Source organism: Miscanthus floridulus, chromosome 3 (assembly GCF_019320115.1).
Source record: "Miscanthus floridulus cultivar M001 chromosome 3, ASM1932011v1, whole genome shotgun sequence".
Classification (NCBI taxonomy): domain Eukaryota; kingdom Viridiplantae; phylum Streptophyta; class Magnoliopsida; order Poales; family Poaceae; genus Miscanthus; species Miscanthus floridulus.
In genome coordinates, this window is record NC_089582.1 from 3,507,939 (window position 1) to 3,580,027 (window position 72,089).

The window sequence follows — 72,089 nt, forward strand, 5'->3', positions numbered from 1 at the left end:
AAATCTCTTGAGGCAAGAATGCAGGAGGAGATCAAGAGGCAACTGCAGCTAGCAATGAGTCAAATGCAATCGCAATCAACGCTGGGAGTCACCATTAGCCCCGTTGGTCAGATGAAAAGCAGTTATGCTTCTATGGAGCTGCCAGTTATTCAAGACGACGCTGGGTTGCGCTTCCCTGTTGATGACATTACCGAGCCTCTAACAACATATGAGCTGCACATTCTAGATGATAATAATGCATCAATCATGGTGGCTGTCGGGGTTGTATCTCCAATAGACCGAACGAAGACACCAAGAATCCATGGGTCAGTTATTCAACCTGGATATGCTAGCATCTCGGTCGATAGAGTGCTCAAAGGTTACAGCAATGTTCCTCTTGACATTGAAGGCGGTGATGGGGAGAAGACACTAGGAGAAGCAGAGAAGACATTTATTCAATGGCGCAAACGCTTCATCATCATTCCTAGGGCGCCACCGCTTCCCCTACCTCACCCTAGGTACGAATGAAAGTGAATGAAATATTATTTTCCATTAATTTTCTATTGGCTTCAAAAATAATTGACACACAACTTGTTTTTGTAGTAGAGTCTTCCCCCAGCCTAGCCTAATCATTCATTCCCCATCTCATCACAGTGTTGCGGGGGGTGAGACGACTTCATCCCCACGGCGATCGCCAACTCCTACACCGGCCCCATCGCCTCCACAACGATCTCCAACTCCTACACCGGCCCCACCGCCTCCACAACGATCTCCAACGCCTCCACGCCGATCTCCACCAACACCGGCCACATCGCCTCCACGTCGGTCTCCAACACCGCCCCCACCCCCTCCACAGCGACGCACTACAAAGACGTCTAAGGTCCCGGCGGCAAAGAAGACCCCGAGAAAAAGAGTTATTTCTCAAGAAATACTTCCTGAAAAGACTGATGAGCAAATAGCAGCTGAAGAAGACAAAAAAGTGAAAGATTTTTTTATAGATACCAAAAACAAGAGTCAAGCGAAGCTTAAGGAGAAGCCGTACTTTTACCTACCACGAGAGGTGCTGAGGCAGAAGGTCGATGCTCACAAGAAAAAGATGATTGAACTTCGTAAGCCTTCGCCACTATCAGACTATGACCGCTCCCTCATGAAGTCACATGATGCAGGTAAGAAAAGGAAAAGAGCATCAGGGAAGGATGTCCCATAGCTCGGACAACAGAAGCAACCAATGCAAAATCTTGTTGTTGCTAATGAATATGGTTCCAACATAGAAGTCTATCGACCAGACAACTCTGGAGAAGTGTCGGTTCAAGCCCTTAATGCTTTTTTTAAAGATACTAGTTTAACCTTGGATCAATTGACGGGCAAAGCTCCAATCCAAAACCTGAAAGTTGATACCTGGAAGACTTATAAATATGGCAAAAGTCTGTACAATCCTGTGGCTCTGAATGAATTGGGTACGCAAATGTACTTGCTCAACAAGTGGTACATGCAGGCGTGTGGCAGGGGTGAGCAGTGGATCTTTGTCAGATTTAGAGACCATCATTACTTCTGTGGCGATGACATCTTAAATATTAGTTTCGAAGAATTGCATCAACTATTCTACTTGGACGCTCTGGACAAATCAATCATTAGCTCCTTTTGTTTGTAAGTGATTCTTACTTTTATTTAATAAACTCACTTCCATGCGTACGTGTATATAATTATCCTCACATGTAACTTATATTTATATACAGATTCCAGATGTCAGAGCTCCAAAGAATACAAGACACCAGTGTTGGCTTCATTGATCCTTATATCGTATTCAAAACCTGTATTATTGTCAAGGAGCGGTGGGTATCTGAAGCACAGGAGAATATCATGATGTTCTTCGTGAAGCAGCACGACAAGACAACAATACTTTTCCTGTACAACTTTGAGTAAGTGTTAATAATAATGTAGTCTACATATTTTATGTAATATCAATACAACTTATATGCATGTACGTGTGTGTATAAACCAATGCAGGTTTCACTGGATACTCATTGTCATTGAGTTAAACTCAAGTCAGTTAGTAATCTTTGACTCGTTGAGAAAAGAGCGGGCACTATACCAAGATATGATAGACATTATCCAGGGGTAATTTCGATCTCTCGTGCACAACTATTATTGAATAGACTTTGCCATAATTTATTAACGATCGTATATTATTGGTCGCACAGGGTTTAGAAAGAGTTTATTCGGCAACATCGCAAGGATTGCAAGGCACCACTTAATGTAGTTGAAATACCAGTAAGTTGTACTATATACACTTCCCCACGTGTTTAATTACTATATCGTACTTCAATTTACGTGTGAGATGATGAGAATAATCTTCTTCTCGTACAGTGGTGTTTGCGGCAGGAACCAGGTAATAACTTGTGTGGATACTACGTTTGTGAATTTATCACTGCGCACATAAGAAGAACTCCTAAAGATGTCCTCAGAGTACGTATATATCAATTTTTTATTTATTTTTAAATGAATATATATATATATATATATATATATGTGTGTGTATTAATACTTTTCCTTTTATTTCAAATGCAAGACTGAATGGTTGAAACGAAGGGTCATGCAAAAAAACCATCTGAAAGCAGTTCAAGAGTCAATAGCAGGATATCTTCTAGAAAAAGTGCTAAATCCCAACGGCGAGTTCTACTTTGATCCTAATGAATAAATGATGTAAATTAAATGTTTATTGATATCGTTATTTTCGAGAACAAGATTATGAAAGTGTTGTATATATACATATATATATATCTATAATATATATAGGTTTATACTTTATTCGAATATAATAATGCTCGAGATGAGAATTAGATGTAATTATATGCGTGCGTGTATTTATATTAGCAGCGTAGAATACGTACATAAAAATATATTATATATTAAACAAATACGTGTAACTAAACTGAAAACAAATTAAAAAGAAAAAAAAAGAAAAGGAACCTTTAGTCCTAGTTGGGGTTACCAACCGGGACTAAAGGGTGCGGTCACGTTTACTTGGCTGGAGGGCCTTTAGTCCCGGTTGGTAACACCAACCGGGACTAAAGGTACCAACCGGGACTAAAGGTCCCTCTTTAGTCCCGGCTCGATGACCCGGGACTAAAGGTGGCACCTTTAGTCCCGGGATCGTTGTCCCGGCGCGGTAACCGGGACTAAAGGCCGTTACCGTCCGGGACAACAAGTCCATTTTGTAGTAGTGTTAATTTCCACGCAACAAGAGCACAAACAATGTTCACATGTATAGTGGTCAACAGTTCGAAAAAGTTTGAGAAGTAAAGAAGGGTATGATTTTAGATATCTTTGGACGGGCTGGACGGCTGGTGTCTAACAACTTCATCCACAAGCAGGTGGCCTTTCTTAAAAATGGTATGTATAGCGTAAGCTTGCTTCGATCTGTTTATCGAACAAGCCACTAGGCATCACCTTTTCACCGGAAGAAGAAACTAAAGTTACCGCATTTTGTTATTGTTAGTTGAAAAAGGAGATTTTGCAGCCCTTTTCACCTTGCGACATATTTCTGCCGACGTGTGAACTGCGTGGAGCCGCTTGAGAGAATGGGAATGGGAGCGGGTGGCGCCATCACACACTGCTAGTGCGAGTGTTAGCAACGTCTCTGTTAGGGTAGGTGGGCAGTTGCTTCCTTCCTTGAATTCGCGCCATCACCCGCTTGCAGCCTGATCGGCGGGCCGTAAACGATCGTGGATTATTTACTGCTGAATATGAGAGAAAAATATTATTTTAGCTTATAATCCACGATCGTATACGAACAAACGAACATGATGTTGATTTCCCATTTGTCCCATCTTCCTCCTTTCTCCGTTCTGCCCCGACCGGCCCCCCATGCATGCATCTATCCTAGAATATATCGCTAGTAGTATATTAAAAGAAATACTTCTAGGGCATAGGATCCCTTCTGTTGTCACCGTATATATGTGAACTATCGGCCCAAGTCGATCACAGTCGGTCACCTTTGTTTAACGTTTAGGCTGTTTAAATGGTGTTTAAACGGAGTTGAACGGCCTAAATGGTTTTATATAGTAACACTAAAATATACATATTTATGTACGTATAAAAGTCAACTATGCTAGAAAGTCTACATATTTACACATGTAAAAAGTAAGTATTCTACCAAATAATCTTTTTGGAAGAAATCTAAATCCCATAACACTTCATATACTTACGATGCTAATTACTTCAGTGTTGATTGTGGTAGTTGTAATCATCCTATTGACTAAGTTGTCAATATACTAAATGGTCATGTAGCTCATTTAAACACGTTTAACTTGATTCTGTTTAGATGGGTTTTAATGGTTTAAACGGTCCAACCGTTTAATTCATCGTTTAGGGCCTAAACGACATGGATGGCCTCCGTTTGCTGTTTAAACGTGACTAAACAGCCATTTAGGCGAACGGTGGCTCAAGATCAACCAACACTCCATCCATCCTTCCTGACGAAGAGAGACACAAAGGCCGTTTAGATACACTAATACAAAAAACGTTTGTAGCAACGGGATAATTTTTTTGTAGGGGCGGCTGGTGATAGAGCCGCCCCTACAGTGGGCATGCTCAGGACCCACGAGACCAACCGCCCCTACAAATGGCACAGTAGGGGCAGTTGATGATACGAGCCGCCCCTACAAATGAGTTGATTTGTAGGGGCGGCTCACTCACCAGCCACCCCCGGTGTTGCAATTTGTAGGGGCGGCTTAAACACTAGCTGCCCCTACCAATCACTCTTGTTCATCATTGATCACCATGAACAGTTGTGATTTTTCTTTTTAATCTCTGGGTAAAATTTATAACTAGTTTTTCTCCCTCGTACTAACTCCAAATGTGATGATTTTTTTTTCAAAATTTTTCTAAAATCATGCCCTATCAAGTTACTGTGTTGATTTGGTCATTCTTTTTGTTTGACAAAGTTTGAGCAATTCAAATTTTTAAATTAAAAAAAAATGACAAGTTCTAGCAAGATTTTGAAACACCAAATTATTTCAGCTGAAAAAGTGATGAATATCAAAGATGTATAACTCATCGAGATCTACAACTTTTATTTTAGTTATTTCTTCATCTAACAAAGTGATAATAAACATTGTTCATAAAAACATGTCTCTCATATAGTTTATGAAACTATGAGTGATATGTGAATTTATGAACAATGTTTACTAACACTTTGTCAAATGAAGAAGTGACCAAAATAAAAGTTGTAGATAGTGATGAGTTCAACAACTTTTATGTTCATGACTTTTATAGTTGAAATCATTTAAGGTTTCAAAATCTTGTTTGAAGTTACCATTTATTGAAATTCAAAATTTGAACTGTTCAAATTTTGTCAAATGAAAAGATGAGCAAAATAAAAGTTGTAAATAGTGATGTGTTCAACAACTTTTATATTTATCACCTTTACAGCTGAAATCATTTAGTTGTTGAAAATCAAGTTTGAAGTTGTCATTTTCTGAAATTCAAAATTTGAATTATCCAAAATTAGTGACAAAGATAGATGACCAGACTAAAATCATAGATCATGATTTTAGAAAATTTTAGAAAAAAACCCATCACATTTGTAGTTAGTATAAGGGAGAAAAACTAGTTACAAGTTTTAGCCATAGATTAAAAAGAGAAATCACACTTGTTCATCATTGATCACCATGAACAGTTGTGATTTTTTTTTAATCTCTGGGTAAAATTTGTAACTAGTCTTTCTTCCTCGTACTAACTCTAAATGTGATGATTTTTTTTCTAAAATTTTCTAAAATCATGCCATATCAAGTTACTATGTTGATTTGGTCATTATTTTTCGTTTGACAGTTTGAGCAATTCAAAATTTCAAATTTAAAAAATAACAAGTTCTAATAAGATTTTGAAACACCAAATGATTTTAGCTGAAAAGTGATGAATACCAAAGATGTATAACTCATCGGGATCTGTAACTTTTATTTTGGTTATTTCTTCATCTGATAAAGTGATAGTAAATATTGTTCACAATCAACATGTCTCTCATTTAGTTCATGAAACTATGAGTGATATGTGAATTTATGAACAATGTTTACTAACACTTTATCAAATGAAGAAGTGACCAAAATAAAAATTATAGATAGTGATGAGTTCAACAACTTTTATGTTCACGACTTTTGTAGTTGAAATCATTTAATATTTCAAAATCTTGTTTGAAGTTGTCATTTATTGAAATTCATAATTTGAACTATTCTAATTCTATCAAATGAAAAGATGATCAAAATAAAAGTTGTAGATAGTGATGTTTTCAATAACTTTTATGTTCATGACTTTCTTATTTGAAATCATTTAAGGTTTCAAAATCCTGTTTGAAGTTGTCATTTATTGAATTTCAAATTTTAAACTGTTCAAATTTTATCAAATGAAAAGATGATCAAAATAAAAGTTGTAGATAGTGATGTGTTCAACAACTTTTATGTTCATGACTTTCTTATTTGAAATCATTTAAGTTTTCAAAATCTTATTTGAAGTTGCCATTTATTGAAATTCAAAATTTGAACTTTTCAAATTTTGTCAAATGAAAAGATGACCAAAATATAAGTTCTACATCTTGATGAGTTCTACAACTTTTATGTTTACAATATTTTTATTTTAGATCATTTTTTGTCTTAAAATTCAATTCGAAGTTCACAAATTCAAGTTTTATTTTTTTTATTTTACAAAATAAAATATATCATTATATCTATATATAAGCAAGTAATTTTTTATGTGTGTGGGAAAATATAGCAAATTATTTTTATTACATTTATACATTTATATATATATACACATTTACACATTTAAAAAAAATATGCAGAAGTAATATTTAAAAATATGCGAAAATATTTGTAGGGGCGGCTGAATTAGAAACCGCCCCTGCAAATGCATTTGTATGGGCGGCTGACTCTGAGTATATATCCTACAAATGACACAAGAGCCCCTGATCTGAATCAAACGGCTAAAGTTTGTCCCAGCCGAAACAAAACTAGCTCCCCCAAACCCTAACCCAAAACAAACCCATCGCGCTCTCTCTCTCTCTCCCAGCTCTCGCTCGCCCTCTCTTTCCCAGATCTAGTGCGCACCCCGCGACGCCGTCGGCCAGCGGTGGCTCGCCGTCTTCGCCTTCCAAGCCGCGGTCTCGGCCGCCGCTTCGGCGCTCCACCCCACGGTGTCCCCGCGCGGCCGCCGCCACCCGCTCCTCGGCATCCCCACCGGTCTCCTCCTCGCGCTCGAGCCGTTCCTCGCTTTCGCCGCCACAGGGCTCCTCGCGCTCACGCTCCTCCTCACCGAGTCCCCGCACCCGCGGCCTCCCCCGCTGCCGCGGAGCGCACTCGCGGCCGCCCTCTTCGCCGCGGCCGGCACGCTCTACGTGGGCGCCGCCGCGGCGATGCTACCCGAGGACGCCGGGTGGGAGGCCGTCGCTTGGCTCGGGTTCCGAGGCGCCGTGCTTGGATCCATCTTCGCCGGGCACTATTTTGGCCGTCGGAGGTGGTTGCTCCAGTTCCCCGTCGTGCAGGTGAGTAGATTGGGGAAAATTGTGGTTTCTCATACAGAGAACAGTTTTGAGTGTTCTGAAATTCTAGATGATCTGTAAATGTCCACACAACACTATTGCAATAAGAGAGGTTGGAATTCATGCCTAAACGGCGTGCCTTTGGATTACCCACTTAGGTTGGTACTAGTGACTTCTGTTGTCGAATCAACATAAGCATTGGCTATTTTTCTTTTGCTCTTGTGTGCTTCCTAGTTGCTGTTGTGCTCGACAGCTTCCCCTACAATTTATTTTCGATACACGTGTGAATGGAACTGATAAGATGAGGGTATGAACTGAAAACTGATCGGATGGGGGTATGAACTGAAATTGAAAACGGATCAGATGGGTGTGGGCGTGCCTACTCTGTCTTATAATTCTGGTGAAGAAGCTATCACGAAGGCAGCCGGGTGATAAACAGTGTGCTGTTTATATAAGATTAGAAATTTTGAGCCAGGATTTATTAAACTTGTTCTGGCAGTCTAGCATAGGCTTGCACTTCTTCCAGGAGTTGCTATGATCAAATTTGCATCCATACAGTTGATATTCCTTCTCTTTAGGTTGCCTGGATGCGTTTCCCCACTTAGATCTGCTCTAATGCAGTGAATTGATAACTGATACGTGATGGCTATTCGTGGCTTGACGAACTTGCAGAATTAGTAATTCTTTGATAAGTCTGTTTGGTAAATTTTAACCCAAAAGTGTCATCTAATTGGAAATTAAGAAATGACTTTCCGTGTGTTAAGGTATGCTGCAAGTTATAATGCTTTTTAGAGAATTGATTTCCTCTATGACTTCTAGTGTTATTTTTTTCTGAAAAGTGGAAACCTTCTATTTTCTGTTGCAGGATACTACATCAAAGTGTATGCATTCACGGCATTCTTTCCGTGTGCCATTTATAGACAATAATAGTACTTACTCCGCTAGCACTACTGTATGTGCAACTGCAACTCCATTGAAATAGAAAAGATTGTTGTTTGCCTGCTACTGCTGCTGATTTACTCTATCATGTAAAATTGCATTCCGCATGTTAACTTAGTTTAACTTGGAACTGTATACCATGCATTTATGTTACGGAGTATTTATATCAGCTTGATGTTTTTTCTTGCACCAAATCTTTTATTTTAGTGCTCAATTTAAACACCAATGTTGCAGGAGATCATCTCGTCGAGGGGATTGGATTTTCTACTGATCTGAGGGCATGTGCCAATTGAATCATGTTAAGGTTATAAGGTTAGTTTCAGTAAGACTGTCACATACTTAATGGCCTAGTCTCTTTTGTTTTCATATGATTTAGTAGAGCTCTTGTTAATGCAGCATTTGTACTAGATTTGGTAGTGACCCTGGATGTAGGAAAAATGAGTTCCAGCATGTAGTTATTGTTTCATTAATGAAAAATAATTAATGACTACTTTTCTAGGTGTGAGCTGCTATCAAAGTTAAGGCATGAGTCCTCATTTGCTTCACCTATTCTGAGCGGGCTGCAATGTATATATATACAAATGAATATTGCTTGTACAGGGCTGCAGGTGATCTTACTTATTCATTATATATTACTGCCATGTCAGCTGTTGCTTTTTTTTAGATAAATGATAGTTTATATCCGGCTTCATCTACCTCAGGGTAGAATCATGCCAATTATTACAAAGTTCGGTACAGCGACCAGCACACAACCCACAGGGATCACAAGCTTACAAGTAGACACTAGAACAACAAAGCGGGAAGTAAAGTTCTGACTAATGAAGACCAATAAACCTAGTCGATAACCATCCATTGGAATTAAAGAAGTGCAATGGTGATGTCTCCAGATGCTGCCCAATAAGAATCAGCTGATCCCGTAGATCATTACGCCGCTGCAGCCTTGCCCATTGCCGTAGCCAATGGGTTCCCCTGAATAGCACCTGCAAAAAAAGTTTTCGGTCTGCATTTGTCAAAAACTACTTTGTTTCTTGTTAACCAGATTGTCCAACATAAAGCTGACGCTGCAGTTAATAACAATGAATTATGTATGTTACCACCCGCCTTAGACCAATTAACAAATAAATCATGTATACTGAGGGGGTGATAACCCAAACATCAAGTGTACAGCACGCCACAAGAACTTAGCATAATAACATTGAAAAAAAGGTGTTGAATAGTTTCTGGATGGTGACAGAAGCAACATTTCGTATCACCATTCCAGCTTCGTCGTGCAAGATTGTCCTTGGTTAAGATCACACCTCTTTTTAAATACCACAAGAATATTTTTATTCTTGAAGGAATTTTGATCTGCCATAAATCTTGTGACACTCTGATCCTATTGTTAATTAGTACAGCATACATAGATTTAACAGAAAATGTACCAGATGAATGTAATGCCCAAACAAACAAATCCCTTTCTCCCTGTAAGTTCACATCTTGTAACGAGGCATAGAATTGTTGCCTCGTTAGTGTGCATAGGTAAACCAAAGTACCGAAAGGGAAACTTACCCACCCCACACCCAAACAACTACGAATAGAAAACCTCATGCTCTTTTGCTTTACCAAAACAAAATATTTTGCTTTTATGAAAATTAATTTTGAGCCTCGAAAGTTGCTCAAACGTGCTTAGTATCAATTTCATGTTTACCGCATTCTCAACATCATGACTCATAAAGATCACTGTGTCATCCGCATATTGTAGAATAGACAAACCATCTTGGACAAGATGAGGAATGACCCCTTCTATCTGGCTTGCTTCCTTGGCCCTAGCAATTAGTATAGCCAACATGTCTGCAACTATATTAAATAGTATTGGAGACATTGGGTCACCTTGCCTTACGCCTTTTTTTGTCTGGAAATAGGAACCAAGTTGGTCATTCACTTTAATGTTTATATTTCCTCCCTGTGTAAACTGCTATACCCAAGAACACCACTTATGAGAGAATCCTTTCATCGCTAAGGTATGTTGTAAAAAGTTCCATTTTACTTTATCATAAGCCTTTTCAAAATCTATTTTAAAGATTATTCCATCTTGCTTTTTCGAGTGGAGTTCATGAATCATTTCATGGAGAATTACTGCGCCCTCCATGATGTTTCTTCCTAGGAGGAAAGCAGTTTGTGTTGGTCTAATGATCTTCTGGGCAACAGTAGACAGTCTATTAGTCGCAACTTTGGTAAAGATCTTAAAAGAAACATTCAACAAACAGATCGGTCTATATTGTTGAATGACTTTCGCATCTTTCTTCTTTGGTAACAAAATTATAGTACCAAAGTTGAGACTATTCAAAGGCAGAGTTCCCTCATGAAATTCCATAAAGAGAGCCATCAGATCGTCTTTTATTAAATCCTAGAAGACCTGATAGAACTCAGGTGGAAAGCCATCCGGTCCTGGTGCCTTATTGTGTTGCATCTGGAACACCGCTGCTCTGACCTCAAACTCAGAAAACACATCAGTTAGAAACTCATTTTCCAGATCAGAGACTTGAGGTATGTCTTGGACCTGGTGCTCCTCCAACACTATAGAAGAGCTCTCCCGGGGACCAAACAGGTTTTTATAATAGTTGGTAATATGCTGTTTTAGTTGAGCATCACCTTCTATTATATTGTTGCCATCCTCCAATTGGAAAATACGAGTTTTTTGATGCCTACCATTAGCCAACAGATGATAATATTTAGTATTAGCATCACCCTCCAGTAGATGTTTTACCTTTGCCCTTTAATACCATTTAATTTCCTCTTCACGCAGCAGTTCAACCAATCTCTCATTTAACACATGTTTAAGATTTAGTTTCGTCTGATTAAGCAAAGATATTTCTGCCTTCTTGTCTAGCTCATCGAGTTTGTCTAACAGTTCCTTTTTTTCCTTCTTATAAGCCCCACTCACATTTTTTGCCCAGCCTCTGAGGTACAAGCGAAGTCTCCTGATCTTCGCCTACCACCTCTCTAATGGGCTGCCCTCCACAATCACACTAAGCCAAACATCTCGCACCATGTCACAAAAACCATCCCTAAGCAACCAACTCAATTCAAATTTGAATTGGGGTTGGTAAGTCGAAGATGGACTATTTGTGCTAAATAACAGTGAAGTGTGGTCAGAAATATCTCTGCTCAAAGCAACCACAGTTGAAAGCGGATACTTAGACTCAAAATCCGTACAAACTAGAATCCTATCTAGTTTCTTAAAGGTCTAATTTTGTACGCGATTAGCCCAAGTAAACTTTCTTCCTGTCAGCTCTAATTCTCTAAGATTTAGCGTGTCAATGACTGCATTAAACAGAAAAGACCATCTATCACTATAGTTTTCATTGTTTTTCTCATCCGAACTACGAATAATGTTAAAATCACCACCTATAACAATAGGTAGGGTGTCTTTTGAACATACTCTAACCAGCTCGGATAAGAATTGCGTTTTTAGATCTAATTGAGCAGGGCCGTAAACCGAGATTAAATTAAATTTAAAATCAACCTCCTTGTGTCTCAACTTGAACCGAATAAAAAAATCCCCTTCTTCTATCTGACCAATGTAAAAAATTAAAGGGTTTATACCTAGCATCATACCACCGGACCGACCCCTTGGAGCCATGCAATGCCAAAGAAAATCTCTGCCAGCGCAGATATTATTCAAAGTTGATTGCGGAAAATTGGCTCTCTCGGTCTCCGATAAGGCAATGAAATCTAGGTTCTTTTCTTTTGTCAAGTCAGACAGAAATCTATACTTTTTATGGTCAGCAAAACCATTGCAGTTCCAGAAAATTCCTTTCATTTGATTGACTTTTAGCTTTTTTTCATTAATTTTGGACCTATATTTTTTGTAATGTGATAAAGGGGTCTGTAGACACAAAGGATCACAACCCCCATCACCTAGGTCTTCAGTAATCTCTGCACAAATGAGGTTTAAAGCATCTAAATCCATATTTTCCTCTAAAGAGCAAACAGATGAGACATCATCCACTAGGTTCTTGCTAGATTCTTCTAAATTAAAAAACTCAGATAGTCTATGTGACTCCACATCTTTTAAAGATTTTAAAGAACAGGAAACCTCATGCTCATTAACCCCGAGTGAAATTCCTACTGCACTAGTAGAAGCTAGCAAAATAGAATCATCAAGAGCATCAAAAGAAATTGGCTGTGATTCTTTACCTTTGATCGAAGATGATTCCAAATTTTTGCGTGCTTTTAACTTCGCTGCCTTCTCCAACGAGTCTTGCTCCGGAGTAGACGCGTTTCTTTTGCTAGCTCTCACTGGTGACACTACCCCGCCACTCATTGCCTTAGTTTTTTTGAGGAGGCCAGAGTCACTTTTAGACTGCAACAGACTAGCCTTCCATTGTGCAGTACCATCAGGAGTCATTCGAGTCTGAGATAGTAACACAACTGGCTTATTTGCATTTTTCTTTTCCACTGAGACATGTCCTGAAAAGTTCTGCTGGAGTACTGCACCTGTACCAACCCCCATGCTCTGCTGAGTATCAACGGCCCGTGGTAGGACCGACTGGTTGGTCGTGATATTGCCCAGGTGATGGTTAGTAGGTGTACCAGCGGCCGCCTTGTTCTTATGCTGCCCACTTGGCGCAACTGAGGCATTGGGCAGCCTATCAGACATTTGACCAGCCGATGGATCTCCTATTTTGTTAGCATCATGATCCATGTTTTTTGGTTCCTTCTCCTCCGGGGCTTTGTCCTCGTCCATGGTAGAGTCCATGTCAATGACTTGGGGCTCACCATCAGACATATCCTTCTCAACTCTGAATTGTAGCTCATATACAAAATCCACAATGACTACATCCACAAGGTTTGGGATGAGGTCAGGATTTAGCACTGCTACTTTCATTCTTGCTCTGCCATATTTCTTTGTGAATTTCATATCAACAGCCCGAGATACCCCTAAAATTGAGCCAATTGCCCAGATAATAGGAAATTCCCGTAACTCCTTTGGGAGCCCTCCGAACTGCACCCAAACCTTGTCAATCTCATATTTAAAAACATCATTTTCAGCTCCTTTCTCGAACCAAATCTTTCCTTTCACTATCTTTGTGTCCATTGGGCCCCAATTCACCATGTGGTTTAGCACTTCAGAAGATGGGAAATTAGTGAAAAAAGCATCGTTGCCTTTCTCTTCAATCACCCAACTATTCCTAGGCAGTAGTTTGTCAAGTTCCACTACTAACTGGTCAACAGTAAAAGAACCCTCCAAAACACGTACCACAGCGGATTTGTCATCAGAAGCAATTTTCGGATTCTCAACAACAGGTATGAAATAAAAGCCCAGGCCTTCTACAACATATCCACAAGGTATAGCAGTAGAGTTCAAATTCTTTAGATTTGGACATATTTTTTTAACATGATCACCAAAGCATAATTCACAACTAAGAACAGCCGTACCAACTGAAATCGTATGCCCTTTAGTGTGGCATCGATAGCAGTGAGGTTTACCCTTGCTTTTTTGAGTTCCTCCTTTCTGGGATAACTCTGGCACATCACTCATAATAACTGTAGAATTGGATCCTGGTGGGGCAGTGTATGTCGCAAGGGTTTCAGCTGATGCCGGTGCTGACTTGTTCGAAGTAGTCGAGGTCGCCTGCTGCGAGATGACCCCATTGCTGGTGTCGGTTGGGGAGCAGCCCCCTGCGCACCTACCAGCGCCTCCCCCCTAGATCGAGTTTGGGAGAGGGGGTGGCCCTGCTGGTTGCTGCGGCATGTGGCTGCATCCTAGCTCCTGCGACGAAGATGGTTGGTAGCGGGGACGACTAGGGTTTGGCCAGCCCCCACGACCTCTGCATCCGCTGAACCCTCCTCCATTGCCGCCCTGTGGACTCCCGCCCCAGCCCCCGCCAAAGCCCTGGTTGAAGTAGCCAAAGCCACCATATCCCTGACCCCGACCTCAACCACACGGGGGAAACTGGTCACGGCCATGGCCTCTTCCGTGTCCTGGGTCGAAACCCGGGTGCAACCCGGGGTTGTACCCCACCCCCCTTCCTCCTCCACGAGCGCCATGATCACCGCCATGACCTGAACCCTGCGCCGCCATCTGTTTGCCTGCTCACACGACGTCTGCGAACGAAGGTCGCGATGGCGTCGTATATGCTGCTGGCGACGGCTTAGTTACGATAGGACTTCTCCTCGTCCCTGTCCTCCTGAATAACACACACAGTCCCTTCGTGGGCCGAAAAAACTTTCCTGACCCGATTTGCACCCATTCAGCACATCCAGAGAAAGCACGCACCGTTCCCCCCTCCGCACCGATCCGAGCGCACGTGACCGCGGCCTCGGTCCATAGCGTCGAACGAGGAAGCGGATGGAATAACGTATCACAATCCTGGATTTTCGTTTTTTCAAAAAAAATTGAATCTTCCTGTGACCTCGCTGGAACAGTCCTCGTTGGCGATCTAGGGTGCCGCGGAGACTTTCCCGAGCCGCCACGAGTTCCCAGGTCACGATGGCTGGCCTTGGCAAGGAAGTCGCCTAGCGTTCTTGGCGGAGACACGCGCGGAGCGGGCAGCGGCCCTTGCCATGGCTCGCCAACGAGCTTCCTCTTGATCAAAGATTCAACAATAGCCCTGGGCAGAAGAAGATCGCGAGGTAACAAAGCCTTACTTGTGTCTAGAACCTGTTTCGCCGTAGCTAACTGATCGATCGTGAAGCCGGCGTCCAAGGCTTCCTTAACGAACTCCGGCGTGGAAGGGTTGTGAACCTTCAGTTCGTCTTCTTCCGATTCATCAGAATCACCTCCCGATGCCCAGAACTTGGACTTCAGCGGGGAGGCCTTCTGGACGCCATGTACCGGTGTCGGTCTCCGGGACACCTCCGCGGCCATGGCCACGAAGCTGGACAAAGCTTCACGCCCCTCCTTGCGACGTCGACCTTCATCTCCTTCCCCAATGCCATCTGGATGCGGTCTAGGTCGTATAACCTGCTTGACCGCCGGCGCCAAAGTAAGTCTCCTTCCCCTCGTCATCCAAGGCTGTACCTGTACTACGCGTGGTCTGTACTCTCGACGCCGGCGAGGGGCCGTGGCGGCGAGAGCACGCGGTGGCGGCTAGGAAGTGTTTCAAGTTTTCTATCACAAGCTTTTCTTCACTTGGGGGTTAGTTCTGTCAGCTGTTGCTATGTGTGATAAAACAGTTATTTGTCATTACAATTTGCATTCCCTTGTTTATGAAAGAAGCCAGAAACTAAAAAAGAAAAAGTCTTTAATTCTTTTTTCTTGGATGCAAAAGACATCTGCCTTTAATTCTGTAGGCATTTTTGTACGGTTGCAGGTGCAGGTAGGACCATTACGAGGGCTGATAAGAACAAGAAACATTTTGTTATCAGCATTAGTAATAGGTAATGTACTCTTGTTTCTTAGAGCTAATAACATTGTAAATGGCTTACATGGTTGGTTTTAGAAGTGAAACCTGATGTTATGTTGTAATCTGATTATGCAATCGAGCAATGATACAAAATGCCGCAAAGCAGTGCTATTTTGGGAATTTAAAGCCAAGGATCTCAGATTCATTTTATTGGTGATGTGTGCAATCTTCTGTGGTTATGTAACCGAAAATTATTGTGTGTACTATGGTTAGTCGTTGATGTATATTTAGCATATCAAACCATGCAGGACATAGAACAATTTAATTATTGTTGGATTAGTTCCCAGCAACAGTTTAAGTTTTTGGCTCAAACAATTTTCCAGTACTCAATTAAGTATGATCATTGTTAACCAGAAAGTGTGCCCCTTTGATGTGACCATCCATTCTTAGCCCCACAAATATTCTTGCCTCTGTATGATGAAAGTTATGCCCTTTATTAATTGATGAAAGTTATGCCCCCACAAATATACGATTGTTTCATTATACTCAGAGTTTAGAAATTGATACGGTGATTTATGTTATTGCAGGGCTCTCCAGCTCAGTTCATATTTATGTTTGCAATGTCCAGTTCAGTTGCTACAGGCTTGGTTGTTGTTGTAATGCCCAGTTAAGTTGCTAGTTCACTGATATAATAGGTTTCAGCTTGTATCGAGCAAAAGCACAAGTGTTGCTGCATTGCTTGAGTATTTCTTTTTGTTTTAGGTAGAAATCCTCAGTACCAACACCTTGTGCTCTTGTGCTTGTGGTCAGATTTGAATTATATATGTTCTGGTCAGATTTAAATTATATATATATATATATATATATGTATGTATATATATATATATATATATATGTATGTATATATATATATATATATATATATATATATATATATATATATATATATATATATATATATATATATGTTCTGGTCGAATTTGAATTGTAAATTTGAATTTTTTTTGACGAAAAAATGTACTGTAGAGGCGGTTCTAGACTGAACCGTCCCTACAAACCGGTACTATAGGAGCGGCTGGTACTACGACCGCCCCTACAAATCGATTTGTAGGGGCGGTCTGGGAACCGTCTCTACAAATGCATGATTTGTAGAGACGGTATGGTAGGGGCGACGGGCCGAGCTGTCTCTACAAACCATCGTTAGCCGCCCCTACAAATGTTTATTGAGTAGTGACGTACTGTGGTGCACGGATTTTCTAAACAGGCATCAAGGTCAGTGAAATTTGGCTATTGTTCTGTTACGAAAACAGCTAATGTGGTCATTTGTACAATGGTATATGTGCATGGACGATCAAGAGGAGAAGCATGTTATTGCCACAATATTGATGCAAAGAAAAATAAGGAGGAAAACGGAAAGAAACCAAAAACTTTGCGAATCAACAATCAAATGGCGCTTAGTTGTATTGTGTTTGGTTGTCGGATGAAGGCTACATCTTATACCCTGGCTGTGGGGGTGTAGACTGAGTAGAACTGTATTTTAGAAAAGAGTGTTGAAACTGCATGAGCAGTTGTAAAAAATATTGAGATGTTGTTTGGTTGCCAGCATAAGCAGATGTAATCTGTCTAATCTGTGAGACTGACGCATGGACCGTGCATCTGTCGGACCTGGCTCGGCAATGAAGCTCAAATTGGGCGTATGAGCAGATCCAACATACGGGAATGCAAATATGCACAAGCATATACAAGCAAGAAGAGGCTATAGTGGAACCATCCATCCAAACACGTTTCTTACAAAGTTTAGACGCATCCGCTCATGTAGCCATCCAAACATGCCCCTAGTTTCATGTGGTGAATCCTACCCACTTTGGTTAAGTTTCGAACTACTTAACATGGTTTTTTAGCTAATGATTATTGTTTCAATAGTAAGTGATGTGTTGCGAATTGAGCGTAGCTCAGCTGGTTGGGTTCCTTGTGGTGGAACCTGTCCACCTAGGTTTAAGTCCCCGACTTGACACGAGTGCTCGTATTTTCCTGGATTTATTCCAAGATTTAACGGCGCAATTCTTTCAGTGGTAGGCGACGTGCCCGTCGACAGCGAGGCGTCTATGGTGACTTCGTCAATCTCGAGATTTGTCGGTCCAACTCAGTTCTCCGGAGGTACTCATAGGGATAGAGTGTGCGTGCATGCATTCATAGGGGTGAGTGCGCGTTCATGTATGTGAGCATCTGCGTCTGTAACTGGGTCTTGCAAAAAAAAAGTGATGTGTTTTTCGACAGAGAGCGTCTATAATGACCTAAATAATCTAAAAATTTGTTGGTCCCCTTTATAAGGGACGTTTATAGTTCTGGGTATGTGTGGTGACTATACTTGCATATATATGAGTTGTAATGCGTCTATAATGGGTTCTCCTATAGTTGCGTTGTGTAATCCGTTCTTTTGACACTCCTCTTCTATCTTCTTAATGAAATATGCGTGAAGTCGTGTTCTCGAAAATAATGTGTTTTGCAAAAGAACAACAAAAATAAAGAAATAAAAGGAGTTGTGGTTAAAGATATATTCATAGTAACAAAAAAAAGGGTAAACGGATCCAAACATAAATATGTATATGCATTATTGTGTACATTATATTTCAAATTAAAAAATGGGCTTCCTACCAAGACTGAACTCCCGTCGTTCTCAACTCTCAAGGGACAAGTAGGGAGAAGCAGTGTATAGTACGTAGTAGTAGTCCATTGCGCTTGCTCTATGTAACACTTACTAACGTACGGATGTGTAGTGCACTACTAGTGATAGATGCAAACAGAGTACATGTTGCTAGTACAGACGGAGACCCACGGAACTCAAAACCAAGCAAGAAATTAAAATGTGGACAACGATCTGCAGCAAGTTACAGCATGCTGATGGACAGGGGCGAATCTATGTGTAACCATTGGGGTCAGCTGACCCCGATAACTTACTAAAAATTTTTTAAAAATTCTTTCATCCACCAACAAATTGTTCTTCAAATAGAAAATCAACACGTCGCTTAGTCCTTGACCTAAGTGACACGATATCCTAGATTCGCCCCAGCTGACGGACGATGTGCCATGTAGTACCAGGAGCTCTTGATCTCGTGTACTGCTTCCTTTGGGTTCCAGCAATGCAATCACTCACCGGCGGCCTGGATAAGCATGGCATGCAGCAGATGGTATGTACAGCAACTCAGCTGGTTTGGTTTTCTTTTTTTCTTTTTATTTTCCCTGACGGTGATCGGATAACGGCTCAGGACTCGCTCTAGTTACTCATAGTTAGTGGAAAGCCGTGCACAGTGCAGAGTGCACTGACAGTGGCATGCTGCCATGCTGAAGAGTTAAGATTGAAAGAAAATAGGGTTTTGCAAAGCTGCCATGGTATGTGATATATATTTGGTGTAGAGTGCTGCACAAGCTAGTCTCATGCGTGTATCTTTTTGTAATTAAGCAACAGCTTTATTCGCGAGACTGAAGTGCTACTCTTACGTCATACTGAAGTGCAATATAAATATACTGAAGTGCAATATAAATATCCCGGCCTACGCCCCGCGTCTGCATCCCGTCCAGCACCATCGCCCGCATCAGGAAGCGGGACCTGCGCCCGCACGGAAACCTACGTGGATCCTAGTCACCTGCCCCGCCTACGGACTTGCGCCGCGAAGGCGTCTGCCAGCCTTGGGCGTCTACACGGTGACCCACGGCGACGCTCCAGCAACAGCAGGCACGATTGCGACAGGTCACTGTCCGCCAACCACCGACGCCGTGCAACACCAGATCTACTTATAAAACATACCAGATGAAACATTCGTAACATACGTGAAACAGATGAATACTTAAAACATGTATTTCAAACATGTGTGTATAGGCCTAGCAGCATATGCAACATCCAGATCTACTTATGCAGCATCCAGACGAAACACTTGCAACATAAGTCTAAAACATCAAACATATGCTTGAAACATTCGGTAGAGGCATAATCACATATGCAACATCTAGATAAAACACTTGAAACATACATTTGAAATAGCTGAAACATCTAGATGAAACACTTGAAACAACGTCTAAAATGCCTGAAACACTTAAAACACAGTATCACCGACGGCCATGACCTACCTGGTGGGGAACTACGGTAGCTAGCAGGCTCGGGTCAAAGGGGACATCGAGAGCAACGACCCAGCGTACATCGAGGCACAAGCATCCCTTCCTGCCGTGGTGTCTTTGGCCGGCCGCGGTGCACGTCATGGCCGCGATAGGCGAGGTGGATGGGGACGCGGCGCAGGATGGTGACGCAATGTGGGGCGCGGAGCAGCGTTGGATGTGGCCAGGTGTGCTGCTCGCCCAAGTGGAATCCGCGCCGGAGAAGGCGAGCGGCGCGGTGTAGGCGCCCATGGCGGTCGCATGCGTGGGCAGTATAGAAAAGAAATGTTGCTATCTTTTTTTTTGAGAAATCGTGAAGTCGTGAAGGACGAGCGGAGCAAGCGTGTCCGGCCCGATGCTGCACAGACCTAGGAACAGGGTGTCCGGACGGATACACCTGGACGGACACCCTCGCTGGAGCATTATCGAAAAGGAAAAGCATGACGTAGAACACAGCCACTTTGATCCCTTTTTGGACAGATGGTTTTTATAGCATGCAACCGAACCTTTTCCCCAAAATTTCAGCTTTGAGAAAACCCGAAACATTGTCATTTAAATATGGAAACTAATTTTTTCTTAAAAAAACACAGTATAAATGTGATGTTAGTATACATGCACTACACTCACTATACACGTCACCGCCTTACCACCATATATCGTTGTGAGCACATTCGAGGGACTAGTAGGCTAGAATATATGTTGAGATTGATAACCGCCTCATCATCGACCAGACCATATGGCCTACCAAAATATTGAACTATAAATATGAACACTCATGTTGAGTCGGGACTTAAACTCAACTGTGTTCGTGAGTAACTTTTGTACAAAATGAATTCCTTTATTTCGGCCTTAATATAGTTTCAATCTTATATATGAACTCATCTCTTTTCATCTATAAAGGCCCCTTTAAAATGTAGAATTTTTTAAAACCCTACATATATTTTTCTATAATTAAAAATAAACTAATTCCCATAAAATTGCTATGTTCTAAAAGACCCTAAAACAATTTCTCAGCCTCTACCCTCTAGCATCAAGAGGCAAGAGGGTGCACATATAGAGTCAGAGAAAACATGCTTATATTATTATTATTATTATTATTATTATTATATATATATATATATATATATATATATATATATATATATATCCATTGCCTAAACTTGTTGCACCTGGCCGAAACATAAAATAAGAAACCCCTGTAGGATCTCTGGTAGCCTAGAGGGGGGTGAATAGGCCTATAACAATTCAATTCAAATCAAAGTCAAATCAGGAGAGATTAGTTCACAGTTCAAAATCTATCCAACGAAATTTAGATCGGGTAAATTTCTTAGCTTCCTGCAGGGTGGTAGATCACAGATCGACAGCTAAAAGTGGTGGGAACACACCACACAAGTAGATCGGCCTCAATCCTAGAAATCATCTCAACAACAACAAGAACACAAGTGTAGCAACACAAGCACAGGATGACACAAGGATTTATCCCGTGGTTCAGCTCGCCACCAAGACTTACTTAAGTCTATGTTGTTGAGGTATACCACTAAGGCTTAGAGATTTGCAACCCTACCTCATTCTCAAGTCAAGAGAGTGAACTCTTGAGATGAGGGCTGATTTTACTTGCTGCAAGAGGTGGTTACAAACCTTCCAGAGCTACCACACAAGTTGGCAAGCTCACCGGACAACGCTCTAGCCAGCTAGGAGCCAAGCTCCAAGAGTAACAAACACAACCGCCGACCAAAATATGAACCAAGTGCTCTTTAGAGTTTGGAATCAATGGAGATGCTCTCTTATCAAGTTTTGGACCCTTATCCCTCAAGGATTGATGAAAAAATCAATGTACTTGCTTGGGGGCTTGAGGTCAACAATGGAGTGAGAGAGAGAGAGAGCTCCTGCTCTGTTTTGAGTGTGCTGAAGTGAGGAAGAAGGGAGTAGGTTGGTTTGTTGCCATTGGGAAAGAAAGAGGAAGGTATATATACCCCCAGGCCCCAATGTTCACTTAAATCGCAGATAGCCGTTGGGGAGAAAAAGAAAAGGTATATATACCCTCAGCCACCAATGGACATTGCGCCCAAGAGGTCGAGCGAGATGAGGTCCGCAGCCTTGAGGTCAGGCGAGACGAGGCCGCCACCAAGGGGTCGAATGAGCCAGAGCCCATGACGAAAGGGTCGGGCGAGATGGAGCCTGCGACCAAGGGCCGAGCAAGCCGGAGCCCACAACCTTGGGGTTGGGCGAGACGAAGCCCACGACCAAAGGGTCGGGCGAGACAGAGCCCGCGACCTTGGGGTCGGGCGAGATGGAGCCCGCGACCAAAGGGTTGGGTGAGATGAAGCCCATGACCTTAGGGTCGAGCGAGATGGAGCCCACGACAAAAGGGTCGGACAAGACGGAGCCTGTGACCTTGGGGTCGGACGAGCTGGAGCCCACACCCAAGGGGTCGGGCGAGTCGAAGCTCGCACCCCGCAAGACAATAAGGATAATAGTGAAGTATAGACTGTCTTGGCTATGAATCTAAGGATGAATGTGGTTGTTTGAGGACTTTGTAGCACAGATTAGCTTAAGCATTGTGCCCCTTTATAGTATGGCTTTTCCTATACTCAAATTCAATATATAAAAGAATTTAAACCTCCTTTGAGTTTGAAGCCATCTATATTTGTGGTTGGGGGCTCCTCCATTTCGTGTAGCATCCTCAAATATAAATTCCATGCTTTTCATCTCGATAAATCTCATTAGTTCTCTAATTGAGAGGCCATTATCACCAGAACCCACAATTAAGGCTAGATTGCACTTTTAATCTCCCCTTTTTTGTGATTGATGACAACCCAATTAGAGCTTACAAAAGATATGAAATAAATACTGAGACTTTTTGAACCATAGGTGTAGAATCTCCCCCTAAATATGTGAATAGAGAATTGAATTATTAAATTGGCATAAGAAGCCAAGATTCATATTTTAGTGAAAGTGATGGGGCTCCCCCTACATCCAAGCTCATGTGGGGTGCTGCATACTGGGTCAGGTATGTAAAACGTGATGCAAATGATAGTTTATGCACACATATGCTTACTACTGTGCGGCAGAGCCACACCTGACTGTACGAGCAAGACAGAGTCAAGCACCACATAGCTTAGCTCAGACAAAAGGATATGCAACCTAGCACAATAAGATGACTTCTAATCTACACAACGATACATGTCCATATCCGATAAACAAAGAGTCAAATAGTAGCATTATTTCACAATTTAGAGTTTTGAGCAACTCTCAAACTTTCCACCTAGCGAAGACTAACACTCATCGAATAGGACATGAAGCACAGCTGTTGCGAAAAGTTGTTGACCCATCTAATTTTCTCCCCCTTTGGCATAAAGCACCAAAAAGAGAGGAAAAGAAGAAAGATCAACACCTACTCGTCATCTCCCTGGATGTTAGTCCAATCAATATCATCACCTCTTGCAGCAGTCCCAGCACCACTATCACAATCATCGTCGTCGGAGTCAATACGTGCACGGCCCTGACGGTGAGTGGTGGTGGTGTAGCAAGTGGAACGCCTTGGCTCCTGTCTCTGACGGTATCCCTCTAGGGTCTCATCCCAATCTGCTACTCGTCCCTGCTGCTCCTCATCATCATCTGAATCTGTGTTGGAGAGACTCGGAAGGTCATACTGTGGAGGAGGTGGAATAGGAGGAAGTGGTCGAAGGTCCTGTTCATGGTACTGACATTGCTCAAGCTGTATCTCATACGCTCTGTTAGCTGCATAGGTGCACTTTCTGAAGATTGCCTTCAACCACTTGCCAAACTTCTTCATCTTGCCTCCACTATGAGACCTAGAGCGGGGAGATTTAGGAATATCTACATGAGCATGAGAGCTCCCTACTCCCTGAGTAGCTGCAGCAGGCTGAGTCTTCTCAATTTTGTAGACGGTGTGCATCCCATCCTTTGAAAAATAAAATCCAGTGACCCTCTCAATCATGAATATGAGGTAGGGGGCATAGGGCAGACCCCTCCTCCCATCCTCCATGGCAAATCTCAATTTAGTCCACATGAATCTAGGGACATTGAACCTGTCCCCGCCAGGAGCGAATCTAGCCAACACATTTCTCACATAGCCATTAATATCTAAGAGCTGGCAGCTGTCGCGGCACTGCCAGAGATTGGCAACGTGTGGCCAAGCGACAGCGACGGCGTAGGCGCGAGAGGAGAGAGAGGCGCGGGCATCGGCGTCGGGGGGAAAGAGAGAGAGGGAAGGAAGTTACTATGGTCCTGAGGATAAGAGCAAGAATAAATAGGCCCCACAGTAAAACCGTTTGGGCTGAATCTCAATTGAGATTCAAAGTACGGCACTGCCGCATGGCAGGCGCGACACTGCCGCACTCCCCAAAACAGTGAGAGTTAGCTATAATCTATATGACTCTCTCTGTATTAGATATGGATACATGTCACCTATATACCATGACCAAAAAAAAATAATCAGTACAGACCATGATCATGATACATAAGTTGTCTTTTATAAATCATTTTCATGCACAATATGAAAATTTTCAACTCTTTTGCCTAGATACTAGTTTATCAAACAGAGGCATGCTAAAATTCAAACCACATTACGAGAATCAAGTATATTTAGCTCACTACGTAAAGCACAAAACGTTGACTCGTTGAGGGGCTTTGTGAAGATATCGGCTAGTTGCTTTTTGGTGCTCACATGGTGAATTTTGATATCTCCTTTGGTTTTGTGATCTCTCAAGAAATGATGACAGATGTCTATGTGCTTGGTTCTAGAGTGACTTACGGGATTGTTTGCAAGCTTAATGGCACTCTTATTGTCACATAATAATGGGATTTTGGTAAAATGACATCCAAAATCAACATGCACCGGCTGCAACATACTCGGCCTCGGCGGTGAAAAGTGCTACACAATTTTGCTTTTTAGAACTCCAAGACACTAGGGATCGTCCAAGGAATTGACATATCCCCGAAGTGCTTTTTCGATCTACTTTGTAACCGGCGTAATCGGAATCCGAATACCCAAGTAGATCAAACTTAGAGCCCTTAGGATACCACAAGCCAAGGTTAGGAGTGTGCACTAGATATCTCAAGATTCTCTTAATGGCCACTAAATAACACTCTTTAGGGTTTGCTTGAAATCTAGCACATATGCACACACTAAGCATAATATCGAGCCTAGATGCGCACAAATAAAGTAGAGAGCCGATCATGGAACGATATACCTTGGTATCCATGGCTTTTCCCTCAATGTTGAGATCAAGATGTCCATTGGTTGGCATGGGAGTCTTGATAGGCTTGGCATTCACCATGTCAAACTTCTTGAGCATATCATGGGTGTACTTCGTTTGGCTAATGAAAGTTCCATCCTTCACTTGCTTGATTTGAAATCCAAAGAAGAACTTCAATTCACCCATCATGGACATCTCAAATCTCTTTGTCATGATCCTACTAAATTCCTCACAAAAAAATGATTAGTACTACCAAATATTATGTCATCGACATATATTTGGCACATAAATATATCTTTCTCAACTTTGTGAGTGAAAAAGATAGGACCGGCTTTGTTTATTTCAAAGCCTTGTTTAAGCAAGAATTCCTTAAGGCATTCATACCATGCTCTTGGTTCTTGCTTAAGCCCATAGAGCACCTTTTAGAGTTTGTAGACGTGGTTTGGGAACTTGGGATCTTCAAAACCCGGTGATTGCTCAACATAGATAAGTTCTTGAATGGGGCTGTTGAGGAATGCACTCTTCACATCCATTTAATATAGCTTGAAATTGTGATGAGCGGCATAGGCTAGAAGCATTCGGATTGCTTCAAGTCTTGCCACCGGTGCATATGTTTCATCAAAGTCCAAGCCCTCTACTTGAGTGAAACCTTGAGCAACCAATCTTGCCCGATTTCTTGTCACCACGCCATTCTCATCTTGCTTGTTGCGGAAGACCCACTTGGTGCCAATAATATTTGTGTTGGGTCTCTCCACCAAGGTCCACACTTGGTTTCTTTCAAAGTTATTGAGTTCTTCTTGCATGGCCATCACCCCATCCGGGTCTCCAAGTGCTTGCTCAACCTTAAGAGGTTCCAAAGAGGAAACACACAAGTAATATTGGCAAAAGTTTGCTAAATGTGAACGAGTTGTTACCCCCTTTCAGAGACTCCCAAGGATATTGTCAATGGGATGATCCCGTTGTATTGTTTGCCTTAGCCTAGGATAATCAATGGCCTCTTGTCCATCTTCTGGATCTTCATTTTCTTCTTGCTCGAATATAGGTTGTAGGTTATGTCTTTGAATCGGAGTTGGACTTGCTGCTGCTGTCAGAGGGAGTGCGGCACTGCCGCTCTGCTGTTTTGTAGCAGGGATCGGCTCCCCCTCAGCATTAGGTACATCAGCGGAACTTTGTTCATCAGCAGCTTGAGGAACCACCACTTCAGTGACTTCATCTTCTTGTGGTCTAATATCACCAATAGCCAATTGCTTGATTGCTTCACATGGTGGATCCTCCTTTCCTACAACACTTGGATCAACTTACTCCATTTGAGAGCCATTAGATTCATCAAATGTTACGTCTACCGCTATTTCAACTCTCTCGAGGTTTTGTTGAAAACATGATAGTCATGCTCATTTGATCCATAACCAAGAAGAAAACCTTCTTCAACTTTAGGTGCAAACTTAGAGGTTTTGGGTTTCTTATTAAGTATGAAACACTTGCACCCAAACACTCTAAAGTAGGACACCTTTGGTTTGTTACCGGTTAGAAGCTCATATGAATTTTTCTTCAACTTCTTGTGTAGGTAGAGGCAGTTGATGACATGGCAAGCGGTGTTGATAGCTTCGCACCAAAAGAGGTCCGGCGTCTTGTACTCATCTAGCATTATCCTTGCCATGTCAATTAGTGTACGATTCTTTCTCTCTACTACACCATTTTGTTGAGGGGTGTATGGAGTTGAAAACTCATGCTTGATGCCCTCTTCATCAAGAAACTCCTCAACTTGGATGTTCTTGAATTCGGTCCCATTGTCGCTTCTTATTTTCTTGATAGGAAGACCGAACTCCTTTTGAGCTCTTCTAACAAAAGTCTTCACTTGTCTCTAACTTGACACTTATCAAACAAGAAAAATACCCAAGTGAAATGGGAATAATCATCAATAATAACAAGATCATATTTGTTACCCCCAGTACTTAGGTAGGCGACCGGTCCAAAGAGATCCATGTGTATGAGCTCCAATGGTTGCGTCATGGTCATGATGCTCTTTGGTAGGTGAGGTACGCTAACTTGCTTTTTAGCTTGACAAGCGCTACATATCCTATCTTTCTCAAAGTGAACATTTGTTAGTCCAAGGATGTGTTCATCTTTTAAAAGTTTGGCCAAGTTCCTCATCCCAACATGGGCTAGTCGATGATGCCAAAGCCAACCCATGCTAGATTTTGCCACTAAACAAGTCTCAAGCTTAGCTTTACTTTTGTTGAAATTAACTAAGTAAAGCTTGTTCTTTAATTGACCCGTAAAGACAATAGAGGAATCCTCCCTTCTAAACACTTCCACACCCTTATCCAAAAAGAGACGATTGTAGCCCATCTCACACAATTGAGAAACGGATAACAAATTGTAACTCAATGAATCAACATATAATACATTTGTAATTGAATGCTCAAGGGTTATAGCAACTTTACCGAGACCAATCACATCCCCCTTTGAATTGTCTCCAAAGACAATATTTTCATTTGAGTGCGTCATCGGGGAATATGATGAGAACATACTCCTTTCTACAATCATATGATTTGTACATCTACTATCAAGCACCCAACTAGATCCACCGGAGGAGTATGCCTGCAAAATAGATTTAGTTGCTTAATTTAGGTCCCCAATTTGACTTGGGGCCTTACATGTTAGTCACAAGAAATTTAGGAACCCAAATAGAAGTGTTTCTATATGTGTTGGCTTTCTTTCCAATATATTTGGCCACCACTTTTCCACTGTTGTTGTTCCTCGAAACAAAACATGAAGTCAAGCTTTGTCGAGGTGCATAAGTCTTTGGTTGATAGGCATACTTATTCATAGTACCCCACACAGATTTCTTTGGCTTCTGCTGAACCTGTTTCTGCTGGGATACCTTCTTCTTGGACTCAGTTTGATCAGGAGCAGAGTTGGTAGCCTTTCCATTTTTGCGGGGAGCGGCATAGCCGGCCTTCACTGCGGCACTGCTACAGTGCGGCACTGCCACTATCTGTGAAGGCTGATCTGTACCAACTCTTTCCTTCCTCTCAAACTTGACACACTCATAGCCATTTATGATCTTTCTTCCATTTGTCTTGGCTCCTGCAGTGTGCCCAAGCCAATTCTTGACTGAGGGGTGTCTTTCTTGCTTGAATTGATGTACTTTTGAATTATTTGCCTTCTTGTCACTTACTTGAGCCTTACCACTCAAGCAGCCCTTGCCAATGATCTCATTGAGTCTAGCAATTTCTTTTCTCATTGCCTCCATGTTTGCAAGGTTAGTGGAATAAGCATTCAAATCAATATTATAACATTTTCCACTACCTTGACTAGTGGAGGTAGTAGAGGCATCCTTTGCTTTAGAGGGATGTGAGTTGCTATCCCAAAGAATGTTATATTGCAGCTCAAGTTTTTTGTGCTTTTCATCTAAGTCACAATACTTTTTCTTGAGAGCAATATTTTCTTTCTTTGTGATAGCATGGTCTCCTTGTTCTTTGGCCAAGGCCTTGCGCAAGGATTCCACCTCACTTCTCTCTAATGCAAGAGCTTCCTTGCTAGCAATGTAGAGATCCTCTTGTTGGATAAGAGTTTCCTCTCTAGATTCTAGCTTGGCTTAGACACTCTCTAAGTACTCCATTAGCTTAGTGATGAATAATTTGATCTTTCTATCCAAACTTTTAGTTATCATGTTTATTTCTTCATCACTACAGTCATCATCACTAGAGCTATCACTAAGATCACTACTAGAGATATCACTAGGAGGTGGAGGTGGAGGAGCTCTGGCCTTGGATTTGTATTTTACCTTCTCACCCTTTGCCATGAGACAAATATGAGGGGAGTAGTAGTCATCATCGGACATGTTGGTGAGGAGTCTTGGTGAAGAAGATGGCTCATGGATAGCAATGGTTGCAACTTTCTCATCTTCTTCACATGAGCTTTCTTTAGTTGAGTCTCATTCATGCCCAATGTGAGCCTCTCCCATATACTTCTTGCTCTTTCTACGGTCGACCTTCTCCTCTTTCTTGTCCTTCTTGTGTTTGTTGTCCTTGATCTCATATGGACACTTGGCAATGAAGTGATCGATGCTTCTATAATTGTAGCATGTCCTCTTTTTCTTGTTTGGGAAGCTTCTCTTCACTACCTTGTAGCCTTGCTTCTTTAGCCCCTTGTGATACCTCCTCATAAAGAGAGCAACATCATCCACTTTCTCGTATTGGTCATCATCATGTTCACTCTCACCATAGGATGAGGTGGTCTCTACTCTTTCTTGAACTTGCTTGCTTGCTTTGGACTTGCTAGTTGAAGCTTGCTTGTTGGTCTTGGACATGCTAGTAGAGCCTTGCATGCTTGATTTGTTGGCCTTGAGAGCTAGATCCTTGTTGATCTTGATGCCTTCTAGCTTTGCTTGTAATTCTCCAAGCTTCTTCCTCTCATTTGCTTCTTCTCTTTGCATATCAAAGGTCAAGATACTCTCAAGTACATCATTTGGTGTGAAGTACTCAAACTTCTTCTTATCTCTGATTAGAGTGACTATGGTCTCATTTCTAGGTGAATAAGCTTTCAACATAATCTTGACAACTTTATGATCATCTAGTTCATCACAACCATAGCCTCTAATCTTGCCCACCATTGTCATCAACCTATCAAACATCTCTTGTGGCCCTTCTCCATCCAAGATTACAAATCGGTTGAGTTTTGACATCAACAAGTCAATTCTTGCCTTTCTCACTTTGTCAACCCCTTCATGTGCTAGGTGCAAAGTGTCCCATATTTGCTTGGCAACATCAACTCGAATCACCCTATTGTACTCATCACCATCCAAGGCACTAAGAAACACACTTGTGGCTTGACCATTTAGGTGAATGATTCTCATCTCTTCTAGTGTTGGATTCTTATGATCAACTGGTGGCTCAAATCCATTGCAAACAACCTCCCAAATGTCAGGATGAAGACCTATAAGATAGGCGCTCATCAAGTGCTTCTACTTGGCAAAGTTAGTCCCATCGAAATGAGGTAACTTGTCTGCGGACACATTGATGAAAGACTTGCGATCATGGTTAGTTATAGACATAGAAGAATAGTAAAAGGATATGGCGGCATATTTGTTGTCGTCATTCTTCTTGCCCTTTCCTTTCTTGTTCTTCTTGCTATGCACTCGGTAGGACTCATCATCATTACCATCTTCGGAGCTGCTAGATAGCTCACTTGAAGATGCATTGAAGGCTTTTGCTTCTTGTTCCTTCTTCTTTCTTTCTTCTCTTCTTTTTCTTCTAGCTTCTCTCTTGATTCTTCTTTCTTCTTTTCTTGCTTTCTTCTCTTCTAACCGCTGCCGCTCCTTCTTTTCTCTCTCTCTTGCTTCTTCATTTTGAGCTTTTTTGGCATCGGTTGTCTCCAGCTGTGTGAGCGAGGAGTTGCTCACTGTAGAGGCGCTAAGCTCACTGCTATCGGTGTCATGCAGCCCAACATCCTCCGGATCGACATTGATGGGCTTCATGGCACCGGATCCTCCCCCGAGCTCCATACCTCACACGGTGAAGCACACACGAGGTAACCCATGCTCTGATACAACTTGTAGAATCTCTGGTACATCTAGAGGGGGAGTGAATAGGCCTGTAACAATTCAACTCAAACCAAAGTCAAATTCACCAGCAGCACTGCCGCTCTTTGAGCGCGGCACTGCCGCACCCGTAGGAGAGATTAGTTCATAGTTCAAAATCTACCCAACGAAATTTAGATCGGGTAAATCACCTCAACAACAACAAGAACACAAGTGTAGCAACATAAGCATAGGATGACACAATGATTTATCCCATGGTTTAGCTCACCACCAAGGCTTACCTAAGTGCACGATGTTGAGGTATACCACTAAGGCTTAGGGATTTGCAACCCTACCTCATTCTCAAGTCAAGAGAGTGAACTCTTGAGATGAGGGGTGATTTTACTTGCTGCAAGAGATGGTTACAAACCTCCCGGGGCTACCACACAAGTTGGCAAGCTCATCGGTGACGCTCTAGCCAGCTAGGAGCCAAGCTCCAAGAGTAACAAACACAACCACCAGCCAAAATATGAACCAAGTGCTCTTTAGAGTTTGGAATCAATGGAGATGCTCTCTTATCAAGTTTTTGAAAGCTCTAGTTTGGTTTTGGTGAATTGATGAAACCCTAAGTGCTAACCTAGTTTATCAAGTGATCATGAGATAGGTAGCACACTCCAAGTGGTGAAGCAAATAAAGATCATAGCATGATGATGATGATGCCATGTTGATGATCAAGTGCTTGGACTTGGAAAGAAGAAAGAGAAAAACAAAAAGCTCAAGGCAAAGGTATAATTTGTAGGAGCTATTTTGTTTTGGTGAGCAAGACACTTAGAGAGTGTGATCACATTTAGGATTGATAGCCATACTATTAAGAGGGGTGAAACTCGTATCGAAATGCGGTTATCAAAGTGCCACTAGATGCTCTAACTCATTGCATATGCATTTAGGATCTAGTGGAATGCTAACACCCTTGGAAATGTTTGTGAAAATATGCTAACACATGTGCACAATGTGATACAGTTTGTGGTTGGCACATTTAAGCAAGAGTGAAGAAGTTAGAGGTGAAAAGGAGTTGGTCACGCTGGTCACAAGGTGACCGGACACTAGTCTCAGAGGGACCAACGCGTCTGGTCAAGTAAAGCAGCAGAGACGCCAGTGTCGGTCACTGACTGGATGCTGGGTCTTGGACTGACTGGACACTGAGGTCTAGTGTCCGGTCCTATTGTCAGGCAACGCAGAGAAAAGTCACTAAGTGACCGGACACTGGCAGGGTCCGGTTAAGCATGACCAGACACGAAATCAATTCTAGAACCTTACTAGAAATGACCGGACGCTGGAGGCTCAGCGTCTGGCCAACAGACGACCGTTGAAATCTAACGAATAATTTTTGAAGCAGGGGACACGTGGCATGGATCATGTGACTGGACGCTGAGGGCTAGCGCCCGGTCGATTAGACCGGAGCATCTGATCACCCCGTGCTGTGCCTAGTGAAGGGGTACAACAACTCTATTTCATAGGGGCTTCTATTTAAGCCCCATGGCTGGCTCATGCTCATAATCTTTTGGCCATTTACATTGACATAGCAACCTTGTGAGCTTAGCCAAAGCCCTCCCACTCATCTCCATCATTGATTCATCATCTTTGTGAGATTGGGAGTGAATCCAAGTGCATTGCTTGAGTGATTGCATCTATAGGCACTTGGTGTTCATGTTTCACTACGAATTTTGCTTGTTACTCTTGGTGGTTGCCACCACCTAGATGGCTTGGAGCAGTGAGGATCGTCGAGCGGAGAGTGGTGATTGTCTCCGGCTCCGATCGTGGTGATTGTGAGGGGTTCTTGACCTTTCCCCGGCGGAGAGCCAAAAGGTACTCTAGTGGATTGCTCGTGGCTTATGTGATCCTCATCTTGTGATTGGTTGTGCGGCACCCTATTGAGGGTTTGGCGTGTGAAGCCAATTAGCGCGTGAACCTCCAAGTGAGTGAATCGCCACAACGAGGACTAGCTTGCCGGCAAGCAAGTGAACCTCGGTAAAAAATCTTTGTGTCCATTATTTTGATTCTAAGGTGATTGGTCTTCATTGTTATTCATCCTTGTGATTGATTGGCTCCCTCCTCTACACGGCGGTATAACTATCTTGCTCATACTCTTTATATTACCACAAACTAGTTGTCAAGCTCTTTAGTGTAGCTAGTTATGAGAGCTTGTTAGTTTGATTAGTGTGGCTCTTTAGTTAGCTTTTGAGAGCACACTAACTTAGTGTAGTATCATAGCTATTGTGTGAATAGATATAATCTAAACTAGAATTGTGGTAGGTGGCTTGCATTTTGAGTAGGCTAGCGCAACATTTGCTTCGCCTCATAATTGTCTAACCATTTTGTTAAGTGTTGTTGTAGAAATTTTATTAGGCTATTCACCCCCCCTCTAGCCATTAGGACCTTTCAAGTGGTATCGGAGTCGAGGTCACTGTGATTTGAGGCTTAACAACCTTCGGTGTAAAAATGGCTCAAATCAACAACACCAAGAAGCCACCCCACTTTGATGGCACAAATTATCCATATTGGAAGTTAAAGATGACCACACATTTCAATGTCAATCAATAGAAAGGTGTGGAAGGTAGTGGAAACCAAAATTGAGATTGGTGATCCGGAGAATCCCACCGCCGCCGAAGAAGTGCTTCTCCAAAACAATGACATTGCTCTAAGTGCTATTCATGATGCAATTGATGAGAGAACATTTGAGCAAATCAAGAATATTGAGATGGCTCATGAGGCTTGGAAGAAGTTGGAAGAATCATTCGAGGGCACCAAGGCAATAAAGGGTGCAAATGCATACATTCTCAATGAAAAGTTTGCAAGCTTCAAGATGAAGGAGGATGAAAGTGTGCCAGACATGTTCCATCGGATGGAAGTGATTGTCAATGATCTCAAAGCACTTGGTGAGAAAATAGAGGACAAGGACTTCTCTAATAAGTTCTTGAGATGTTTACCCACAAGATTTGGCATGTTGGTCACCTTGCTAGTGAGGACCGGTTTGGACACATTGATACCAAACCAAATCTTAGGGAGATATTATGACCGATGATGCTTATAGAGATGATGATGAGAAGGAAGAAAAGAGGGAGAAGAAGGATGAGAAGAAGAAGAGCGTGGCATTCAAGGCCACATCATCCAAGGGCAAAACTAAGCAAGAAACATCAAGTGAAGATGATGATTCATGGGATGATGATGATGATGAGAAGATGGCTCTATTTGTCAAGAGATTTGGCAAATTTATGGTGAAGAAGGGCTACCAGTGCTTCGAAGAAAGAAGTCTTCATCCAAGAACAAAGAAGAGTCAAGAAGGTGCTTCATGTGTGGAAGCAAAGATCATCTTGTTGCTCAATGTCCATACAATAGCGATAATGATGATGACAACAAGAAAAACAAGAAGAAGGACAAGAAGGAAAAGAAAGAGAAGAAGGACAAGATGACCTTCAAGAAGAAGAAGGGTGGTTCATATGTGGTCACTTGGGATAGTGATGCTTCCTCAAGTGATGATGATAGTGATAGTGATGATGTCAAGACCACGAAGAAGAAGGTTCTTGCAAGCATTGCTATCAATGAGAAGCCATCTCTCTTCGACTCTTCATCATGATTCATGGCTAAGGCCACTAAGGTACAAACTTGTGATGATGAAAGTGATGAAGAACATGATGATGAAAATGAAAATGAAAATAATAATGATAGTGATAGTGATGATGATGAACCTACTAAAGATGAATTATTTGACATGCTAGAAGATGCTAAATAACATTTTGATATTAAGAGAAGAGAATGCAAGAGATTGAATAAGGAGGTAAGCCTAAGCAAGCCCTTGATTAGCTCAAAGCAACTCATGAGAGGCTAGAGGAAGCCCATGAGAAGCTTGGCAAGGCTCACAAAAAGCTTGAGAAGGCTCATTCCTCTTTGCTTAATGAGCAAGATAAAAAGAAGCATGTTGAGACTTGTGATGTAGGTTTAACTTGTGACATAATTGATGAATCATTATCTATGCCTATCATTGTTCCTCCCACTAACCCTTCTTATAGTACTTCCACTTCCACCTCATCTAGTAGTGATGGTCTCATTTGTGATGCCTCACTAGTGGTTGAGAATGAGAACCTCAAGAAGGAGGTCAACAAGCTCACTCACACCTTAGCTAAGGCTTATGGTGGTGAGGACCGCTTGCTTATGTGCTTGGGTAGCCAAAGAGCTTCTCTCTACAAAGAGGGATTGGGCTATACCCCTAAGAAAGGCAATGTGGCCTTTGCTCCTCACAAGACTAGTTTTGTGAAGAACAATGGTCGGTTTTGCACTAATTGCAAGCAAGTTGGTCATATAGAGCAAAGATGCATGAACAAGAAGTCACAAGCTAATGTATCCTCCATTAAGCTTGATTCATGCTATATGCTTACCAAGGGTGCAAATGGTGTAAAGGCTAAGTTCATTGGCAAACCCTGGATGGGCTCAAAGAAGAAAGCTATTTGGGTGCCAAAGGGCTTGGTTACTAACCTTCAAGGACCCAAGCAAGTTTGGGTACCTAAAAAGAATTGATCTTCTTTTGTAGGTTAATTATAAAGCCAGAGGAAGGCATTGGGTTCTTGATAGTGGGTGCACTCAACACATGACTGGTGATGCAAGAATGTTCAACTCAATCAACACAAATGGCAATGATGGCTATGATAGTATCACATTTGGTGACAATGGCAAAGGCAAGGTCAAAGGGCTTGGTAAGATTGCAATATCCAATGACATGAGCATATCCAATATATTGCTAGTAGAGAGCTTGAACTTCAATTTACTATCCATGGCTCAATTGTGTGATCTTGGATTCAAATACATATTTAGGGGTAGATGATGTAGAGATCATAAGTGTAGATGGCTCTAATTTGATCTTCAAAGGCTTTAGATATGAGAATCTATACTTAGTTGATTTCAATGCTAGTGAAGCTAGATTATCTACATGCTTGTTCACTATGTCTAGCATGGGTTGGTTATGGCATAGAAGGCTTGGTCATGTTGGAATGAAACAATTGAATAGATTGGTTAAGTATGACTTAGTTAAAGGCTTGAAAGATGTTGTGTTTGAGAAGGATAAACTTTATAGCTCTTGTCAAGCTGGCAAACAAGTTGGAAACACCCATCCTAAGAAAAGCATGATGAGCACTAGCAAAGCATTTGAGTTATTGCACATAGATTTGTTGGGCCAACACAATACACTAGCATTGGTGGAAACAAATATAGGCTTTGTGATAGTGGATGATTACACTAGATACACATGGGTATTCTTTCTAGTGGACAAAAGTGATGTGTTTGCAACTTTCAAATCATTTGTCAAAGGCATTCACAATGAATTTGAAACAACCATCAAGAGAGTTAGAAGTGACAATGGCAGTGAGTTCAAGAACACTAGAATTGACGAGTTGTATAATGAATTTGGAATTAGACATCAATTCTCGGCCAAGTACACTTCACAATCAAATAGCCTTGTTGAGAGAAAAATAGAACACTCATTGATATGGCAAGGTCTATGCTTAGTGAGTATAATGTTAGTCAGTCTTTTTGGGCCAAAGCTATCAACATGGCTTGCTATTGTAGCAACCGCCTCTATTGTCACCGATTGAAAGAGAAGACACCATATGAGCTCTTGAATGGTAGAAAGCCCAACATTGCATATTTTCGGGTCTTTGGTTGCAAATGCTATATCTTGAAGAAAGGCACTAGATTGGACAAGTTTGACAAGAAATATGATGAAGGATTCCTACTTGGTTATTCCACTACAAGCAAAGCATATATAGTTTGCAATTTGGATAGTGGTACTCTTGAGGAAGTTCATGATGCTTGAATTTGATGAAACCAAGGGTTCACAAGTAGAGAATGAGAACTTGGAAGATGTTAGAGGCATTCAACTTTCAAATGCCATGAAGAACAGTGGATGTTGGTGAATTGAGGCCTAGGCAAGTGAATGATGATGAAGATGATCAAGTGCAAGTGCTCTCTAACTCAAATGTGCAAGATGATACAAATCAAGCTAGTACAAGTGGCTCTCATGATAATGAACAAGATCAAGTGGCTAGTACATCATCTCTACCCAATGATCAAGCAAGTGCAAGCAATCAAGTTTCAATGCTCCAACCAACAAATATTGCAAGAGATCATCCATTGGACACCATTATTGGTGATATTTCAAGAGGTGTGCAAACTAGATCAAGATTGGCTTCATTTTGTGAGCATTTCTCATTTGTGTCATCCTATTGAACCAAAGAAGGTAGATGAAGCTTTGAAGGATATTGATTGAGGTGAATACTATGCATGAAGAATTGAATAACTTCACAAGAAATCAAGTATGAGAATTAGTAGAGAGACCAAAAGGACACAATGTGATTGAAACCAAATGGGTCTTTAGAAACAAGCAAGATCAAGATGGGATAGTGGTAAGGAACAAAGCAAGATTGGTAGCACAAGGCTATACACAAGTTGAAGGTCTTGATTTTGGAGAAACATATGCCCCGGTTGCTAGATTGGAAGCAATAAGAATCTTGCTAGCCTATGCTTGTGCCCACAACATCAAGCTCTATCAAATGGATGTAAAGAGTGCATTTCTTAATGGTTACATCAATGAAGAAGTATATATTGAGCAGCCTCTCGGTTTTCGAAGATGACAAGAAGCCAAACCATGTGTACAAGTTGAAGAAGGCATTGTATGGCTTGAAGCAAGCACCTAGAGCATGGTATGAGAGATTGAGGGACTTCCTACTCTCTAAAGGGTTTCACAATGGGCAAGGTTGATACTACTCTTTTCATCAAGAAGATTGGAAAAGACTTGTTTGTGTTGCAAATCTATGTTGATAATATCATATTTGGATCAACCAATCAAGATTTTTGTGATGAGTTTGGAAAGATGATGGCTAATGAGTTTGAGATGTCCATGATTGGAGAGTTGAGTTATTTTCTTGGTCTTCAAATCAAGCAATTGAAGAATGGTACATTTGTAAGTCAAGGGAAGTACATCAAGGACATGATCAAGAAGTTTGGCATGAGTGATAGCAAAGTCATTAGCACACCAATGGGAACCAATGGCAACTTGGATAGTGATGCAAGTGGAAATATGGTGGATCAAAAATTGTATCGGTCTATGATTGGAAGCCTACTGCTATGTGACCGCATCAAGGCCATATGTCATGTGTAGTGTATGCATGTGTGCAAGATTTCAAGTCTGACCAAGAGAAAGTCATTTGAAGGACTACAAAGAGAATATTGAGGTACTTGAAGCATACACCAAATGTTGGTTTGTGGTATCCCAAAGGAGCAAAGTTTTAGCTAGTTGATTACTCCAACTCAGGACTATGCGGGATGCAAGGTTGAAAGGAAGAGCACCTCGGACACTTGTCAATTATTGGGAAGATCACTTGTTTCATGGTCATGAAAGAAGCAAAATAGTGTTGCATTATCAACCGCCGAAGCCGAATACATATCCGCCGGTAGTTGTTGTGCACAAGTACTTTGGATGAAGGCCACCTTGAGTGACTTTGGAATCAAGTTCAAGAGAGTGCCATTGCTATGTGACAATGAGAGTGCAATCAAGTTGACCAACAATTCAGTTCAACATGCAAGAACAAAGCATATAGATGTCCGCCACCATTTCATAAGAGATCACCAATAAAAAGGGGACATTTGCATTGAGAGTGTGGGCACCGAAGATCAACTTGCCGATATATTCACTAAGCCATTGGATGAGAAAAGGTTTTTGCAAGCTAAGGAATGAGTTGAACATATTGGATTTCTCAAATATGTGTTGATGCACCCCCCCACTTATATGACATGCCTCTCCTTCGAGCTATTCAAGGTAAAAATTGATTGGCATGACATATATCCTTGCTAAGGACATGTTTAGTGCATCTAGTCACATTTTTAATTTTATTAGAACCTTTCAAGTGGTTCAATTTTATTAGGCTCATTCATGAAAATCAAATGAACTTGATGATTGTATGGTACCACTATTGCGTCTATGCTTGACTTGATCTAGTGGTAGCATATGACATGTTTGTGGGCTTGTAAACCTAGTGTTTAATCTAGAAAATGAGCTCTAAGTGTTTAACTCAACATGGTACAAGATAACTCTTATTTGGACGGTGTGAAGAAGCTTGTCCTTGGATCAAACCTGAGTTAAATATCTTTGGCCAATATTCTAGTTTGAACCAAATTTGAGAATATGATCCTCACCCCATTGATTGACATTGATAATCTTAATCTATCTACATTTTGAACCTTTGTGGTCATTGATGACAAAGGGGGAGAAAATATTATACAAAGATAGTGAAAAGATAAAGGGGGAGAATTTCACATAGGGGAGAGATATGACAAAGGAAAGGGATCAATTAAAATCTTGAGCACACAAGTAGGGGGAGCAAGCTCATGAACTTAGTATGGTGCATTTGAATGTGCATTTCATATGCTTGCTTGCATGGCACACATTTAAACATTTTAGTATCCATGCTTGTGTGATGTATGCTAGTTGTAAGATTGAATGATGAAATGAAAATCTAGCATGTATAGGTTAACTAGTGATTTTATTTCCAAACATTTACAAAGTTTTTACAAGTGGTATCTAGCTATCAAGTGTTCAAGTGGTATCTAGCTAACCATGATGCTAAGGATGGTATAATGGTGCACTCCGATTGGTATCACGCTTCAAAGGTCCATCTTTTATACCTTAGCATCATTTGGTAGATATTGTCTCCTATATTTCCTATCTAAGCATATGTGCAAGCTACAATCCAAACTCTTAGCACATATGTAGGGGGAGCAATTGCTACCATATGGAGTTCATGAAACTTGTCCATATCCTTTTACACATGGTAAATATGCTTGGACAAACAACATGGATTCAATTGAATTTTAATTCATATCTTTGTATAAGGGTTGTCATCAATTACCAAAAAGGGGGAGATTGAAAGCTCTAGTTTGGTTTTGGTGAATTGATGAAACCCTAAGTGCTAACCTAGTTTATCAAGTGATCATGAGATAGGTAGCACACCCCAAGTGGTGAAGCAAATAAAGATCATAGCATGATGATGATGATGCCATGTTGATGATCAAGTGCTTGGACTTGGAAAGAAGAAAGAGAAAAACAAAAAGCTCAAGGCAAAGGTATAATTTGTAGGAGCTATTTTGTTTTGGTGATCAAGACACTTAGAGAGTGTGATCACTATTTACGATTGATAGCCGTACTATTAAGAGGGGTGAAACTCGTATCGAAATGCGGTTATCAAAGTGCCACTAGATGCTCTAACTCATTGCATATGCATTTAGGATCTAGTGGAATGCTAACACCCTTGGAAATGTTTGTGAAAATATGCTAACACATGTGCACAAGGTGATACAGTTGGTGGTTGGCATATTTGAGCAAGAGTGAAGAAGTTAGAGGTGAAAAGGAGTTGGTCACGCTGGTCACAAGGTGACCGGACACTGGTCTTAGAGGGAAGGGCGTGTCCAGTCAAGTGAAGCAGCAGAGATGCCAGTGTCGGTCACTGACCGGACACTAGGGTCTTGGACTGACCGGACGCTGAGGTCCAGCATCCAGTCCTGTTGTTAGGCAACACAGAGAAAAGTCATTGAGTGACCGGACGCTGGCAGGGTCCGGTCAAGCATGACCGGATGCTTCCGGTCAAAGAAAACCGTTTCTAGAACCTTAATGGAAACGACCGGACGCTGGAGGTTCAGCGTTCGGTCAATTTGTGTGTAGCGTTCGGTCAACAGACGACCGTTAAAATCTGATGAACAGTTTTTGAAGCAGGGGACACATGGCGTGGATCACGTGACCGGACGCTGAGGGCCAACGTCTAGTCGATCTGATCGGAGCGTCCGGTCACCCCGCGCTGTGCCCATTGAAGGGGGTACAACGGCTCTATTTCGTGGGAGCTTCTATTTAAGCCCCATGGCCGGCTCAAGCTCATAATATTTTGGCCATTTACATTGACATAGCAACCTTGTGAGCTTAGCCAAAGCCCTCCCACTCATCTCCATCATTGATTCATCATCTTTATGAGATTGGGAGTGCATCCAAGTGCATTGCTTGAGTGATTGCATCTAGAGGCACTTGGTGTTCGTGTTTTGCTGCGGATTTCACTTGTTACTCTTGGTGGTTGCCGCCACCTAGATGGCTTGGAGCAGCGAGGATCATCGAGCGGAGTGTGGTGATTGTCTCTGGCTCTAATCGTGGTGATTGTGAGGGAATTCTTGACCTTTCCCCGGTGGAGAGCCAAAAGATACTCTAGTAGATTGCTCATGGCTTGTGTGATCCTCATCTTGTGATTGGTTGTGTGGCACCCTATTGAGGGTTTGGCGTGTGAAGCCAATTAGCGCATGAACCTCCAAGTGAGTGAATCGCCACAACGAGGACTAGCTTGCCGGCAAGCAAGTGAACCTCGGTAAAAAATCATTGTGTTCATCATTTTAATTCCGATGTGATTGGTCTTCATTGTTATTCATCCTTGTGATTGATTGGCTCCCTCCTCTACACGGTGGTATAACTATCTTGCTCATACTCTTTACATTACCGCAAACTAGTTGTCAAGCTCTTTAGTGTAGCTAGTTGTGAGAGCTTGTTAGTTTGATTAGTGTGGCTCTTTAGTAAGCTTTTGAGAGCACACTAACTTAGTGTAGTATCATAGCTATTGTATGAATAGATATCATCTAAACTAGAATTGTGGTAGATGGCTTGCATTTTGAGTAGGCTAGCGCAACACTTGCTTTGCCTCATAATTGTCTAACCATTTTGTTAAGTGTTGTTGTAGAAATTTTATTAGGCTATTCACCCCCTCTAGCTATTAGAACCTTTCAGTTTGGACCCTTATCCCTCAAGGATTGATGGGAAAATCAATGGACTTGCTTGGGGGCTTGAGGTCAACAATGGAGTGAGAGAGAGAGAGCTTGTGCTCTGTTTTGAGTGTGCTGAAGTGAGGAAGAAGGGAGCATGTTGGTTCGTTGCTGTTGGGAAAGAAAGGGAAAGATATATATACCCCCCAGGCCCCAATGGTCACTTAAATCATAGATAGCCATTGGGGAGAAAAAAGGTATATATACCCCCTAGCCACCAACGAACATTGCACCCAAGAGGTTGGGCGAGACGATGTCCGCTGGCCTTAAGGTCGGTCAAGACGAGGCCGCCACCAAAGGGTCAGGGTGAGCTAGAGCCCACGACCAAAGGGTCAGGCGAGACGGAGCCTGCGACCAAAGGGTTAGGGCGAGACAGAGCCTACGACCTTGGGGTCAGGCGAGACGAAGCCCGTGACCAAAGGGTTAGGAGAGCCGGAGCCCACGACCTTGGGGTCGGGCGAGCCAGGAGCCCGCGACCTTGGGGTCGGGCGAAGACAGAGCCCGCGACCAAAGGGTCAGGCGAGACGGAGCCTATGACCTTAGGGTCGGGCGAGACGGAGCCCTGCGACCTTGGGGTCAGGTGAGACAGAGCCCGCGACCAAAGGGTCGTGCGAACCGGAGCCCGCACCCAAGGGGTCGGGCGAGTCGGAACTCAGCACCCCACAAGACAGTAAGGATAATAGTGAAGTGTAGACTAGTCTTGGCTGTGAATCTGAGGATGAATGTGGTTGTTTGAGCACTTGGTAGCACATATTAGCTTAACCATTGTGCCCCATTTATAGTACGGTTTTTCTATACTCAAATTCAATATATAAAAGAATTTAAATCTCCTTTGAGTTTGAAGCCATCTATATTTATAGTTGGGGGCTACTCTGTTTTGTGTAGCATCCTCAAATATAAATTTCCTGCTTGTCATCTCGATAAATCTCATTAGTTCTCTAATTATGAGGTCATTATCATCAAAATCCACAATTAAGGCTTGATTGCACTTTCACCCTCCTATCTTATCCTATACGCTCATCTACTCACTTCTCTAGAAGGCTCTCTAGTCACGTAGTTTCTAAAAAAACACTGTAGCACCATGACCGCGCTTTGTCGCGCTACCTCGGCGTTCGAGCGCCCGTCGGTTGGCATCTCCATCGTGTCTCCTGCACGCCGCGACCACCCGTCTTCCTCCTTGCCCTCTTGCAACGTCCTCAGCTTGCAATGGTGCCTGATGTAGTTGCCTCTCCGGCCGCTTCCTCTACCATCCCATGGCATAGCCCTCCGGGCGACCTCGCGTAGTAGATGAACTCCTCTATCATAGGCGTATGCAGCCCTGCGGCCCTCCTATAATCCTGTTTGTTATGTGTTGTGCTGTGCTATGCCGACAGCCTTGATGCCCCTCCGGCCCCTCCTCGTGTAGACGTCCTTTTGCATCGCCTGTGCTAATGGGCGGCCTGCTCATGGATGATCTTGGGCGACAGGGCCATGGTGGCTTGGCGCAGCCGGGGGGGGGGGGGGGCGTAGCTGTGCTCCCTCTGTGCGACAAGCAGCAAGGAGATGTTGAGCTGAAAGCGCATGTTGCAGGTGTATGTTTTAATTTTTTCAGATGTTTTAGGGGTATGTTGCAAGTGTTTCACATAGATATTGCAAAAGTGGATCGGGATGTTGCATATGTTGTAATGGTTATACACACATGTTGCAAGCGTCTATTCTAAATGTTTTATCTGTTTATCAGACATATGTTGCAAGCATTTTATCTGGTTGCATATGTTTCACGCATATGTTACAAGTGTTTTATCTGGATGTTGCATATCCTTACAACAACTTTCAAGTGTTTTCAGGCGTTTTGCAAGTGTTTCGACATATGTTACAAGTGTTTCGGCTGTTTCAGACGTATGTTGCAAGTGTTTTATCTTTTTGCAAGTATTTCAGACACATGTTTCAAGTGTTTTTCATCTGTCTTCTTTTGTATTTTGTAACTATTGCATCTAGATGTTTCAAAAGTAAATTGGGTGTTGCACATAGGATAGGCGTGGGAAGCGGGAGGAGACTCGAGTGGTCCCAACGCGGGCACACAATTGTATATGTTGGCAATAGTTATCCTCCCCGTCCACTACACCACAACCCAAAATTAGCGTCGGTGGGGGGACGTTAAAAGTTTCGATTTAACGTCGGAAGGTCGGACGTTAAAGATCGGTAACGGATGGTGTGTCATTATATCTCATTTTTTACCACAGTCTATCCGACGTTAATTATATTTAACTTTAACGTCGGATGGTCCGACGTTATATATTACTTTTAGCGACCCACCGTCCGTTGCAACGAATTGGCTGCCCTAGTGCGGAGTATATTGGCCCAATTCCCGCCCAAATTTTATGTGACCCACATTGTCAGAAAAAAATTGGAGCTCGCCAATCCAGCCCGCCAATAGCCCTTCCTTTACTAGCGCTCATCACCCTCGCCTAAAAAAACAAATCCCTAATCCCTGTCCGCATCGAGCGCGCAAGCCCCGGACGCCGCCACTTCACATCGAGGGCTCGAGGTCGCGCCGCCCGCCGCCAAGCGCTACCCCATCCCGCGCCAATCCGCCCACCTGCCGCCAAGTGCTACCCCATCCTGCGCCAATCTGCCCACCCACCGCCGCTAGGGCCCAGGCGCCCACCGCCCACCGCGCCCGCCGCCTACCGCTCGATGCCCGCCGAGCAGGAACGCCATGCACCACACGGACAGAAGCGCCGCGGGCTTGCTGCTTCACGAAATAGAAGTGTCGCGCCTGCTGCCGGCGCGAGCCGCATCCCTCAGCCCTCCGCCGCTGCCGGCCGCCTGCCTGGCCTCTGCCGCCGCCGCCGGCCTCCTGCCGGGCCTCTGCCGGCCGCCTTGCAGCCCTCTGGTCGGCCTCCCTGACCTCGGCCCCTCCATCCCGTCGGCGTCCACAGCTCAGGCCGATGACCTCAGCGCAGTTCTTCCCGTCGGCGACCCCCGAACGACGCTGTGTCCAGGTGAGCACAGCCGGTGACCTCAGCTCGCCCCTTCCTCGGCCCCAGTCCCCTTCCCGGACAGCGCCCCAAACCCCCTCCTGGTTCCTCCTCTTCTCGTGGAAAGTGCCCCCACCCCCTCCTGGTTCCTCCTCTCCCCATGTGTCCCACAACACTGCTAGATCCAAATTAAGAGAGCCATGATCTCCTTCTATACTATGTTTGCTGCTATCGACTGCTCACTTTCATTTTTCTAACTAAATCATGGATGTGTAATTTCCTCTACTGGAGCAGTAGGTTGTAGTCGTGATTGCCTGAGGCATACAAGAAGAAGGTGCTCCTAGTCGTGATTGCCTGAGGCGTACAAGAAGAAGGTGCTCCTTAGAGGTCATAGTCGTGGTTGCCTGAGGCGGGCTCTGCCCTAATAAAAGCCACACCATTCATAGGTTTTTTCCTAGCTGCTAATTCTTCATTCATTCCTAGTCTGCCGTGTTGATCTATTGCTTATATACATATATCTCTTGTTTTGCCTAGATCGATCCATGATCTATTCTTGTGTTTATATTTTTAGAGTTTGTTTGGCCAGCTTCTAGTTCCCCCTAGTAAAGGTTGATGGATAAATCTTGGATTGATGATGATGCTAGGTAAATACAGTAACTTAATAGATATTGAAAGGGGTATACATAGGCTGAGTGGCTTTTTAACATAAACTTTCATGTAGGCATGGCAAGGCATATTTGCAGGGGGTGAACCGTTTCTTAGCTTTTGCATTTAGTAATGCAGCTGTTGGTAGCAAGATACTTTGTCCTTGTAGAAAGTGTTCCAACTCTTTCTGGTATGAGGCTAGTGAAGTCCGTGAACACTTAATATGTGATGGGTTTCTAAAAGGGTACAGAACATGGAATTTACATGGAGAACCCACCCTGTCTGTGAATCATGAGAACTGTGACATTGATGTTGATGGTGTTGAGGTTATGGATGATCCTGATGAAGATGATGATATCTCTGGTTTGCTTAGGGACTTAGCAGGTGGCTTAGATGATAGAGGTGATTTTGAGGAAAATAGTCCTGATCTAGATCCTTGTGAGGGGCTAGTTGCTATTCAAAAGCTGGTTGAAGAGAATAGCAAGGATCTGTTCCCTACTTGCAAGAAATATACCCAACTCCGATTTCTTATTAGATTACTACACATCAAACTCCTTGGAGGATGGTCTGATAAATCTTTTAACCTGCTACTAGAACTACTCAATGATGCATTCCCAGATGGTTCAGCCAGTAGCAAAAACCTTTCATGAAGCTAAGAAATGGGTGAAATCCATAGGAATTGGGTATACTAGTATTCATGCTTGTGAAAATGATTGCATTCTCTATTGGAAGGAGAACATAGATTTGAATTCATGTCTAAAGTGTAAGGATTTCATGGTGGAAATCAACAAGGAAGAGTCTAGATGGGAAACATGTATATAATGTTCCCAAGAAGGTTCTCCGCTACTTTCCAATAAAGAAGTGTCTCCAAAGGTTATTTCTGTCCTCTAAAATAGCAAGCCTGACGAGGTGGCATGATGAAGGCCGGAAAAAAGATGGTCTCCTAAGGCATCCTGCTAGATTCCCCTCTATGGGAGGACTTCGATGAAAAGCATCCAACCATCGCTGCAGATAGCCGCAATATCCGTCCTTGCATTTACCACCGATGGCTTCAATCCATTTAGAACCATGAATAATAGCTATAGCATTTGGCTTGGCATTTGTATTCCCTACAATTTCCCACTTTCAATGTGCATGAAGCAATCAAATTTCATCTTGTCTTTTCTCATTCCTGGGAAAGATTCTCCTTGTGGTAATTTTGATCTCTTTTGTCAGCCAATTGTCAATGACTTGTTAGATATGTTTGAAAATGGTGTTAGAACTTATGATGCTTCCATGGGTGAGTACTTCCAGCTACGGGCAGCAGTATTGTGGACTATTACTGATTTCCCAGGTCTAGGATATGTGTCTGGATCTGTCACATCTGGTGAAGCAGCATGTCCTGATTGCCACTTCTTTACTGATTCAATTAGACTTGGTAGTGGTTCCAAGACATGCTATATGGGTCATTGAAGATTCTTGCATGAAAATCATCCATTTAGGTTTGACGCCGATAAATTTGGTGGTAAAACTAAGTTCAGACCTGCACCTAAACCACTTTCTGGAGAGGAAATTTTGGAGTGCACTAAAGACCTTAGTACTAGTTTTGGCAAGGATCCATCTAGGAAGAAACCAGCAAGAAAGAAACGCAAGGAAGGTGAACCATTAGTCATTTTTAAAGAAGATCTATTTGGTTCAAGCTTCCATATTGGAAAGATTTGATGTTGCGACATAATTTTGACTTTATGCACATAGGCAAAAATGTCTGTGAAAGTTTATTGAACACATTCTTGGGCACTGTTGGGAAATCTAAGGATAACTTGAATTCTCGCTTAGATCTTCAAGCTCTTGGTCTTCGAATTGATCTTCACCCAATTGAAGTAGAGGACCAATTTTATTTACCACCAGCCCCCTACTCAATGAGTCTTGATGAGATAAAATTATTTTGTCAAGTACTAAAAGGGGTGAAGTTTCCTGATGGTTACGCATCAAATATACGACAAAATGTACATGTCGGTGAGAGGAAGGTATTTGGGCTGAAGAGTCATGAGTGCCACATTATTCTACAAGATTTGCTACCACTTGCTGTGAGAAAAATACTACCAGAAATAGTCAGTGCTGGAGTGATTCGTATATCCAACTTCTTCAAGAAACTTTCTACACCTGTCATTCGAATAAGTGATATGGAAAGTCTACCAGCAAGAATGATGATGATTGGAACTTTCTCAAAAACCATTGGTCAACCCAAGAATCTGCAGTGAGTACTACTCCTAGTTTTGCTTGCTGGTTACAGCCATCTTTGTTGCTTGCTGCTTGCATTGATCTTTCTGATATAGCCATATCTATCATAGGCTCAAACTGAAATTGCCAAAGCCAACCGTGCAAAGCTGTCCATACATCATACAACTGGTAGCAAGAGCTTTGCTTGTAACAGGCATGAACTGGTATGTCAAATGATTTTTTTTTCAATACGTAACGTGCTGCATTAAGTACTAAAAGTGAAACACTTGTAGGCTAATGAACTAGGGTGCACTCCTCGAAGGGACGAACTCTATATCAAAACACATACAAGAAAAAATGGAATTCCATCAAGGAATGCAGAACCAATTATTGTAAGTTTTTCATTGAACAAGTATCACTTTTTGAAATATTAGTTTTGGCATATTTACAATGATATCCTATTTGTGTAGAATAAACTTAAATCAGTTATTGAAGCCCAGCCTGAATTGACCGAAAAATCCATCCAAGAAGGTGATGCATTTGCTGCTTGCTTGTGGAAAAAAAGGAACCGAAAGGACGTGTTTCGGGTTTTGGGCCTAGGACCAACTCCCCAAACTGTTGGTACACCAGGGGTCAAGGGTTACACTCCAACTGAGGCTTCAAATGCAAGATCGAGAGTGTAAAAGGAAAGAAAGTCATATAGCAGCTCTAGAAAGTCACCAAACAGCTCTAGAACAACGCATAGCAGAATTAGAAGCTGAATTGGCGCATGAAAGGTTGGCACATGAAAGGTCAAGTATGGAAAATGTCTCCCAAAATGGCTCTAACTCACAGTCACCATGAGGTAAATTATTTGTACATTCTCTAATTTCAATTATCAGTCCTTGATTCTATGGCTAGATAATTGGCTCATATTGGTATTAGCCTTGCTTCAGTCCTGATTTACATAGAAGATGCATTACTGCGAGATCATTAATATGTTACCAAGTCACTTGTCTCTAAGTACTGAGAATATATATGCATTACTCATAAATATTTGCACCCTAAGTTCATGTGTTGTTCCAGAATGTCTCTAACTTCCCACTTTTATGTTTATAGAGCCCAAGATCTGAAGAAAATTATGTTGAGACAAATCAAGTTGCTGAATTTCATGAAGATGGTGCCTATGCAAATAACTCTAATGAGTATGAATACGTGCTTGTGCGTAGGACTAACTTAGCCCCACCAGTCCAGCAGCCCCACCGGTCCAGCAGCTCCCCTAGTTGTGAAGCCCAACACATCTCCCGCAGCCTCATTTATGCAGCACCATCACTCTAGCCCCATTCCTACAACCACAGTTGTTCAGCCCCCTCAGTCTAGCCCCATTCCTACAGACCCAGCTGTTCAGTCCCCTCAGCGTAGCCCTGACGGTGCAGGCCCATCAAGGAATGGTGATGCAAATCACATCTCACATGACGACCTTGTAATGTTCTCATCGCTTTTCAATTTTTTTTTCTTCTAGTCCAATGGTGATTTTTTAATGTATACAATTCTCATAAATACATTGTTTGCTTCAGATCGACAATGAAATTATACTCTATGCACTCCAGAGAGATGAACATGTGGCCAAGGGAACAATTATTTCAGTTAATCCTGTCACCGTGCACGCAGGACAAGCTCTTGGAAAGAAGCACTGTCTAGTTGTTATCAGATATGTGATGAAAAGGGATGCAAAGCTAACTCGCCCATATCCTGGTGTGGAAGAGATGGCTGATGCTAAGGACATGGCAATTGCTTGGCCATATAAAAGGGTAACAAACACAACTTGTCATTGTTTGTTTTTTTTCATATGTAATGAGTGCCCAGATTTTCTAATCATTGATATTTCTAACAGCTCAAGGTCTGCAAGTCTAAGAAATCATCCCATGGAACAGGTCTGTAAAGCTCTAACTTAGCCAACATTTTAAAATTTTAGGACTGTGTTAGTGTAATTCAGTAGTGAAGAACTTACATATTTTCTTAGATGTGAAAATTTACTTGTGCACTATTCCCAAGTATATTGTGAGTGTGCTAATTTTAAAATGTTTAGAATATATTCATTGACGTGCCAAAATTTTAAACCCAACAAGAAAGTCAGAAGGACCATAGTTATAAGGCAACATATTCAGTTTATAGGTTCTGTAACTAACAAGAGATATGAAGTTAGTATTGATCCTAGTGATTAGTGTATTGTATACTTTATGTAGCCTTTTTTTAGCTTGTTCCATATTCTTTAAGCACTTTTAATTGAACTTGTTGCATTGCCTTCAGCTTGTCTTTCTAGTGATCTAGCAATCTTAACCTTTGCCCAAAATACATTTTAAGCTAGTCGCAAAGCTTGGCAAGCATGCTGATTGTGTTAATGGAAAACTGAGTAAAGTTATTAACTAATCTAGGATGACAAATCAAAGTATCTTATGAAGTTTTATGTTGTGCCTTTTTTTATGAATTTCAACTTTTATTTATAGGTGGTGGGAGGAAATAGCTGGAAGTGGACTGCAGCCAATGATTGGATCAAAGTGCTCATGACGACGTGTTTTGGACATGTTAGCTATAGATGATAACTTTTGTTTGGCCTTACTAGAGGTGGATCATTTTGTAAAGAGTGGAAGCAAACTATGAGACATGGGTTGCCTAGTCTGGCATTTGGCCAAACTTATTTCATCTTAGCTTTTGTATGCCATGAATTATGTGTAAAATGGCATGACACATCATGATGACTTTAATATAACTTGTGAGCTCTATCTTGGTCCAGTTTATGTGTTCTTGACTGTATTGTTTGAATGTATGACATGGCAGTGTTGATTATATGGTTAACAGCTAACCGTACAGATATTATGTGTTGTTTACTTGTATGCATAGTGAGGGACAGTGGGTCGCTATAAACCTATATCATCAGACAGTGTGACGTTATAAGTTTAGAAAAGACTGTCAGACAAGTCCGACGTTATATCTTTTATATAAAGTCAGATGGTTCGACGTTAAAAGTCGGTCCGACGTTATAGATTTTTAGCGTCGCCAGTATCAACGGCTAATATATCTGACGCTATAAGTTTATAACGTCGGACCGTAAGTCGTTGAAATGGCTTATAACGACCCACCGTGTGACGCTATATTTAGGCTGTGGTGTAGTGGTCCCCCGTATGAACTAATGTTCATAGCAGTAAGAGAGTGTTACCGGCGGTCATGCAATTGTACGTGTTGTAACAGAGAGTTGCCGGCGGTACGAAATTTCACTAACGGTCTAAGTGCCAAGGTACAGACGAGAACGGTCAGTGCTCGGCAGCATCATTGAACACCAAGCAATTTGTTACTGCATGCTGCCCGTGTAAATAGGTAATTTGCCGTGTACTGCATGCTTCGTTTGGTTTGGAGCGATAGCTGAGATTTATCAGCTTCAGCAGTGGTGTCAAACTGACTTAACTGACGGAATCACGGCTTGACTGATGCCTGATGCCTGATGGCAGTGGCAGCAGGATGTACGTCCGCGAGGACGTACGTTCCACCAAATTAATTGGGCAGTGATTAACAGTGCCACCAACAACTGTGTACTAGTGTTTGTGTAAGTCAGAGGAGCGCAAGTGAGTGAGTGGCTAGAAGCAGCTAGCTAGCGCACCTTTCTCCTGCTCTTCCTACGTATTAAAAATTAATGTAACGGTAACCAAACGCGCCTGAGATTACACTGTTAGAAGAATTTAAGGACTAATTACGTCTAGCTCTTTGGTTTAGGACATCTGGAATGGGATTAGGGGATCTCGGTTTCTTACTTTCAACTGTTGAACATGAGGCCGATGCCCCTGCACTGCACATGTATTGTGTGCGTTTGGTTGGGCTTGGACTCGGTCCTGTCATCCTATGATGATCTTGTCATGAGAGATTATAATCCAACAGTGTTCCATTTGATCTTGAGGCTAATACTTATATGATCATTCTTTAAAGAAACAGTACATCAAAACTAAAGAATTACAATAGCTTCCCTCTAAAAAAAGAATTACAATGGCCAGTTAAAAATGCTATTCAACCCAGTGAATATGAGGCGACACCCCTACATCTTAACATGATCGTTCTTCATCTTTTGGAGAGATGGTTTGCATTGTTGTCCTCTTACTTAAGAATCAGAGGCTTCCTAATGAACTCATTGTTGTCCTCTTACAAGATACTTAAATATAATTGGCTGGCTACAAGATACTTAAATATAACTGGCTGGCAATTTTGATCGCGTGATCCTAGATTTTTTCATCTTTCGCAATATGTATGCTACTTAGTGTCATCCTTACTTGCGTTGTCATCTACTCTCGGGACCAAAGTTGATCTGCCGTCTGCGTAGCAGAGAAGCATTTGCCCTGGGCAAGCTTTCCTATTCTCTGAGGTCATCGTGACTCGTGTTTTCAGCTATCACAATTCAGAAACCTTAGTAGTCTCTATGGATACATGATAACATGCATGAATAGTTATAGGGTAATGCTCAGGAGCGGGCATCCGTCTATCCGAACACCGCTTTTCGGGCATGCGCGTACCGGCCTAACATGCTTGCTTCTCTCTCTCTCTCTCAAAAAAAAAAATCTCCCCATCGCTCTCGCCCATCACGTGCCACTGTGTTGTGCGCTCGCTGCTGCCATCTTCCCCGCCGCGCACCCCATCTCACGCCACGTGGCTCCATCCCCTGCCGCGCCCGCTGCAGCTCGCCGCGCGCCGCACCCCCGCTACTGCGCACCATGCCACCCCCCCCCACCCCACGCGCCGAGGTGCTGCTGGGTGCTACCGATGCCGCCGTTCTCCACTAGAAGGTCATGGTCGCTGTCAACATTGTGGCCACTGCGATGCGCGACCTCAGCAAGGAGATGTTGCGATGAAAGCACATGTTGTAAGCGTATGTTTCAAGTATTTCAAATGTTTCAGAGATATGTTGCAATTGTTTCATATGGATGTTGTCAATGGTGTCGGTGTTTCGAATAAACACCAACTAGTAAATTTATATTTGTTGCACGTTAGGCCCGGATGGTGTGCTAAAAGGCACAAGGTTTATACTGGTTCGGGTAGAATGTCCCTACGTCCAGTTTGCTACTGCTTGTGTTGTTAGCACTGAATAAGGTTCGTAGTAGGGGGTACAAACTATCGAGAGAGGGACATGTCCCAAGTCTCTGATGAAAAGGTCGAAAGGGCGCTAAGAGCTCGGTTGCTGCTCAGTTGTGTGTTATGTGATGTGTTGTGTGTTATGTGATGCGTTGTGTGTTGGATTGATCCGTCCCCTTAGCGGGGTGCCCTGCCTCCCCTTTTATAGATCAAGGGGAAGCTGGGGTTACAGATGGGAGAAAGAAGAAAAAACAGAGGCCAAGAAGGTCCTTCGAAGGTGCCGGGTCTTCCTTTTCCTCTGAGCCAGCCCCGCTGATATGGCAGATGGTGCCAGGGATAGCACGTTCACTGATCAGCAAGTGGTCACGTCCCATCCTACCCCCACGGGCGCCGCGGCGCACCGGGGTGCCGAGTCGCGACCCTACGGGGAGCAGACGGGGAAGTGACCATACGTTGGTACTATAGATTATGTGAGTTCCCTCCTGTATCGTAGTGGTTGTCGTATGCTTATGTCAGGATCCGCGTCCGAGGGCTAATGGCGGCACCCACAACACTGTAAGACAAAAGTCGGCGCCTACAACACTGTTTGAGTTCTATCATACCTGGAAGGGCTTAAAGCGCCCGTCCCGTCATATCCTAACGGTACTTTCCTATAGGCGTGCAGGGTATGGTCCTCGGTACTACGGTTGACTTGAGTGTCATGTCTTACCCTGTGCTCATCATTATGAAGGAGTAGGATGTAGACGTTGGGCGAGGCGGAGCCAGTCCCGGGACGTCGGGCGAGGCGGAGCCTGCCCTCGGACATCGGGCGAGGCAGAGCCTGCCCTCGGACGTCGGGCGGGGCAGAGCCGCCCCTAGACGTCGAGCGAGGTGGAGCCCAACCCTCGAGGGTCGGGTAAGGCGGAGCCAGCCCTCAGACGTCGGGTGAGGCAGAGCCTGCCCTCGGACGTCGGACGAGGTGGAGCCAGCCCTTGGACATCGGGCGAGGCGGAGCCTGCCTTCGGACGTTAGGCAAGGCAGAGCCAGCCCTCAGTAGTCGAGCGAGGTGGAGTTTGCCCCTAGACGTTGGGCGAGGCAGAGTCTAGCCCTCGAGGGTCGGGCGAGGTGGAGCCAATCCCTTAGGGGCCAGGCGAGGTGCAGCCAACCTTCGGTCGTATGGGCAAGAAGTGTAGTTGCGTTCTTTGTCTGTTAATAACCATCAACGTTTGATGGTTACTAGCTCCCCTCTTTGGATACCCCAGTATTTGGTCCCCGACAAATGGAGATCGGGGATGTTGCATATGTTGCAAGTGTTTCAGAGGTTTATTCAAAATATTTCATCTGTTCTAGATGTATGTTGCAAACGTTTCACACATATGTTGCAACAGTATGTTCCAAATATTTCGATTGTTTGAGTCATATGTTGTAGTAAGTGTTTTCATGTTGCAAGTTGTAAGTGTTTTATCTAGATATTTGCATATGTTTCATACATATGTTGCAAGTGTATGTTCTAGATGTTTCATCTCTTGCATAGGTATGTTACATTTAAGTTTTTCATGTTGCTCATCTTTCATGATGTTCGAAAAGTCACGGGGCGCGGGGAGTGATGGTGGCACGGCGCGGGCATCGGGGAATGGGGTGCGGTGAGTTGGGGGCCAACGAACAGGGTGCGCGGAGCATCGATGTCTTGCTGATGGGGCGCACTCAGGGGCGGTGGTCGGGGTGCGATGGGGGCGGGGTGTAAGTGTGGGTTGGGGCAAACAGCCTCGAATTGAGATGGATAGGGCGGGCTACAAATGCGAGGCGAGACCTACAGACACGCGGGCGCTGCGACTAGGCGGGGTGCGCATGCGAGGCAGGAAAAATCAGTGGACAGGGGCAGGCTGTGCGGGCGCCCATACGTTCGGGCGCTAGCACCTCCGATATGGTAATGCTGTCGTGCAGGCGTTCGTCCGCTCGGACACTTCTTGGTGGGCCACGACGTCAGCCCAACAATCCGCTCCCATCCGCTCAAGAGTTTCTCAAAAATTCCTCTCCTCCACTCCAATCCTCTCTTCCACTCGTTCCTATCCGCTCCATGCACCGCCCCTCACCGCACCGCACCTCTGGATGACCCTGCGTCGCATGGTCCCACAGCAGGACGCTCTCCCTTCCCCGCTCCCTCCCCAGCATGAAGCGCCTGCTCTGGCGTCTCTCCCGCGTGGTCGGCCCCTTCTCACGCTCCTCCTTCCCGCGAGGCACCCGGGCCCTCCCCGCCGTGCTTCATGCGGCCGCGCCGTGACCCCATCCACCTCGCCCGTCACGGAAGGGGAGACAGGGAAGGCCTGCGCCTAGGGAGGCCTGTGCCTGCACCTGCGCCTGCATCCCCATCCACCTCGCGCTGTCAGCAGGAAGGGGTGCCCTGCGCCACCGGAGTCCCCACCAGGTAGGCCGTTGTCGCGTGGGCGAACGCTATGTTTTCAAGTGTTTCAGACTTATGTTTCAAGTGTTTCATCTGAACGTTGCAAAAGTCGATCTGGAATGTTGCAGATGTTGCAAAGGTAATATACACATGTTGCAAGCCTATGTTTCAGATGTTTGTTTCAAATGTTCCATCTGGATGTTTCAAAGTAAGATCTTGGTGTTGCACATGTTGCAATGGCTACACACGCATGTTTCAAGTGTTTCATATGTTTCAGACTTATGTTACAGATGTTTCAAAAGTAGATCTTGGTGTTGCACATGTTACAATGGCTACATACGCATGTTTCGAGTGGTTTATCTATTTTAATATTTATATTGCAAATATTTTTTATCTAGATGTTTTAAAAGTTGATCAGGTGTTGCATGTTGTTGTCCGCCTGCTGCGTCGCCGTTGTTCACGTGGTGCCGCCTGAGGCCTACAGACGCCTCTGTGGCGCACATCTACAGGCGAGGAAGGCTGGCACGGATCCCGATTCCAGCATGCGGGGGCAATTCCACGGTACATACGTTGGATGGGCACGGTTCAACCGCGCAGGGCGCAAAGCTAGTGCTAGTTGAGAATAGGATAGAGCACGTCGGATGCAGTCGGGCACGAGAGTTGCGTCCGGACACAGATATAGGGCCAAACGTTCAGGCACTAGCAAACCACGATAACTATATGTATATATAAACTTTTCTTTAAGTCAATTATCTCGGTTCGTCAACAAACACAGAAAGTACTTTTACTTTAAGAGAAACAAGGGCTCAAGCAGCATGAATCAACACAGAAATGACAATACTGCAGTGCACGTGCACACACATCCGGTACCAGGATTCCAGACTTCAGACAAAGATAAAAACAAGTTATCCATATTTCCTAACTTAACCAACACCAACAGTTAAAAATAGGTCCTGGCCTCTCTACGTACAAAGTCCCCTCACATCAAAGGATGAGTGGTACACACTTGCAAGGTTCTCTTCTCTCACAATACGCTTCAATTCACAGGTCTTCCATAGGTGTGCGTTTACGATTCTTTCTCGCGATACAAAAATCTTCCATAGGTGTATCTGCAAGCAGCTTATTATCCCTGGACCCTGGGCACAAGATTCAAAAAGTCAGAAAAGCAAGCGCAGAACATATGTTATATGGGCTGTGTTTAGTTCGCAAATTTTGGGAATTTGGTTACTGTAGCACTTTCGTTTTTATTTGGTAATTATTGTTCAGTAATGGACTAATTAGGCTCAAAATGTTCGTCTCGCAATTTTCAACCAAACTGTGCAATTAGTTTTTTTTTCGTCTACATTTAATGCTCCATGCACGTATCGTAAGATTTGATGTGATGGCTACTGTAGCACTTTTTGGGAAAGTTTTTGGAAACTAAACAAGCACATGCTAGCTACGATCTCATATTAAGCATGTGCAAATAAACAGACGATTGCAAACAAACTAAGAATACTAAGCATGACATGGATTCAAGCTCAATCATCTTGTATTCAAGTCTACTGTGCATTGTTAGTTCGGGTATCAGGCAACTAAAATAGGCAGCTTGGACACTGTTTACCCAAAAAGGATGCAACCACATTCTAAGAGAGAACCAACATTATTGGTTTGCCAGGGAATACAAACTATTTCACCATATCCACACAACGCCCTGAAAGCTCAAAGCATCCCTACTAGTCATTTCATGAGGTTCAAAGTTGTCATGTGATCTAATCTAACCCTCTAGAGTTACAAATGTTTATGCATAATAATGAACCACACCTAATGCTTAGAAATGACTAATAAGAAACTGCATGATGATCATTCAAATACAAAGGCTCAGCACTGTGACTAATAAGAAACTAAAATTTGGCTGTGACCAACAAATCTGAGCTCCTGAGCAAGTACAGAAGGGCAGAAAAGTGGTATTTGGATTGTGCCCAACGCAATCTATGGGTAGTGCCAAAAACTGGGGTTGTGTTTGGATTACCGCCATGCCATGCCAAATCTTGTAGATATTGTGGGTAACAGATGGGTCCGCATGGGACTAATTTTCTCCCATCAAAATACATCCAACATTTATCATGTTTTGTTGACAAAATCATCGGGGAATGTTATGGTGCAAATTATTTGCAACCAGATACATAGTTTAAGAGATTGTGGTTTCAAGATGGTTAGCCAGGAAATGCTGGAGGCCTGGAGCGTGACCCTGCTGCCACCTCATGCCTTCTCATGTGCAGCAAACCATGCCAAAGTCAGGCCAGCAAAATGCTTCCCTGACTACAAATTTGGTTGGGCCATTCCAGCTTTTGGCTTCTAACCTCAAGGTAGCCAAATTTCTCAGGCAGGCCAAAATTTCGGCTTGGCCAACATGATGCACACAAAAAAAAAAAGCCCAGTGTGATAAGAAACAAGGTGAGTAGTAAATGCTTATGCAGACTAACATTAGATATTACAGTAATTTTTGTGCTACTTTCATAAGATCTGTTCCTGAACTTCTAACATTCAAATAGTTTTAACACACTAAATGAAAAAGCTGACCTACATCCTAACATGTCAAATTTTAATCAGAGTAAGGATCTAATAATCCAATGTAGCTTCAGTGATGAATGACACTACTGGAATGCAAGATAAGCTACAAATGCCACGAAGAGTAGGCTTCTTTGCTCATCATCTTCACTCAAATCAAATATATCTGAGGAAGTGTCCTCAAAGATTCGGTACATAAATGTCCAATCGACCTATCTCACTGGAATGACAACAGGCAGTATATATACTTTGACCATACTAAGTAGCCTCGTTTCATCATAAAATAATTTACTATAGCACTGCTGTACATAATTCCTGTTCAACAACACACATTATACTTGTTATTATAGATAAAAAAACACAAACATGATACCAAAAATTGCCGGGTCAAGATATTCCAGTGCAGACCTAAAAAGTAATTGATACTACACACTTTTCCATCAAATTGCACAGTACATCACCTGTGCCCCCGAAACAAAAGGCAGAAATAGAGCATCTTTGTGAATCCACCAACAGACAGTTCAGATTCAGGTAAATTATTTCTTTCTTTTCGTTGGTTCTTCCAAACAACACAAAATGTAAACTATGAGAACTCAAAGTTAGCAATTATAGCAAACTAGAACCACCAGCATTCACGAAGTTAGTTAAATGTAAGTGTTTAGCAATGACATTTCAAAGTAGCACTTGCAAACTGTACTTATAACAAAATTCAAATCAGAAGGTATAGAAAAACGGGATCATAATGGTATGAACAGTAAGCAAATTCAATGATCCCGTGAGACAAAGGATAATCGCTTCCGTGAGATCATAATGGCATTGCTCTTGCAATCTGTAGCATGAGTGGAGAGCTCCAATGCACAGGCAGGTAAACAGGCAGAGCCAATAGGTGCCAAATTAGGTGCTATGTGCTAGTGAGCAGCTGATTAAGTTTAGTGGTAAGTATCGATGCACACCAAACTGTACTAGGTTAGAATTCCGCAACTATACAAACAAACATAGATATCATAGTCATCGTTATAAACAAACAAACAAACAGATCTCATCAAATAGGCATCGTACAAAACAATAAAATCTAATACACACATATGCATTGCAGCAACTCAGGAAAAACCAACCTAAACACCAGCAAACAAACAATGAATGTAAGAATGTAGCACTCAAAACTTACAGGTAAGAAGCTACTGCGGCGGGTTCTGTCCAGGCTGCTGTGGACCAGGCGGCGGGGGCGGCATCCCTGGCCTCGGCTGTCCGAAGGGTGGCGGAGGCATCCCAGGCCTCATTCCAGGAGGTGGTGGCCCCGGCATCCCGGGCCTCACCTGTGGCGGACCCATCGGTGGCGGTCCCCTCATGAACTGTTGCGGTGCCCCAGGGAACGGAGCAGGCGGCGCACCAGGCGGGCGGAACTGCATCGGCATCTGCGGCAGGATTCCAGGACGCATAGGCGGAGGCATCCCCTGCGGTGGGCGCACGACCTGCGGGTAAGACACCGGCTGGGCCGACAGGTTGGGCATCGGCGGCCGCGAGATCTGGGGCTGCATCATGCCGGGGGCGGGTCCACCGACGCCGCGCACAGGGCCAGCGAGCCCAGGAGCTGCCTGGAGCAGCGGGCCGGTGGGCACACCGCGTCCCGCGGCGCGGCCGACGCCGGGGCCGGCGAGTGCTCCGCCCGCTGCCGTGGCCTTGGCGCGCGACTCGTCGGGCGGCGGCGGGCCCTCGACGGTCATGGAGACGACCTCCTCGCCGCGGAGGAGGAGGAGGCCGAGCGTGCGGCGCTCCTCGCGGTCGCCGGTGGTCTTGGAGGACTTGGAGGGCGGGAGGCGGCGGAACTCCTCGCAGTCGCCGAGGACGAGGTTCATGTGGCGGTCGAACGCCATGAACTTGCCCACGAGCTGGCGCCCGTCCTGGATCGTCACCCGCATGCGGTAGTTGATGAGCTGGAGCATCTTGGAGCCCTTCGGGTTCGACATGGCGGCGTCGCCGGGTGAAGCGCGGCCGCGGCGACTAGGGTTAGGGTTTCGGCGAAGATGAAGGGGGGAGGAGGCGGCGGCGGGCGGGGTGAATATGAGAGAGGGTTTTCAAGGGGGTTTGTCCGTTTGGAAGTAGGTGCCGGAGGAGCGGGGCGTTGTCGTGGGCTTGTGGGCCTTTTGCAATGTCGGTTTTGTGTATGGGCCCGTTAGTTATAACAAACTCTTTTTGCTAAAAAAAGTTATGACAAACTCTTGTTTATACCTTCTGATTTGAATATTGTTGTTCAATAATTTACTTACCTTTTTCCAAGTGATTGAGCACTTTGGATTTTTTTTTCTATATAAAGACTATTATTCTATATGGTATATACAATTTTCCAAAAATCTATTTTATGAACCGCCTTAATAATGTTTCAATAATTAGTTTTTTTTCCTCAGCTTCATGCCCTTATGGTTGATTATATGAACTAGTCCATATGGTTGATTTTTTATTTACATAATCTTTCTTCTTTCCTCTCCCGCCCCTTCTTCTACCTCCGGACTCCGATCTCCACCTCTCGAGCTCCGCCCTCGCCCCCTCGGTGCGCGTCGCCAGGCTACACCCTTTCACCTCGCGCGCGGGGGCTCTGCCCCCGTACGTTGCTGCCTACCGGCACTTACCCCGCCGAACTGCGTACGCCAGGCACGGAACCATCATCCGTCCTCGCCCGGCACGCCGAAGGCCTCTGCCGCTGCGGCTTGCCGCTGGCCGGAGTCTACCCCCTCCGTGCTTAGGTCCGGCCCCACCGCTCTGCGCTACGCTGCAGGACTCTGCCCCAGTTGCGTGCGAATCCGGCCCCTTCGTGCCGCCGGAATCTGCCCAGTCGTGTGCGGGTCCGGCCCCGCCATGTTGCCGGACTTCGTCCTCGTCCGATGCCTGTTGTGCCTTTTGGGAGAGAGAAAGGAAGGGAGAACAGAGAAGAGACTGAGGAGAATGGGGGAGGGAGAACGAGCAAGACCATGAACGCCTCGTTTTTTTAGCAAGACAGGCGTGGAGTGAAGAGATAGACTTTTCTCTTTCCTGTCTTCTCTCTTCCACATAGGTAAAATGCTGATTTGGATTCCTATGAAGTGGCACTGTTAGAGACGCCCTTGCACACTACAAGCACCAAGATTGATCCCAATTTTTATCGTGTGGGACCTATTTTTCTTGTGGCTCCACTTGCACACTGTGAAGGGCCTTAAGCCTATTTGGCGTTTTTTGAGCAGCTCCTGAAGCAGATTCAGGCACATCGCTATCAAATGGGGCACAACAAACAGCTCCCGGACAAAGATCTTGAAATCACACTGAGAGAGACCTGCTTAGAGGCCTGGCCCGTTTTGTGGTACACAATTAACTACACCATGATTATGATACCCCCAATGAACAAGTATCGTGCCCTATCTTATCCGTACGTACGTCCGCATAATAACTTAGGACGTATTCTTCAATCTTATCTAAGTCAGATGCATGCTTTGTGCTACTACTTTGCAGAATCTACTGCACCGTCACCAATAAGTTTAAGACATGCAACAAAGTCGCCATGGCATATGAATCAGTTTAAGACATGCATCGAAATTGCTGTAAGTCGTTTTACATGCATATATCATATCGATGTATCGTTTGCTCCTCCACAGCCCACAGTACTACACAGCAGCATTGCTTTCTGATTGAATATTAATTCAGGAAGCCTGTCGAATTCAAAGGACCAATCACAAGAATAAATAACAACCAAAATGAGTTGGCAGACTATGCAAGATCTTATACAATGCAATGCAAGAGGCCGGCCAATGTTGATGTCATTGAGTTCGAGAGCACTTAGCGTCTTCAAGCAAACCTAGCTAGGTGGTTTTGTAGTTTCCATATACATTTGCCATAACCAGTTGTGTGATGTCTACATTTTAGTTGTAAGTTGCGGAGTGATATTTTATTGTTAACGGCGACAACATAAAAAAGCTTCAGAACCATGCTCATCGTTTTTTCTCTATAAGGGCATATATACTTACTATTGGAACAACTAAATTACATGAAGACACTCGACTGAGGACTGGATTGCGTCTCGAGGGAGGGACACATGGCCTGGACTCTTGAAGAGTGTTGGAAAATTAGAAAAAAATTATGATTAACTCCATAATGTAAACCATGACAAAAGCATATAATTCTCCAACATATTAGTTTGAAACAAATAGGAACTATATCATAACACAAACGACATGCATAATTAAATAGTAGAACAGATCACAGTGCACGCACTTCTGGTTTTGCAGGAGTGATGACTTTTGGCGAAGACTGGTTGGAGCAGTTGGCGATGAAGACGACGATACATGGCGATCGCTTGACTTGGATGGAAGATGGGCTACCACAAAGAATGCAAGCGGTTACGTGAGACGCTTTCCAAAAATTTTATTCACCCTCATGCGGCACAGGATCACAAGGCCGAGAGGTTTTGGATACATGCTCTCCTGATTGTCGGAGCATGCAGGTGTTTAGGATGGAGAGACTACAGCAGTAGCGCAGCAACAGAAAAGAGACAACACTCTAACTTAAATAGATGTATTTTTGGTGGCATTGATCTAGAAGAATCTCAACAAGCACTTGAAATAGCCTAAACTAAATTAAGTAGAGCTGATGATATAAAAGAATTGGTCGAAGCGAAACTAGCTCTTAATCAAGCTAGGACGCAAGTCGAGGCTGCCAATTGGATTCTCCTATTGAATTGAGTACAATCAAACAGTTTAGGACTTTAGGAGTCCTAACTACTTGGTTAACAGAGTCTAGTTCAACCATTTTCATTTATCGCATTACTAAAATACTAAAAGAAGAGTCGAGTCGTCGAGATGCACTATGCCAGAAAACACACAAAGGAGACGCGTCTCAAATTAGCTTCTCTGGCATAGTGATGGATGTCTATCTCTACTTTATGCTTTTCAGTTCTTTCATTTCGTACTATAGCAATAGCCTTGTTGCACTTGCATTGCACCGTCCTACTGAATTTACTTTTTCCTCTTTTTTTTTGCTAACTCGTAGCGTATTTCCCATCAAAACATCATCACTTCTCATCTTTGGTGTGTGAACTACTCTGTCCAATTAAATTTACTTTTTCCTCTCTTTTTTTTCCTCTTTTTTTTTTGCGCTAACTAGGAGTACTACGCTTAAGCCTTTTTATCTTACTCTTTTCACTGAGGTTAGGACTTAGGCGAGCGGTTGAGTACAAGACACTTCTTCCTCGCTCATCCGTGGTCTTTCGTCTCGGTGGGTGGGTGCATTTGTAAAATGGAAGAACACAATAGATTTGACGGGTATATCCAAATAGTAAGAGTAGACTAGTAGTAGTAAGATACTGCAGGTTAATAATAACAATGTACTTGCTAGGTAGTTGCAGGAAGAGTAGTTGTCTTGTCGATCATTCGACGAAGAGCAGTTGTCTTCTCGATCATTCGACACAGATTATACATAGTTCTTTTGCTTATCCAAGGCGGCCTGATCGAGGCCAAGGGTCGATCAAATCCACAAAAACTGGCTCGTAAAAGCTGACCTAGCCAGCTTACAAACCGGGCCTAGCCGCCCTCAACCTGATCGAGGCGGTTTCTGCAGGGCCTGAGAGCGTAATTTCTTTATCTGAACTCTAAATTAGACGACATTCTATATATATCTTTCTTTTATCATCTCGATGGAGAGAAACACATTGGTGAACCCCCATTCTGCGTTTTCATAACTCTACCAAACCCGACCTATGTTTTGTCGTGAGAAAAACTGCAATCGATAATTTTGGTTGTCAGTGCATACATACAAATTGGGCTCCTGTCAGGCGTTAAATATTCACAAGTTGGAGCTGATAAAGGATCCAGGTTTTTCCCAGTACAAGGTGACAAAAGATCGATGGTTTCCAGCCGCACGCAGCACTGAGATCGCGAGATTATTGGCGTAGGGAAACGTGGCGTCAAGTGCGCGTGCGGCATAGGGCAGGCGGACAATCAGAGGGCGGAAATTCCCGGAGAGAGTCATGTCTAGGTGTGACGCAAGCGTGGATTTCAGCAGCGGAGGCAGGCCCCGATGTGTTGAGAAGCAGTTCGCGTCATCGCGTGGGGGTATAAATACTTGAGGTGATGTGTGGCTTGACGACCATCCTCTTCCGATCCAGCTTTTGGAGCCTTCTCCTACCCATGCAGCAGCAGCAGCCAGCAGTGCGCGGTGGCGCCAAGACCAGAGAGACGACGGCCACCGATGACGCCACCGCCAACGTGAAGCGTTCCCTCGCGGACAAGCCGCCGTTCACGCTGGCCGACATCAAGCGAGCCATCCCGCCGCACTGCTTCCGTCGCTCCGTGCTCAGGTCCACCTCCTACCTCCTGCGTGACCTCTCCGCGGTCGCCGCGCTATTCTACATGGCGCTGGTGGCGATCCCGTCGCTCCCCGCCGGCAGCGGCGCGCTCTGCCTGGCCGCGTGGCTGCTGTACTGGGCGGCGCAGGGCTGCGCGCTCAACAGCGTGTGGGTGATCGCGCACGAGTGCGGCCACCACGCCTTCTCGGAGCACGCGGCGCTGGACGACGCCGTCGGCTTCGCGCTCCACACGGCGCTCCTCGTGCCCTACTTCTCCTGGAAGCGCAGCCACCGGCGGCACCACGCCAACTCGGCGTCTCTCGACCGTGACGAGGTGTACGTGCCGTGGAAACGGTCGGAGCTCCCTGCGTTCGTGCGCGGGCTCCATGCCAACGCCGCCGTCCGGCTCGCCCTCTTCGTGCTCGTGCTCATCTTCGGCTTCCCGCTCTACCTGACGTGCAACATCACCGGCAGGCCGTACCCGCGCCTCGCCAACCACTACGACCCGTACTCGCCCATCTTCTCCGGGAGCCGGGAGCGCGCCCAGGTCATCCTCTCCGACGCCGGCATCGCCGCCTTCTCGCTCGCCCTCTACCGCCTCTCCTCCTCCGCGCCCGGCGGGTTCACGACGCTGGTGCTCGTGTACGGCGTGCCCCTGCTCGTGGTGAACGTGTGGCTGGTGCTCATCACGTTCCTGCACCACACCGACCCCGTGGTGCCCCGCTACGACTCCGGCGAGTGGGACTGGCTCCGCGGCGCGCTCGCCACCGTGGACCGCGACTACGGTGCCTTCCTCAACGCCGCCTTCCACAACATCGCCGACACGCACGTCGTGCACCACCTCTTCCCGTCCATGCCGCACTACCACGCCGTCGAGGCCACCAGGGCCATCCAGCCGGTCCTCGGCGAGTACTACCGCTTCGACGACACGCCCATCGTGCAAGCGGCATGGCGCGCCGCCAAGGAGTGCTTGTACGTCGAGCCCGACGGCCGCCGCGAGGGCGTCTTCTGGTTCGGCAGCAACAAGTCTTAGGTTGCATGCGTTGGATGGATGATGACGCACACTAAACAATATCACTGCATGTACTTGTCGAGCGTAGTATATGGTGGAGAAGCTGCGTTGGGCTATGTGACGTGATAACTACATGTTGAGTATATATGTATGATCCATGGACTACTTGAGTAATTACTCCTATATATATTGCAAGAGTAATGTAATGTGAAAACTATTATGCAAATGCGTGTTTGTGCTGATGATCGAGAAGATGTTATACTCTCTATGTGTTTGGGTGCACATTATATTGCTAATAACCCTAATGGTCTCCACTACATCATCTGGTTCAACAAATTGAACTAGTTTCAAGATTATTAACTTGGTTATTTTGAGAAACCAATACAATTTGTGGAGCTAGAGATGGACCATGGAAACTGCGAAGGCTCAGCTGGTAGATTCACTAATTCACTACCGGATAAAGGAGATTTGCCGAGTGTCAGGGGCATTCGGCGAAACCCCAAAAACACTCGGCACTCGGCAAACCCTTTAACAGCAAACGCTAGTTTACCGAGTGTTTTTTGTCAGACAATCGGCAAAGACTTTACCAAGTGCCCAAAATACACTCGACAAACATTTTTTTTTCGAAAAAAGCCACCACCGGCCAAAAAAAAAAGCTTCACGCCCTCTATCTCGCCTCCGCTCCCCGGCTTCATGGCTGCCGCCACGAGCCACCACCACCACGCCACCGCCGCCGTTGCTCGCCAGATCCAGCCTCGCTGCCGCCGGATCCGGCCTCCCCGCCACCGGATCCGCCCCCAGTGCTGGAGCTGACGAAGAGGTGAAGGAGGAGCGTCGCCGCAGCCCGCCTACGCCGCCTCGCTCGTCGGAGGAGGAGCGCCGCCTCGCCCGCCGGATCCACCTCCCCGCCACCGGATCCGCCCCCCAGCGCTGGAGCTGACGAAGAGGTGAAGGAGGAGCGTCGCTGCAGCCCGCCTACGCCGCCTCGCTCGCCAGAGGAGGAGCGCCGCCTCGCCCGTCAGATCCGCCTCCCCGCCATCGGATCAGGACTCCCTGCTGCTGGATCCGGCCTCGCCGGCCCAGGATCTGCTGCCGGAGGGCGGTCCCGCCATGGATCCGGCCGCCCTCCACCGAAACCAGCCCGGTGGCGGTGGTGGAGGTGCTCCGGGGTGAGGGAGGGGATGGCCGCCCACCGCTACCTGCTGTTGGAGCACGCCGGAGTGGAGAGGGGCCGTGCCCCCCGCGTCGCGCTGGAGTGGAGAGGGGCTGCGCCCCCCGCGCCGCCGTCGGTCCGCGCCGGTGAAGAGAGGGAGAGGAGGGGGAGGCCGCCGGATCCGGGGAAGAGAGGGAGAGGAGGGGGCGGCCTCGCCGGATCCGGGGAAGAGAGGGAGAGGAGGGGGTGGCCGCCGCCGGGGAAGAGAGGGAGAGGAGGTGGAGGGGCGCCGGCGGGGAGGGGAGGGGGAGCTGCGGGCCGGGGAAGAAATTGGAGGGGGCGCTAGGGCTGGGTGCGTGCGGCCCGAGGAAGAAGGTGAGGGGGCGCTGGGGGCGGGTGCGGAGGGAGGGTGGGGCGCTGGGTGGGTTAAAGAAGATATTTTTTTTGTTTGCCGAGTGCCCCATATCTGGACATTGGGCAAAGTATTTTTTTTTTTATTTTTTTTCTCATTCTTTTTCAGAATTTTTTTATTTCTTTGCCAAGTGTTCTAGATCTGAGCACTCGGCAAAGTTTTATTTTATTTTTTTTCTTCTCCTTTTTTTTAGAAGAAAATATTTTATTTCTTTGTCGAGTGTTTTATTTTGACACTCGGCAAACTTTATCTTTGCCGAGTATTTTTTTTTGACACTCGGCAAACCCCATCTTTGCCGAGTATTTTTTTTCGAGTGTTTTTTTTGACACTCGGCAAAGAACCTGTTCGTCGAGTGTCCAAGGGAATACACTCGGCAAACATAAAAACTCTCGGCAAATTTGAGGATTCCGGTAGTGATCGTTGGCACCCAGAATCTAAGAGGGGCTAGGAGTGATGTCATACCGGCATGCGTACTCGTACTCCCATTCATAGGGCTTGTTTCAACTTTTATCTAACTTCGGCCAACCAGAAGTTGGAAGCTAAAACAAACACAACAGCTGTTGAGCTGGTTTTTGAAAACCTGGTTAGTAACAAATACGACACCAAGCCATGGTCACGTGATAGCGACAATCATGCTCGAACAAATGCAAGGGACTCTCATGAGCATGATACCAGTAGTGCTCGAGGTGATGGAGGATGTTGTCGAGAGAATATCATGAAGATCATCCCATGGCAGCAACCACACCTCATATGGTTGAGTTCATTCCCAATGATAGCAGCCTTGGTCGATGCGCCGCCCACTGAGCACTCCTTCAAGTTCGTTGAGAACTACTACCACAAGCCCCAGTTGATTATGCTCCTCAGATGTGGGCAACCGCTGCTCCGATGTGATAACTTGCTCTCCTTCCAACATCTATCGAGCAACATTGTCACTATTATCGCCACCTCCATCACCAACAACAGCAAGGAAGCTGAGCTCGAGGGCAGTGCTGGTGGTTACGTGGGTCGAACAAGATGTGCTGGCAGACGAGGCATCGCGCCGAGTGGAGGAGTGCAGGCACAAGATAGACCGCATGGGATCTTGGTGGAGGTTCTAGAGTGTCAGAGTGCTTTGTGGTGCATGGCGCGAAGGCGTGGCTAGGGTTTCAAGTGTTGGCAGCTGAGGACATGGTTGTTAGTATCGATGTGAGTATCTTTCTGTTTAACCCGTAGATCCGTAGTTAGGCTCCACGACCTTGCGGAGCTTCACCGCAACGATAGCGTGGACGCCGATGCTGCGGTGTAGAAGACGTCCAGCGCCGGCGAGATGAAGTCCAATGACGCCGGCGATGTCCTGCAGGGGCGAGGCAGAGGCGGTGGCGGGCACATCCCGTCGCTGGCAGCACGGTCTTTAGATCAGTTTAGGGTTACTGTAGGTGGGTGTGGCGGCTCACGGCGAACCTCGTAGTCCGAGCCCTCGCCCCCACCTTCCTTTTATGTGTGCTGTGCGACAGGGGCCCACCAACCGAATTAGGGTTGGGCTCCCCCGATCAGGGAGCAGAGATAGGGCCCAATAGGCCGTTGGGTCTATTGGTGGAGATCAACTAACATTCTCCCCCTTGATCTCATTCCATCTTTCACTTTCATGTCATTTGCTTTTGTTCATTTCATTACAGATTAGCTCATAGAGCATGTCTCATCGTCATGGTCCATTGCCGATAGACTTAACAGCTACAACTCACTACTCTGTTCTGAAATAGATACTTATCTTTGGGCCTTCTTTTGTCCAGGAATATTTTAGGCTTTCCCTTAAACCCAAGCTAGCTACATGTTCTCTGAACACCATGTCCTCTGAACATGTTGGGTGGTAAGCCTTTTGTAAGCGGATCCGCGAGCATCCTTTCTTTACTTATATGCTCAAGATTTATGACTTGATCCCGGACTTTATCTTTCACAACATAATACTCCATGTCAATGTGTTTGGCAGCACCACTTGACTTATGTTATGAGCATCCTGTACTGCCAGATTATAATCGCAGTATTACTTTAGTGGTCTATAGATGTCGTCAACCACCTTCAAACCGGGTATGAACTTCGTTAGTTAGTTCACCTGCCCGTTGCCTCATAGCACGCTACAAAACGTCATACATTGTGGACAATGTAGTGACAGTTTGTTTTGAGCTTTTCCATAAAATAGCTCCCCTTTGCGAGATGATAGAAAATCCACGTCTGGATATGCATTCACTCTCGCATAATCAGAATCTGAATATCCCACCATGTGGAGTGAATCAGATCTTCTAAATGTCATCATGAGGCCTTTCGTTCCTTGCAAATAACGCAAGACTTTCTTTATCAATTTCAGTGTTCTATTCCAGAATTTTTCTGGAATCTGCCAAGTAAAACCCGGTAACAAATGCAAAGTCAGGGCGTGTACATACTTGAGCATGTTGCAAGCTTCCGACGGCTGAAGCATATGGAACCACTTTCACTTTGTCGATTGAGCTCATATTGGTTCCTGGGGCATTGAAAATCCCCACATCTGTCGCCCTTGACTATAGGAGCAGGTGAGGGACTACATTTGTGCATACTGAATTTCTTTAAGATCTTTTTCATGTATGCCTTTTGTGACAGTCCTTATACCCTTTTTCTTTTATCTTGGTGAATCTCGATCCCTAGAACGAACGAGGCTTCGCCAAGATCTTTCATATCAAATTTCTTTGTCTCCAGTAGTAGACTGACATCACTACTAGCAAGTAAGATATCATCTACATACAGGACAAGAAAGATAAACTTTTCATTCTTAAACTTTGCATAGACACAATTGTCCTCTACATTCTCTTTTAAAACCCAAAATTCTTTATTGACTGATCAAACTTCAAGTACCACCGTCTTGAAGCTTGCTTTAATCTATAAATGGATTTCTTTAGGCGACATCCCATTCGTTCTTTTCCTTCCATGACAAAACCTTTCGGTTGTGCCATGTAAACATTTTCCTCCAAGTCTCCGTTGAGAAATGCCGTCTTTACATCCATCTGATGTAATTTTCAATCGTAATGTGCCACTAATGCCATTATGATTCTGAAGGAAACTTTATATGAGACTGGAGAAAAGGTCTCATTGTAATCAATTCCTTCTCTTTGCATATAGCCTTTTGCCACAAGTCGCGCTTTATATTTCTCTATATTCCTTTGAGAGCCAAGTTTTGTTCTGTAGACCCATTTATAGCCTACTGTTTTGACTCCTTTAGAAATTATTTCCAAAACCCAAATTTTATTGACATTCATTGATTTCATTTCATCTTCCATGGCCTCAAGCCACTTTGATGAATGATCACTTCTCATGGCTTCTTCAAATGAGGTGGGATCATCCTCCATTTGAAATTACTTAGTGTTATACACTTCATAATCAGCAGAAATAGCTGATTTTCTAACTCTTTGAGACCTTCTAGGGGCCTCCACATTTGGCACAACTTTTGTTTGAGGCTGTTGTTGCTCCCCCTCATGTGTGGCAATAGGTTCTATAGGATCCCGAGGAACAGGTTCCTCATCGTCATTCATTGTTGCCACAGGTGGGATAACAACAGGTGCTGACACCACAGTATCTAGCACTGTCGGTGCAGCTATAGCAGGTAGTGAGAAAAATGTCTCATGAATCATTGGAGTGGACGCATACACCCACTCCACTTCAAGGACAATTTCTCGAGCTACCATGCTCCCCCTCATCTTTTCATCCTCTAGGAAAACAACGTGTCTCGTTTCCACAAACTTTATATATCTCTCTGGACAGTGGAAAACAAAAACCTTTTGACTTTTCTGTGTTGCCAATGAAATGGCACCTTACTATTTTGGAATCTAACTTCTCAATGTTTGGGTTAAATACTTTAGCCTCAGCAGGGCTCCCCCACACACACGCAAGTGGTTTAGTGAGGGTATATTTTCTGTCCACAACTCATACGGTGTTTTGGGCACCGATTTACTTGATACTCTTTTGAGAATATGAATGAGGTTTTTAACGCCTCCATCCACAGGCTCAACTATAAGGTGGAGTAACTTATCATACTGCCCACCATATCCATCAGGGTACGATTGATTCTTTTAGCTACTTTATTCTGTTGAGGTTCACCCGATATAGAATACTGGGCTACTATGCTATTCTTTTAGGGTATGCCGACCGTAGTACTCCTCCATGGTCAGACCTGACTATCTTAATCTTTAATATCTTAAATTTATCCAATATATCTTTTCTTTCTTTGATTGGATAAATATAGCCATAATAGGAGTAATCATCTATGAATGTTATGAATGAATCATTACCATCCACACTCTTTACAGGAAACTGATCACAGATGTCTGTGTGAATAATCTGTAGAATTCCTGCGCTTCGTTTGTCATCTTTTCTTAATTCTTTTTACATACTTTCCTTTGTTCTAAAACTGAGAGCTCTAATGGAGGAAGAATATCATTATTAACTTGTCTTTCCATTCTCCCCCTTGAAATATGGCCTGAACAATAGTGCCATAATTTCGACAACGCATCGTGAGCTCTCTTATGCCACCATTTCCAGAGTTACACTCTGTCACCAGCTGCTTTATCAGCTGAGTAGCATGTCTTTGAAGTGTCAGTGAATTGACTCTTTATTCTATCGAGGTACTCGGTGACCGTGTCACATTCTAGGATTAAGCCCACAATTGCGGGTTCAATCATGTTCTTTATCACAGCCAAACATTTCTTGTTGGCAGTGATTCACTTTCTATGCTCAAAGGCCATAGGATATCTTTTAGGATTCAAAATCCCTTTCTTTAGTTGCCCAAGTGGCATTATTCTCTTTTGTCTCCCTTATCGGTGCCACAATCTCAGTGGAACACGGTGAGGTGACTACCCAGTCCACCTTAGACAGGATGAAAACCAGATCATAACTTTTCTTAACATAAAATCAACACCATTTGCATGCCTTGATTCCAACGTTGGTCAAAATCAAAACATACAACTATTCTTATACACTAATTCTACATCACCGTTGGGCAGAAATAGAATTAATGCATAAATCATTAACTTTCATAATTGTTCTTACACACTAATTCTACATCACCGTTGGGCAGAAGTAGAATTAATGCATAAATCATTAAAATTAACATCTGTTCTTATACACTAATTCTACATCACCGTTGGGCAGAAGTAGAATCAATGCATAAATCATTAAAATTACGATATTGTTATTAACAACGTTGGTCAGAAAATAACAACATCATAATCCATGACAAATCTCTTTTTCTCCAATTAAATACCACATTGGTTCAAAATAACTGGAGAATCAACAATTTCTATAGCGGCGGAAAACTTTTATTTTTCTCCAATTAAATACCACGTTGGTACAAATTAACTGGAGAATAAACAATTTCTCTAGCTGTGGAAAAACGTCTCCTTTTCTTGAATTTTACCCACAGGTAAAATTGCTTTTTATATTTTTTTTAATCCATTAATCAATTTCCAGGAAATAAACATTTACTAGAAAAACTTTCCTTTTCTCCAGTTAAATATCACGTCTGTTCAAAATCACTGGAGAATATACCTTTTCTTTAGCAGCGGAAAAACTTTACATCAATTTCTTGAATTTTACCCATAGGATAAAATTACTTTTTCTATTTTTCTTTTGAGCCATTTTACATTTTCAATTTTCCAGAAAAAAGGAAAAAAGAAAACTGGGCTCTTGCTCTTTACTGTTTCGGCCTAAAACGGCAAGGCGGCCCACGGCCCACAGCCCACACGCCCTTCCCGCGCGCTCCCCCGCGCCTAGGCCGCAACCTGGGCCTGGGCCGGGAATTTGGCCTGGG

General features: G+C 44.0%; 3 protein-coding genes across 4 annotated transcripts; 2 read left to right on the forward strand and 1 right to left on the reverse strand.

Annotated features, from left to right (window-relative positions):
- The first annotated feature begins 6,879 nt into the window (after positions 1-6,879).
- LOC136542985 (uncharacterized) lies at positions 6,880-16,609 on the forward strand. Its single transcript, XM_066535581.1, has 4 exons — positions 6,880-6,960; positions 7,073-7,513; positions 8,684-8,761; positions 16,368-16,609. The coding sequence occupies exons 1-3, from the start codon at positions 6,880-6,882 to the stop codon at positions 8,723-8,725; spliced, it is 564 nt and encodes a 187-aa protein (XP_066391678.1). The 3' UTR covers positions 8,726-8,761; positions 16,368-16,609.
- A 39,071-nt stretch (positions 16,610-55,680) lies between these two features.
- LOC136544792 (uncharacterized) lies at positions 55,681-59,480 on the reverse strand. 2 transcript variants are annotated; one of them, XM_066536861.1, is made up of 2 exons: positions 58,565-59,480; positions 55,681-55,975 (listed from the first exon to the last, which is right to left on the reverse strand). In XM_066536861.1, the coding sequence occupies exon 1, from the start codon at positions 59,361-59,363 to the stop codon at positions 58,575-58,577; it is 789 nt and encodes a 262-aa protein (XP_066392958.1). In that variant the 5' UTR covers positions 59,364-59,480; the 3' UTR covers positions 55,681-55,975; positions 58,565-58,574. The 2 variants fall into 2 exon arrangements, with proteins under 2 accessions (XP_066392958.1, XP_066392957.1); XM_066536860.1 differs by having other exon boundaries at positions 55,681-55,982.
- A 4,065-nt stretch (positions 59,481-63,545) lies between these two features.
- LOC136542987 (fatty acid desaturase DES2-like) lies at positions 63,546-64,866 on the forward strand. The gene has a single exon (XM_066535582.1). The coding sequence runs from the start codon at positions 63,546-63,548 to the stop codon at positions 64,734-64,736; it is 1,191 nt and encodes a 396-aa protein (XP_066391679.1). The 3' UTR covers positions 64,737-64,866.
- Positions 64,867-72,089: the final 7,223 nt, after the last annotated feature.

What these genes read in the sequence shown, in the direction of transcription:
- LOC136542985 (XM_066535581.1), top strand. Translation starts at nt 6,880, where the DNA reads ATGCATTTGTATGGGCGGCTGACTCTGAGTATATATCCTACAAATGAC. An exon ending in ATCTGAATCAAACGGCTAAA is followed by an intron (nt 6,961 to 7,072) that starts GTTTGTCCCAGC and finishes TCCCAGATCTAG; the next exon opens with TGCGCACCCCGCGACGCCGT. An exon ending in TCCAGTTCCCCGTCGTGCAG is followed by an intron (nt 7,514 to 8,683) that starts GTGAGTAGATTG and finishes CCAATGTTGCAG; the next exon opens with GAGATCATCTCGTCGAGGGG.
- LOC136544792 (XM_066536861.1), bottom strand. Translation starts at nt 59,363, where the DNA reads ATGTCGAACCCGAAGGGCTCCAAGATGCTCCAGCTCATCAACTACCGC.
- LOC136542987 (XM_066535582.1), top strand. Translation starts at nt 63,546, where the DNA reads ATGCAGCAGCAGCAGCCAGCAGTGCGCGGTGGCGCCAAGACCAGAGAG.